We start from the raw sequence: 72,089 nt of genomic DNA on the forward strand, positions 1-72,089 counted from the left end.
TGCATTCTTTGTTTATGCATGTGTGTGTGCGTTTTTGGTTTATGCATGCTTTCTCTCTCTCTTTTCCTCTCTCAATGTGTGTGTGCATTCTTTTCCATCGTGCCCGTCCTACCATTCTCCTGACATTACTCTCCCCTTGGAGAAGCGTTTTCGTCTGTGAAAACGCAAGTGATGGTATGTTCATAAGAACACTAATGTTTTCTACCGTAACATCCCACATGGATCCAACAGTTCATTTGAGAGGAACCCGGGTCAGTAGGAGGTTCAATGAAATGAAGAGTAACATCTTGATTTTCTACATTGTTGTCCATTTGTAACCATCTGATGGTACCGGTTCCTATCCAAACATAGTGTGTAGACTCCATTTAGAACTCTCATGAGCATGGTAAACGAGTTTATCACAATACAGGTGTACCAAAAAGAGTACCTCTTGTCACTTTCCATGAAAGTAAGTTGCTGACATAACTCATCAGCCAATTTTCAGTCCTTGACTTGGTCCCAATTTTCATCATCAGTAAACAACCTCACCCTAACAAGTGTTCAAGGTTGAGAACCTGAGTTATACATGAAGAGACTACCTAGTCGCAACATGCGTTAACTGATAGTAAGTAAACTCAAAAATAGAGCAATAAATGTTTATGATTTTGATTGCTTGGTGCTAATGTACGCACTTTGCATATCCTGTAGCCCAAGATTACACTTTGTAATCTGTCAATCCCCTTGGATACTGACAGTACTGAGGTGTGTTTCCCCCACGGTTTACAGACAGACTTCCCAGATGACTGGTAAATGGGGAATCACAATAGCGTATAACATTGTTGAGGAATCAACAATGTTCGGAATAACCATTGTGGTTAAGTTGAGAAATCCACAGACACCCAAAATCAAGCCATGACCTCTATTGGTGATTAGTAGACTCAAAAGTAATCTCATATAGATAGTGCACATAGAGTGCAAAAATGCTTCATAAGCAACAACCTGAGGAATATGCATGCCGTTCCAAATCAGCCTTTGCTAAACACTACGGCCCATAACACCTAGTGTGCATGCATTTAGAAAAAACGAACCCAAACCTGTATATCCGTAATGATCCTTGCCAATACTTATGGAAAATGTGATGCGCCTAGCACACATTAAAAGGAATGTAAATAGTTCTGAAAAGAAACTAAATACTTTTAGTTGCAATCTTTTGCAAGCCTTGCTGAAACCTCTGAATCACAATAGAAGGTGAAACATTGATCACTTCTAGGTATAGACAATGAAGCTTTTTCATTAACAACTTATAGCCTTGCTATATGTATAAACAACCATCTGTAATGTTTTTTAGTAGTACTTGTACCTTAACAAGTCATTCTAAGTATCCGAAAATTTCTGGCCACGAAATTGCTCCTGATACGTCGTGCTAAAAATGTTCTAGAAAACAGATATAACCAGCACCTAGAGACTTTTTCGTGACACATAATTGAAATAATGGCCCCAGTGTCAGTCCAGAGACTCATATTCTCCACATGTGGAATATGTCTCATGTAAGGATGTGTAAAAAAGAACATCCTTCAAGTACAAGATGTACTTGTGTGTGGAGGTAACGCTAAATACTCTACGACAAGAGTGAGAGGGACCCTCGTTATCTTCCTTCACACTGGCTAAACCGAACTCCTTGATTTCCTAGACCATATTGTATCCCATGTGACAACATGTGCAAAATTGAACCCTACAAGGAGGTTCGTAACAACATAAGACCGAAAGATAGATTGGACACTTGGCCCAAAATACTTTGTGCCGACCTGCCCTGTGCATGGCTCTGTAACATTCAAGCGTACTTAAACGTCTTGAAAAACCAAGCAAAGAATACTAAAAATGGAATAACACCAAATCAATAGATGCGTACCTGGAGATTTGAACGTAATGTACACTTACCTATATTCGAATGGAGAGGAGCACCTCCCCTACCTGAAAAAACAAACAACATTGCACTGGAAACACTGGGTGTTGCCTGTGCAATCCAAGCCCTTGGATTAGAATCTATGTAGTCAAACCCCTTGGGAAGAATATTTGTAGAAATTGCTTAACTAGCAGATAACGGTAACCAACATAGTCAACCGTGTACAGAATGATTGGAATCAACTTGAAAAGTGTCTCCGTCCGCTACCGCGTGTGGTAGTTTGCAGAATTCTTTCCTTGAAAGTATAACTGGGAGAGATCAACTGTGATCCTCAATGCTGATCAAACTGTGATCCTTAATACCTATGGGGGTGAAAGCGTGGTTTGGTGGTACAAAAAAAGGACCTATTTTACTTCTACCAATGAAAAGGTGGGGACTGGTAAAATTTTTATAGTTTAGGTCAAAACTTTTCGGACCTTGTGTTTTTAGATTCTTCTTTTGAAGATCTATCCATTGATATATAATATGATAGGTAGTTTTTCATGTGACATGTAGAAATTGTAGCTCAAAGATTTGTCAAAGGTGCTGTCAAGGACACTCCTTTTTGTACCACCAAAGCATGCTTTTAGCCATGGGGTGATGTAACAATAACCCGCCGGGTCTTACCCCAAACCAATATGTCCATAGACACTCCGTAGTGCTATAGAGAGAGCAGGAGACCCACACAATTGAACTTCCAAGCTGTTTGTTAATCCTCACGGCTCACGGACACCCATCACCTACGATGGACGTGTATTATGTATTATTTAGTAGAGTCAGGTACCGGGCTTGTCGGACCAATAGGGAAAGGTAGAGTGATCGCCGATGAGAGGCGCACTTTAACTTGGACATTCAAGGGATTAGTTGGTTAAGCATGGGCGCCCAAGTGTGAATGGGGTGAGCTCCTATAAAAGCCAACTAAACCTAATTTTTACTCATTCTCTCATTTGTGCAATTGAAGAGTGCTCTTGCTCCATCTCCATCTTCTTCTTCTTCACCTCCTTGTGTGTGTGTGTGAGAGAGAGAGAGAGAGAGGGAGAGTGTGTGTGCGATCGAGCATTACGAAGGCACGACGGCGGCGAAGCGGTTGAGCGCGGCACGACTGCAGCTTCTTCTTCATCGCGGCGAGGAATCCACCACGAAGGCGAGCGTAGAGCGGTGAGTGACACACCCTTTGTTTTCTTGAGCTTGCTAGTTTAGGCTTGTTGTGTGCTTGGAGCCGTTTGTGGCTCGCATACGGTGTATTGGCAAGTCCCTTGCTTCGACAGTGCGGCAAGGAGCGCACATTTTTGGCGCCGCTGCCGGGGATATGCCCTACACTAAGCTCGGTTAGCACTTTACGCTTCCTTGTGGTGCAATTTCTATCATAGGAAAGGCAGGGAAGGAGTGTGTGGAGATTTCTGTTTTTTGCGTTTTCTGCAATTGCTGTCAAGTTTCAATTTCTGCTATTGTCTGCGTTTTTTCAATTTCCGCAATTTCTGCGTTTTCAAAAAAAAAAAAAAAAAAAAAAAAAAAAAATTTTGAAAAAAAAAGAAGAAAATAAAAATTCGGAAATAAAAAAACGCGAGTGAGCGGGCGGCGAAATTTACGAAAATAAAAAACGTGACTCTTAAAACGGACGGGTTGGTTTGTATAAAAGATAGATCGGGATCGGGATCATTTCCCAAGCCCAAGCCCAAGCCCAAGCCCAGGCCCAGGCCTCAGTCCTCAGTCTTATGATATATATTAGACTCACTCTTATATATATACCCTACTCCCTCAAGAGAGAATGAGAGCATGTGGGACAAGTCCTCCACTCTCCTCCTTTCTCTTCCCACTTGCACCCTTAGACTTTCTAGTTTGGGCCTAGTTCCCTACTGGAAATTGACAGTTTTAGGGATTCCGAGGGCATAGAGTGACCAAACGGAGGGCTGTAAAGCACGGCACGACCCTCTAACCGATACGCTCGTTTCGAGCTATCACACGGCCCATTCCACGACACGCTCTAAAAAATCTAGCAAAAAAACAAACAAAAAACACGCTAAAAACTAGTCACAAGGCCTCCTAGAGCAGCTTTTTGACACCTTAGGGTATCAAAAGCACATGCACTTACGCTCTGGGCGGGTGCTAGAACACGAGCATATTGAGGGTGCCTCTATTCATACGGACACCCATTACCCATCCACGATAAGCTCTAGACCCTCAGCGGGGACACAAGGTAGCACCACCCAAGACCCTAAAATAGCCGCTAGTGATTCCTCCTCCGACTCAGAAATCATGGAAGCATACCCTACCCAAAACACTGAGAGAGAAGGCCATGCACCTCCCGAAGCTCCACAGCCTAGTACTAGTATGTTTAGCCGTTTCATAGAAACATTAGGTAGAGCTACTCGCTCAGAACCTGATGCAAATGAAGCACACGAAGGGGGTGGGGAAGTGGACTCTCCTTTCACATCGCACGTGGACCCCACACCCCCAAAGAGTGTCCATGTGGATATCCTACCAACTTCTTACCAAGAAGGCCCTGTTGAGCTGCCTCCTTCAGAAGTTCCCTCTAGAGTACCGTTGGTGACAAGTAAAACCACGGGGAGCAATATTGCTTCTACCTCACAAGAAACCGTTAACACGTCGACTCTAAAAGGATTGTTCATTAATGATCATTGGACATACGACCTCCACACTGAGGTGTTGACGGATCTACACTCTGGCCACGCCTACCATGTAGGATGGATAGAGATTGTACAATCCACCTCTAGTGCCACGAGCATCGAAGATCAACAGAAAATGATCTGTAATGTTATCCATGGCATTATTCAATTAGAAAGGCAAAACCGAGGGGTAAATATACTCTCAACTGGCCCCATGAGATTTCTGGATACGAGCAAGGCTCAACAGCCTACTCTATCACAAATGGAGACTCCTCTAATGAGCCCCATGGACCCATCTTACGTCATTTCACCTGGGGTCTCTATGCAATCTGAGCCTCCGAGCGACAACTTTAGCTTCCCTAACTTGGCTCAACCCTCTATCAAGGAAAACACAGTGCTCACTCCAGGGATAAGCCTGACAGAGAATGTACCGATGACATCTACGGTTAGCGCAGTGCCACTACCTAGTGTCGTAGTACCTAATATGGGGCCTCGACCATATGTGCCTCTAGCCCCTTATGCACACATGGCCCCCACACCTCCAATTGTACCACTTTCTTATGCTCCTCGAGTGCCGCTCCCTAGCTCTTATCCGAGTGGACCTATGCACGGTTATGTTCCATATCCTGCATCATCCACACATATGCCAAGACCGGTACCCGTTCCTCTCCCACATATGATTCCAAGAGTACCTCCACCGGCCCTGCCTCCTCACATAGGTGACTTGGCAGCGTTTGCTCAAACCATAGGTCGATCTATCGCGGAAAATATGCGTCACGCATCTGATAGAGAGCCTAGAAGTAAGGCAGTACAAATTGCCAAACTCACGCAAAAATTCAATGGGGACGAAGATGCTAGAAAACACATTGAAGTGTTTGAACAAGTATGTGATTCCTTAGGGGAACGCAACGAACTACATAAGTGCAATGCCTTAAGCTTGACATTAAGTGGGAAGGCTGGAGATTGGTATAGGACCCTAAGGGTGGACGAGAAAACAATCTACCCTACCCTTCGAAGGTTGTTTCTAAAGGAGTACATACGAGAAGGTGTGCTTTGGGGTGTAGCATCTCAGCTACAGAAGGCCGAACGTAAGGAAGGAGAGTCAGTAAGGGACTTCATTAGTCGTCTAAAGCACTTAAACTCTCGTTGCCCTGTAAATGAGCGCTTCAACAATAACCAACTGCTTGATCGATTCATTCGAGGGTTGAGGAATGAAGGAATCTATAATGGACTAGTGATTAGAGGTATCACAACCTGGGAAGATGTCACTGCCAATGCAATCCAACTAGAGGACAACTTGATGATAGCAGGCATGAGGGTGTCTACTGACACGAAATCCACTAGCTCACAAGCCATTGAGTATGAACCCATGACTGCAAAGCCCATTGCCAATGAGCCAAAGGTATTTGAGACATTCTTGACAGACCTCACCAAGGTAATCCAAGAGTCTCTTAAGGATAATCGACCCCCTCAAAATAGTCACATGTATCCAAGAAGGGAGCAACAATGGTGTTCCATTTGCTTAGGTCCACATAGCACTAGTGAGTGCCCTACGTTTAGAGTAAAATTTAATGGAACTTGCAACACATGTGGTAGGTATGGTCACCAAGCTAAGGATTGTTTAATGATCAAACGTATGATGGCAAATAGACCACCTGTAGCCTGGACGGATGCGCCTCGAGCTCCTGTATTGATGCCTACTCCACCTGTTGAGCAACTACCGCAACACATGGTCCCTAGATCTCAAAATGTTGTACAAGCTACACCGCTACCACCTCCTGTGCTAGGACCACAGCCCCCGCATCCAAGAGTCGCCCCTATGAACCAAGTGGGTTGCGAGCCATCTAATGCTTATGCAGATGGTTGTGAGGAGGAAATAGACACTAGTTTTGCCTACGGACTTGATACATTGGAAGAATGTCCTATATACTACATGGAAGATTGTTGGGGACAAGTCAAGCCGGTTTATCAAGCTGCTGCTCTCGCATCCAGAGGTCAAAATATCAACACCCAGGCTAGGAGGCCACCTCTTCAATGCTACGAGTGTGGGGGACCACATCGAGTAGCGGAGTGCCCTATTAGGCTGCAAAAGAATGCTGCACAGATGCAAATGAATCAAGGGAGCACGTCTGCAATGCCAATACTCACATGTAATCGTTGTGGCATAGATCACTTGATTGCCCAATGCCCCTATAACCCAAATGCGCCTAAAATCACACCCCTGAATTTGGTCGAAATTGCTAGTGTGACATCGCCAATACCACCCGTCGCACCTGCTTATGCGATTACACAGTCCATGCTTCAAGGGCCAGGCCATATCCTCGAAGAGAGAGATACCGCGTCAGTTATCCAAGCAAAGAAAAAGAAGACACGAAGGAAGAAGTCGCAGAATACGGAAAATTCAAAGCCAAGTTCCAAAACAAACATAGGAACAGGAGATGACCCCGTGTATATGAATGACCTCGAGGATGATTCAGATTCAGTCGAGACAATGGAGACTAGAACCAATACCACAAAGGGAAAGACCGACAAAGAAAACCGTAACATGGAACCAAATGAAAACCGAATAAGAGAAAATCATAAAGAGCCTCTGAAAACACCACAAGTGTTTCCAAATCCAATCCAAGACCCCCAAGATAAACCGCAGGGGCAAAAAGGGAAGAATCGTAAAAAGAAGATTGGGACGTACCCAAACCCAGTAGACGAGATTAAGCAGGTGAAACATCTAAAAGGTTTAGTGGAGGAGACTCAAAGGAAACTAGAACCAGAACCCATGCATATCAAAATTCATGACACAGTGTTTCCCACGCAAGTTCATCCACCCCACATGAACCATAGACCGTTAGCCATTTCTAGTATCATCCAAGAAGGGAGTGAGGACGGGACATCAGAAAGTGAGCATACACCCTTCTTGTTGGAAAGGATGTTTAACGAAGGAATACCTGATCCCATTGAGGAATATGAGATTCCATCCTCACCAGTTCCTAGTCAAGGACCTACACCCTGCAAAACGCCAATGAATGTTGCCAAACTAGTGGACTTCATGTCTTCTGAGGTCCGAACCACGATCATAGCAAAGCTGTATGGAGATCCTGAGTTATTCCTTGCACTTCGAGCATTCCTTAACGGAGAGCTACGAACGGGATTACCGCAGTTTGCGCAACCAAATAGGCCTGACTCGATTATGATTGATGAGGAAAATCATGTGCAATCACTTGACTTAGATGGACACGAGTCTGTGATCGAGGTACCCATTAACGAATTAGGGCAGTATTTTGAAGGCGACGAGTCTAATGCGACCCTACCCATCACTACCAAGGGATTAACTATAACGGGAATTCTTGATGGTGGTGCGGGAGTTAGCATCGTTACAAAAGATTGTTGGGAATCCATGGGAAAACCCCACCTCAGTGTTACTAACATTGTGGTAAAGATGGCAAATGGTACCATAGCCAAACCTATGGGGATGCTCAAGGATCTTAAGATCAAAGTTCTAGGACACAAGGTACGACATACGTTCATTGTAATGGATTTCTCTAAACACCTTATGTCATATGAAATGATTTTAGGACGACCATTCATGAGGGAAGCACAAATGGTTCACGATTGGTCTAAAAATCATGTCTATTTGCAATTCCAAGACTCTGTCCTTAGAGTGGATTTGGTGACTGGTAAGGTACACCCCTTAGGGAGTAAAACCATTATTGATCATCGCTCTGACACCACAGTTCACTCGGCCCCACTACAATATTGTTACACTTGTAAGAAGGATACAGACATTGGCCAAGATTCTCCTTACATGGATGTGTTACCGGGTATGACGGAATCAGACAATGTAGACTGGGTCCACCTAGCATCAACCATAGACACTTGGGGAAATAGGGGGACGACCTGGGTAACACCTGAGGGGGATGAAATGCCTATACCCTTAAATATGCTACAAGCAATGCATATCGCTTCCGACAAGACTCATCCTAATGTCACGAAGAAAACATACAAGTGGGTCCCTAAAGCTTCTTTAGTGACCATAGCTAGTGCTAAAAAACAGAAGCCTTGTAAGAAACGTACCACTCGCTCCAAGAAAAGTAAGAAAATGTTGCGATGGATCCCTAAACGACTATTGGAAGCCCAAGGCTACTATCAAGGAAATGATCAAATCTGGGTGCCAAAACGTAGATTGTGCTCTTACCTATCACCTGACCCAAGTGAGCCCTATCCCGTAGTTCCAAAACGAATCAATGATCGTGGAAAGGAAAAAATCACAGAATGCTACACACCTAGTCCCGAGCTAGTTTGGGTACCAAAGAAAGAACGAATTGATCCACCTAGCTCAGGAAGGGGGGAGTCCCATGAAGATTCTAGCTCCTCATGTAATACATCCATAGAGGTAAAAGCTTCTACACAACCTCCATCTATAGTAGTGGACCTCCATGAAGCTACCAAAGAATCCACACCTCCCAGTGTTCAAGAATCACCTAATGAACCACTTCAAGTTCGATCCTGGGAGAGTACCTTACCACCGTTGCAACTCGACAAGGCACCTAGGGTAATAGAAAACTACTGGCAAAAATCCTCACCTATTACCAACTGGAACAATTGGTTTCAAAGGGTGACAAGCTCATTTCAAACAGTATGATCTACCCAAGGAAGGGGGGAGTGTTTGCTGACAGTCATCATTCATTTGTTTCCCTCTCAACCTTTTTCCCTGACCTCTCAATTCCGATCTTAGGGAATGTATATATATAGCCTTATACTCACAAAAAAATAAATAAAAATAAAGAGTAAGAGCAATTAGCAAACGAGTATGCACATAAAAGTCAAAACATTGACTCAGACCTACACATGTCACATCTGGTACAGTGAAACAGAAACCTATGCCATAAAACACCTTTGATCCTCATCACTTGAGTGATGGAGGGTAGGTAAGATTAGTACGATAGGAGTGTTTCTGTTTTAGAGTTGAGTGATTAGAAAAGTTCTCTTTTCCCACTGATGTGCCTCCTGGAGGTATTCCTTTTGTTTCCTAGTGTGTATAGGAGCGTGTTGCTGTGGTTAGGATTTGGATCTTCATGGAACCTTCAAATCAAGCGCGACCATCAACACAAACAGGTGTTTCTTATCCATTAGCATTGCCCTTATCTTTTTTGCATCCATGTTTGTCTGCTTTGATTGTGATTGGTAGCATAATATTCAGCGCATTGGCTTAGTATCAAACATTTAATTCAATGTAATGTTTTGTCATAATCACTTGTCTAGGTTTAAAAATCAAGCAGTCCGACTAAGCTAGTTTGACCAAGTTAGGTGTTAGAGATCTTCTCTTAATACCATGGGGAATGCCTTCCTAATAAGCAATGGTTACTTAGGTTCTTAATCCGATTTAGGCAGCATTGTATGAAATGTACTAGGGCTTTCTAGTGGGCTTAACCCTATTGACCTTTAGCTGAAGTATTATAAAGGGAGTTTACTAATGTGGTGAGCCTGGGGAGTGTAACAGTGTTATATGACCCCCCAAAGTTACAAAATTTAAATGCTGAAAATGAACAAGCAAAAAATCAAAGTGCCACAATGTAAAATTTTAAGCTGGAAGAGAAATCTCAGCTTGATTTGGTACTTCACTCACATGTATTGCCTATGGTACTAGAGCCCTAGAGGTTCCCAGCGTGGGCGCTTTTACTTGAAAAGCAAAAAACCCAAGGCATACAAAATAAGCACACACATCATAATTGAATCAATGTGAAAAGACTTTGGGGGGTCAAAGAAAAAGTAATCAGTCGGGCGATGATTTCATGAGAAATTCCTTTTATGGTTGCTTAACTACAAGGTTTTCTAGATATAGCCTCTAGTCAGCCCTCGAACATGAATACTTGGCTCTCGCGATTAAACAACTTAATTGACCACAGAAATTTAAGAAGCTTACCCATGGTATTAATATTCGATCTCTAGTGCCTTTCGACCGTCATATTAGCGACCCCAGACTTGTTTAATTTTCTACCTTTACATCTGTTTATGCATTTGATTACATTGTAATTTAATGTTCATTGCTAACAAATTGTTTGAAATTCTTTGACCAATCAATTTGTCTACCTAAAACTGCATATGCTTTTTAAGAGAATGCAATTACTGTGCCAATGTTGTTTGATTTTGCAGTGACTGAAGAAGGCTAAGGACATTCATCTCAAATGCTCTTCCACCTCGACGAACCAGCTTCAACTCAATAGCTTCCGAGGACGGAATCTACATCAGGAAGGGGGGCATGTTAACCCTCACGGCTCACGGACACCCATCACCTACGATGGACGTGTATTATGTATTATTTAGTAGAGTCAGGTACCGGGCTTGTCGGACCAATAGGGAAAGGTAGAGTGATCGCCGATGAGAGGCGCACTTTAACTTGGACATTCAAGGGATTAGTTGGTTAAGCATGGGCGCCGAAGTGTGAATGGGGTGAGCTCCTATAAAAGCCAACTAAACCTAATTTTTACTCATTCTCTCATTTGTGCAATTGAAGAGTGCTCTTGCTCCATCTCCATCTTCTTCTTCTTCACCTCCTTGTGTGTGTGTGTGTGTAAGAGAGAGAGAGAGGGAGAGTGTATGTGCGATCGAGCATTACGAAGGCACGACGGCGGCGAAGCGGTTGAGCGCGGCACGACTGCAGCTTCTTCTTCATCGCAGCGAGGAATCCACCACGAAGGCGAGCGTAGAGCGGTGAGTGACACACCCTTTGTTTTCTTGAGCTTGCTAGTTTAGGCTTGTTGTGTGCTTGGAGCCGTTTGTGGCTCGCATACGGTGTATTGGCAAGTCCCTTGCTTCGACAGTGCGGCAAGGAGCGCACACTGTTATGGACAGCCATGCTGTCGCAACTCATTGCTGCATCTATACTTTCTTGTAGAGATCAGCTGCTGTGAGTATATCTTGAAAACAATCACCGAAAGAATGCCAATAGTTGGGCCTTGCCCTTGGCCTGACAACGGCTCTTAGCCTTTTTGGCTCATAGCCCTTATGCAAAATAGTGTTCAATCGTCGAACCGATGAAGACTAATTTGAGTAGCATCATAGCCACGTGCTAGCTGTGAGTTAGAGCAAGATGACTCACGAGCAGAATATGTATCAAAAGCTTATGCCGGACTGAGTAACTTGTCATAAATTTCTAGTGTGTGTGCCCAGAATGTGTGCTCTTAGACATGTTATGCCTGACTGGCAGCTTATCCTATAAGCATGCAATAATTGGTCTATATAATGCTTTCATCGAGAGAGGGGAGAGAAAACACAAGTTAAATCTTGACCATCTACCGTGTGGGCTCGTGACTGTATGAGGAGGACTTGAAAGGGGCACCTTGCCGGTGAATCTAGTCAAAATTTTAGGCTCTTTTTAGTATTGTTGAGTGTCGATAGCAACTAACAATCCATCCGTACTCTGTCCTTGATAGAGTTGCGAGTGTGTTAGCGGAAGTGTAATGCATGAAGCGACAGAATTAAATTCAAGTCACTAGCATGCGTGGCATAAAGAATGGTAAGCCCTTGCGCAGAGTGATGGCCTCAACCGTGAGAACCAAAACTGTAAGTACCTTGCACAATTTAGACTGATAGGGATTCTATGACCTGATATCCCCTATTTTGCCTATTCCCTGAAGCCGGGATTCCTATAAAATTGCCAAAGCACTTTGCTTTGCACAATGACAGTAATTGCCAAGTAAAGTGTAAACAGGAAGAAACAGGAAAAATTTAAACTTAGCTAACCTGGTCATTGCTGCTGCAACCAGTTGTCATGAAAGTTGGGAGAAAAACCCATTCCAAAAGGGCGCATAGCCATATCTCCACGGACGTCCTCGTATGTCCTATACACCCGTCTAGTACATAAGGCCATAACCTGTAAAATTGAATCCACCTGCAAACACCTTGCCTATTCCTTCCCCAATGTGTATGCTCATAGCATATGCCAAACGTGTCCAGCTTCAATAAAAGATGTAGAAATTGAAGCCTTGCTTCATAGAACTCTATCTGGCCTCGTTGCCAACAAATGCTATTGACGACACCTGTCATAGCAAAGAGAGATGACCTTGTTGTTCATGCACAAAAAATTGACCGTGTTGAAATGTAAATGTAAGTGAAAATTAGTATAACACGCACAAGTGATGCATCTCTGACCTACCTGGTGCTATGAATGATAGCCGTGATTATCCATTCCATTGCATACGAGCGTTGATCAAGCACATGCTCAATAAGTACTCTACTTCATGCTATTAAGGGCCTTTCCGAAGGAGAGCCGCTCCTATGTCGCAGAAGACCCAATTCAAGCGACACATCTAGTTGTTGCGTCTAAAGATGCTTGCGGAGGATCATAAGCCTGGTTGGTTACATTGATGGCTGACATCCTGCCGTCAACTTCGATTCGAGTTGTGCTAACCAACATCGTGAAATAATAACTAAAGCTTTCCTTGCCGAGTACCTTGAGTGGACAAAGCGTAGGCCTTGCCTGACACAAGGTTAGTTACCCTAGAGGTTGTGGTTTGGGATGGAAACCCCCCAACCGTAGCGCTGATCCCCCCGTAGAGGTGGGTATTTAAAGTTCTTGAAACTTACAAAAATATATATACAGAAAAAACTTATAGATTTTAAAAGTATTCCGAAAAAAATTCACAGATAAGGGGTTTTACGAACATGTCTTGAATGTACGTGATATGGTAGTTTTACACATAGTGAACCCCTCGAGGCTGATCCTCTGTCTGAGCTCCAGAATCAAAGTGTTGGCAATCACATGCTGTTGAATGGTTCTTGTGTACGGATACAAGATTCTTGCAATACCAATCACAACTAGACTCGGCAACTAAGCCACCCTGCATAAGCTACAAGGGTAATCAACTGAGAAAAAACAAATATAGAAAGGTTACCTTGAACTTTATTGAAGACTTGAGTTTTCAAAGCTTTTTCGTATTGAAAATTTTGTACCCGACTACCCCCATGTCCTTGGAACTTCAAAAGGTGTGGCGATGGCGGACTGCACATGGGATGCTGCATGAGTTCTACTCGACTTCGGAGATGGTGGTGCCCGTCGATGTCATGTAATGGTGACGTCGATGACCTGTGACATGGTTTGGTTGTGCCCGGATAACGGGACCGTGGGCTAGAACCCTTAGTAGGGTAGGGCAAAAGTAAGTAAATTAAAAAACAAAAAAACTATGTTGCCGCCATGGCTGACTGCGCCGAAGAAGATGATGACAGAGCTCACGATGGGTACAATATTTGGCACCGGTGCAAGCTCGTGACAAACCTGATTTTCCATAGCGCTCCCAACAAGCTCCTCAGCCACCAAATCAGCGTGGGTGCGCCAGTTGCTCCTCCCCTCGTTAGGGTAGGGCAAAAGTAAGTTTAAAAAAAAAAAAAAAACTATGTTGCCTCCATGGCCCTACCCTTAGTAGGGTAGGGCAAAGGTAAGTTAAAGAAAAAAAAAAAAACCTATGTTGCCGCCATTGCCTACTGCACCGAAGAAGATGATGACAAATCTCACGATGGGTATAGTATTTGGCACCGGTGCAAGCTCGTGACGAACCTAATTTTCTATAGCGCTCCCAACAAGCTCCTCAGCCACCAAATCAGCGTGGGTGCACCAGTTGCTCCTCCCCTCGTTAGGGACTATGCCCGCGGCCCGTTAGCGGCTTGTGCTTCCAGCTCTACTAAGCGGTCATGCCCGCACAGCCAAGCCTGAGCTTCTTCTTCTCCACCATGCAACATGCAAAACGCCTCCCCAATCTTGAGGACCACGCCCCTCCATAATCGTGAGAGAGAGAGAGTGCCCTTGAGAGGCCATGCCTCAGCTGAAGTCGATCTAGAGAGAGAGAGAGAGAGAGAGAGAGAGAGAGAGAGAGAGAGAGAGAGAGAGAGAGAGAGAGAGAGAGAAAACCATGCCTTGAGACATCCATCTTCCCCGCCATGGCTCCACCCTCCTTCCTCCTCTCCACCTTGCTCTGATATGAGTGAAAGGGCAGGGGAACTGAACATGCTCATCACCACCCAGCCCTATATAGACCCTTGGACTTCTAAATATAGGGACCCCCTTGACTGCATGTCCATCCTGGCCCTTAGCCCTGGCCCTTGGCCCGGATTGGTCCTACCATTGTCCTGACACTACCTTCTGTCTTTCAACAAAATGTTTCGAGCGTGCAAGATGGAGCTAGCCAACATTTTCAAACCTCTAAAGGTTCTCAATACACCTGCTCTATGGTGCCCAATAGGTCTCTCTCTCCTAGAAATAATACTAACCTTAGAGCTAATCCTGAACCCAATTTACCCCTTTCACAGGCCATGCCAATTTGGAATCTGACACCACAGAGCCTATGGAGACAGAGAAGGCTCCTACTATGGCCCCCAACTCAAATCAATAAGGTACTCAGGTCCTTCAAGAGAGCCCCAATGAGAAAGCTCGAGGCCTATCAAACTTTGATAGTGAGAGTGAATGTATTAAAAGCACCCAGGTGAATAACCGGAAAGGCTTAAATAAAGATATCATGCAGTTTACACAAGAATTGGAAGCTCAGGATGCACATACCAAAGGTGCACTGACTTCCTCCCCAGCTCCATCAATGGATATTTTAATGACCTAAGCTAAAGAGGAATCTCTACCTAACATGCAAGTACGGAAAGCTAAAAGAAAGGTATAAAAATAAGATAGAAAAATATCCTGACCCTAACAGAGCTTGTGTGTCTATGGCCAAACCTCAAAAAAGCAGTAAAAAATGAAATGCCCTAATTTGTCAAGTATATCTTTCAATTGTAAGGGCCTCATAGACCCTTCTAGACCCCTAATAATCAAAAAGTGGATGCATGAATTGTCACTACTCCTTCATTTGTTAAATGTAATGACCTTGCTAATAATCTCAAAAGGCTTGGTTCTCGCTATCAATGGTATATCACTAGTTATAATGCAGGAAGAGGAGGTACTTGTATTGGGATTGCTTGCAAATGGTCTAACCTGATCACCAAAATACAACAATCTAGAAAAAGGATTTTGGGTAGTATTGACCGCCTTCTTAGATCCCAATATCTATTCTCTGGTCGCTTTGTAAACTCCTAATTCCATTATAAATGGAGCTTTCTGTTGGCAAGAACTAATCAATCCTCCTAGAAACATTGTTCTAACAAGAGACTTCAGTATGGTTGAACATATTGCAGACAGAGAAAACTCCTAGGTAATAAAAAAGATCATTGGACTGCCACGGTTGAAACCTTAAACTTGATTGATGTAGCTAAAGATTCTGGTTTCACTTGGAATAATATACGAGTAGGTTCATGCTACAGATTTGCTAGCTAGACTAGACATGATGTATATGTCTACGAATCTGTTCCAGGATCATTGACTGGTAAAGTGCAAGATTAAGTCATCCATTTTACTTTATGATCATAAACCAGTGTTGTTTGATTATTTGAGATTTGAGAATGTTTATAAGGTTGGTGGGTCTCATCTTGATTAGTCTTTGTTTGGTATTGCTAGTTTTTTAAAAAAAGGTGCAAAACGTTGTTGGAATGTGTGCGGTCTAGCTAGAAGGGTGCAAAACCTTTGGCTATGAGAGTTCGTGATGAGAGTCACAAACACTTTAAGAAGAAGAGTGTATGGAAAATTATCAACTCTCTTTCTAAAGATGACTGAAAAACTAAGAGCATTCATGACAAGACAGTCACAAACCCTCTCCCCTATTATGCTTGAAAATTGCTTAATTTAGTAGACGAGCTCGTGATGAAAGGATTACCAATTCACATCCAATTTTACTTAAGAAGAGCAATTACCAACACTAAACTTTCAGCCATGAAACTTAAATTCTCATAGAAGCACAACTTTCATTCAAAACCCAAACCTCTTTCATGGAAACATGTAGCCTCGCCCCCAATTACATAGTCGTAACTTCAAACAGTTGAAAGGAATACACGAGCTTCCACCTTAACGAAGAACATTTTCTAATTTTGAAGATATTTAAGATCTTCTAAGTTGAAGCCTACACACCATTTATATAACCTCTCTCTCCTCACCATGGAATTTTCAGCTAATGTGTCAATTTTAGGGTCATTTTTTCACTTTGGACCCAAACTAGGTCATTTTTAGCTCATTTTTAACCCAAAAAAGGTCATTTTTAATGTGAAAATTCCCAAATAGTGTAAAACAAATCCTTAAATTTGTGGGATTTCTCACATACGCATATAAAGAATAGATATGAATCACTTTTTATCACTTTTCTATTTTGGGCCACTTTTAATGCAATTTTATGACAACACTTGTGAGCTGCTATTTTCGGCACTTTTTACCCGCATCAACCTTTGTAGGCAAGATGCGTGTGCCACTATCAAACACATGGAGTATGTACATTATCAAATCAAATTAAGCATCTTGTCAAGTGGAAAAGCACACAAAGGCATCACATCGAGGACCACGACTCCCCGGATAGATATGTACATGATAGCGATCGCAGCTGCTTCAACATATATCACAATATGTACATTATAGCTTTTCATTCCATGCATCTGGAAGTGTGAAAAGTGAGGTGGATGTTTTTATTTCACACTATGTACCTGAGACAACACGACATCCACCCCCTTTGTACCTGCACATCCCCCGGTATGTGCCACAATAGCATTTGTTAAGCATCAATTGATGGTCAAACAATATATCTTCACATTCATCCTCAGTTTTCATATAGCCTGATCCATCATCCTCTTCACTTGGTTGTGCATCAAATGGATCAGTATCCCCTCTTCTTTGAATAATTTAAATCTTTTTCCTACAATGGGAATTTTCATTTTTGTCCCATCCAATTCACGCAAGGTATAAGTCGCATTTCCATCCACATGTTTGAAAATGTAAGAGCCAAACCATCTCTTTGCAAGCTTCCTTATTGTAGAGTGTTGGTTATTAAGGATACTGTCATACACCAACACCCAATCGCCCTCTCTTAAATGGATTTTGGTCTGAGCCTGTGTCTCTTGTCAAATCTGTCTTTGTTTTTCAACTTGCATCCTTTAGGCGAGCTTTTGCATGGTCAATGTCTTCAGGCCTTCTTTCTAATTTTTGTATGTGCAATGCAAGAAGGCCTTCTCTACTCATTCCATCTTCCTTTGGCAACACATTCATGTAAGAACTACATCTTCCATTGGCATCACAAGTTTTTGACCATACATCAATTCAATAGGAATATAGCTAGTGATTACGGTCAACCCACAATGCAAATGACAGTAACCTTGGACACTCTCTAAGCTTACTTTCACAAGACTTAGCTAAAGCTTTGATTACTGGAGGATGTCCTCTTTCACTTTTTCCATTTTCCTCTGGGTTATAAGTACATGTTAAAGCCAGTTTGATGCCCATCCTAGAGAAGAATTCCCTCGCTTCATCAACATTCAATTCTCCTCTATATGTAGTTATCTTCTCCACACATCCATAGAGACACATCACATCTTCAATAATGAATTTACATACAGCTTGTGTATTCTTTGTCATTAATGCACGCCCTTCAACTTGATTAGATAAATCTTCTCTTGCAAGCACCAAATGCCTCATTTGCCAAAGTCCCAAAGGCATTGTGACCAAGTCGACAATTACCCATTTGTAATGTATGGCCCATGGATAAGTAGGATGTAGTCCATCACGATGCCCTACATTTGAATACATTTGGCACATCACACAAGAATCCACAAACTCAGACACGTCCTTATACATCTCTTTCCACCAATACGTTTCTTCTACATTGGCAAATGTTGCCCATAAATCTCGATGTCCTGTCCATAAACTTTCATGGAACTCCTTGACAATCTCTTGTTGAGTAGCCTTATCGCACACTACCCACAACGGTGTCCCATTTCTTTGTGTAGGATTCTTCCATAAGTAACCATCCTTCAAGAAGTATCTGTATGCTTTTCTTCTTATCCTCTTAAATTCTTGCTCAGTCCAATCATCCTGTTTCTGCAAAGTACTTAAGTAGTAACCTATCAAGATCCATTCACGGTTTCACCCTCATATAGCTCCTCTGGAAAGGAGTCAAGTGAAGACACAAAACACGCATGATTATTCTTTGCATGAGCAATGGTGTAAGAATTTGTGCCTCCATCATCTCCCTCAACAATCATGTCTTATTCATCTTCATACCTTGCCCTAGATAGCATATCTGCCAATGGGTTGTCCTTCCCTGCAATATGCTTGAACTTGGAATTCAAGGATTTTATGTATGCTATCCATCGAAGCATAGCAATGCCAAGGGTTGAACAATTTGCAATCATTCCAAGAAGAGGCAAACAATTAATTTCCAGAACCATTGATGCCCCTATCAAGCACTCCTTGTCACATCTCAATGTTGTAACCACCCCCCATAGTTCCCTTTATACTTGTGCATAATCTCGTTGGAGAGAACTCAAAACCTTAGCTCCAAAACTCACCACATACCTTTTTCATTGGTCATCATCTTGCCCTAATGCCCATCCTATCCCTGTAGAACTCATGTCCACTGTCACAATGACAGGTTTCTCGCATGCATAGTCTACCTTTTTCAAGGTTGGCGATGAAATAAGTAGCTTCTTTAGCTTTCTCATGGCTTTTGTATGCTCTTCTTCCCAGTGAAACTTTTGATTCTTTCTCAACAACCTATAAAGAGGATATGTTACATGTGCATAATGTGGTATCTAAATAAGATAGAAGACACAAACACCAAGAAATTTTCGAACTTCGGTGACATTTATGAATGTTTCTTTCAAGTTTTTGATTGCGTCCATATTTTTTGGACAAGGCCTTCTACCATAAGGACCACACATATGCCCCACAACCAACACTTCATTAATCCCAAATACAGATTTTTGTCGTGAGAGGGTAAGATGAGCTTTCTTCCAACCTTGACAAAATCTTCTCACAGTTTTTGATATGGTCTGTAGAAAACTTATGGCACCCCCTTGAATTCATAGCCTCATCTTTACCTTTGTGATCTTCACATCCTTTGATGGGCACATCATCAAGAAATGGCATTGTGATTTGAGGTATGAAGTCCACGAAAAAACTTGTTCATCTCATTATTATATGTGCAATTGAATTTGTTGCTCCTTGAGGTAAGGTACACATCCTTACCAGTCCTAAAGGTGTTTTCATAGTTGTCAGATATCTCCTCTCAACATCTAACTGAAATTGATCGTACCCTGAATAGAGACCCCCATTGAGTAAATTGACCTTCCTATGAACGCTTTTGTAAATTCATCCACTATTGGTCTTGCACCCACATTCCTGATGGTAACAGATTGCATATCTTGTATGAACCACAAAGCTCCATTCTTCTTAGGCACAATGAACAACCTATTTGAATATGGTGCACAAGAAGGCTCCAAAATACCCATGCTAATCTTTTTATTGAGTAGTTTTATTAACTTTGCCAAATGTGCTTTCAAAACCGGAATTGGGCATACATTCCAAGGTACATGAGGGATAGTGAAGATCACCATAGATACAACAACATTAGGATCAACACACCCTATCTCGTGTGGCTGGAAAGAAAAAGCCTTACCATGTCTTGAAAGATTTTGTTTAAAACTCTTCTTATCTTATTCTATTAAAAACTCCTCACAACCAGCTTTTATCTCTTTTAGGGATTCCATCGTGAACTGGTCTCACTTTCTTTGCCACCATTTTGTACTTGGTCTCCACACGCACTTCCAGTCCGTCATTAGCATTTGAATCTTTTTTATCTTCAAAAGCCTCAATCACATCATAGATTTTCATAGAGCATACTTCCACAACGTGGGTTCCAGATTGCATACTAGAGTCCATTATAGCCTCAAGCTCAAGCATAGTATCTACATGAGAAACTTGTTCAAAAAACCTGAAATGCGTTCACTATCCTCTATGAAACCAAGTTCCTTCATGTATTTCTGTTCATTAGATACATATTTTTGTGCACTTGTTTTCATCCTCAAGATTCATAAAACATACTGACTCATGCTCTGTTAATCCTTGGAAACCTGTAGAAAAAGCTTCTTCAAGGGCTTTGGGTCAAACAAGAATCCTTTTCTTCTTGTACCATTGCAATCCCACTTTGCAATTATAAATGGCCAAAACTCCTTGTCTCCCTGTACTCTTTGAGCTCTTTTTTTGCTTTTGGTAGAGGATACTCACAAAGACTATCGCGGTTCCTCTCGTGATTCACACACACATTCAAAAATTGTACGTCTCACTTCCCATCTTTTCTAGTTTCCTTGGCATAAGTAGAACCATCATCCAAGACCTTTGTCTCCATGCAAACGGCTGTAATGTATGTCTGCCCAAGGATAAGAGGATAGGTAGATGTCTTCAGCACGAAGAAGTTTTTGCTCATCTTTTACATTACCAATCACATTTGGACAAGCCCCATACTACATATCTCGTGATTAGTTATTTGAAGCTCAATCTATCGGCCAGTTGCCCTTCATGTAAAGACTCCCAGACATTTTAGAGCCATGATCTATCAATGAGGCATATGGATCCTCAAGATCACCCACCTTGACTAAAGTTTCTATTGTAGCTCTTGCCCAATGACGTTTGGAGTAATTTCTTTTATAGGAAGCTTCACCTTCATCACCATCATCTGCAAATCTAGCATGTGCACCTCTTGACTAAAATTTCTATTGTAGCTCTTGCCCAATGCCTTTTGGAGTAATGGCTTTTGTAGGAGGCTTCACCTTCATCATCATTTGCAAATCTAGCATGTGCATCTCTTCGAGAAGACTGGTAGCATCCTACCACACTTTCATTGCAATCAATCTCTTGGACATGTATCCCAGATCCCCATGTGCCTTAAGTGACTCCCCTTCACCCTCAGACTATGGAGGAATAGACTCAGTGAGTGTTTGACAATTTCTTTTTGTGGTATCTATAATTTATTCATGAAACTCGTGTTTAGAAATGCCAAGAACTTCACCCAAGGTAAAATCAACTTTTCTATTCAAATCTTTCCTCCAATACTTGTTTTACGTTTGTGGCAGGGCCTTTTCTATTCAAATCTTTCCTCCAATACTTGTTTTACTTGTATGCAGGGCCTTTCTTGCTTTTTATTCTTTCATGTAGATGCTTCCTCCATAGGAATCTCGGGAGGAGGAGGCACATGTGGTGGAGCCTCATAAGAAGGTCCTATATCCTTTCTTCCTCCGGCTCTTGTAACCCTCTTTGAAGTAGAAGGATGTGCATCTCCATTCTTAAGTCTACGCTTTTATTCCACAATTGCTTCATTGTTATCGCATTTTGCAAGATAAGCATGCACTGATAACGAGTCAACACAGTCATCCCAACCTTTTGTATGGCGTATGCAATCACCAGCTTCATGTAATACTTGTTTAGTTACCTTTCATTTTTTTGGTTGATGCTATTGCACACGGCCACAAGCTATCAATCTCCTCAAAAGCATCATGAGTAGACTTTAACACTTTCTTTGGAATAAGCTCTATCTTTGCCCCATAGGTAACAGCCTCCACTGCAAAAATAGCATGATTGGTCTCCATATCCTCCACTAACTTCCACATACCCCCTTTTCGAGAGTCAATTCCTAATGGCATACCTATCTCCCACATATGGATCTTGCTATCTTTAAAAAACACAAGATCTCTTTTCAAGGCATCATTGAAGCTATCACAATCCCTTCTTCCATGGTCTTTCTATGACACCATATGCATCTATGCAGAAACCCTTATTTACTTTGGGATTTTTGTCCTATAGGTTGTCCTTCTCTTCAAGCCTTGTCAGCTTTAACTTCATTTCTTGGATTCCATTAACATGCTCATCAAGCATTGAATTATCACCTTTTGGACTCACAACAATAGGCTTTGGTGGAATCTCCAATGTGCTAGGATTAGAGGTAGTACCATTCACCACCATCTTGTCCCTATGACATTTCCTCTTAGCTACGTCCTCAACCTCTTTCCATTCAGCCTTTAGACCTTGTTCTGTATTCTTGTCTTCAAGGCGTAGCTCTAACTTTTCTTGGAGCTCAAGACCTCCAACTGGAAGGAACAATTCAGTATTTTCACTATCCAAAGTAGCTCGCTCTGTTCCTGACAGTTGAGCATAGCCCCACTCAAACTATCTCAACAGTTCAGTGATGGAAAGTCCTTTTTTTGGATTTGCAACTCATTCGAAGAAATTCTTTTTTGTAACCATTTCAAAGTCCTCCATGAAGTATTCCTCCATTAGGACTAATTTCAATTGCTCCCAACCTTCTCCATGCTGCTCCTCCCTGATTCCCCTTACACGGTTGCTAATCTCGGGAACCACAACAAGCTCAAAACTACAAATCATCTCCACCTCTAGAACCCATTGTAGCTCCACATCCTTTACATAACCATGAAGAAACTTTGTGACATCTTTCCCTTCAAATTGGTCCATTTGTTTCACAATAGCTTGAAGGCTTTGGTTGTTGACACCTTTCTTCTTTCTATAGCCTATTGTCGTTGCATAAACATAGCCAATGCTTGAAGAATTTGCATTGTGCCTTGATCAGAACACATGCCTTGTTGCTCTTGCTGATCCATAGTTTTGATATTTGTATTTAAATATTCATTAGAAATGTAGAAATGTGTGCGGTCTAGCTTGGAACGTGCAAAACCTCTGGCTGTGAGAGTCCGTGATAAGAGTCACAAATAATTAATGAAAAAGAGTTTATGGAAAATCACAAACTCTCTTTCTAAAGATGACTGAAAAACTAAGAGGGTTCGTGACAAGATAATCACAAGCCTTATCCCCTATTATGCTTGGAAATTGCTTATTTTCTGACGAGTTCGTGATGAAAGGATCACCAATTCACATCCAATTTTACTTAAAAAGAGCAATTAAGAAGACTAAACTTTCAGCCATGAAACTTCAACTCTCATAGACGCACAAATTTCATTCAAAACCCAAACCTCTTTCATGGAAACATGTAGCCTCGCGTCGGGGGGTGCACTATGTAATTATGTTAATGTATAACGTGAGTTTGATAGAAGGAATTTCAAAATGGAAAAAGCTTTGGTAATTTAACAGAGATACATGAAAGTAAGGGGTTTTTATATTTAATTTTGGAAGAAAATCTTAAAATAATAGGTCATTTGATGAATTCAAAAATGTTGAAACACTAGAGAGGTTATGTGCACTTGTGACGCTTTTAGCGATGAAAATACATTGGGTTTTTTAACTCCCCGACATTGCTTAAACTGTCCCTAAAAGCGTCGCTATGAGAACGTCGCTATAGACGTCTTTATAAGTGTCTCTATATACATCGCTATATAACGATGCTAGCATTCCTTCTGTAGCGAAGCTGGTAGCGACGTTCTAGAACCTTATATAGAGACGCCTATACTAGAGACTCCCCAGAATAAAAAGTTTCGGGTGGCAAGGCATTCAACCATGTTGAATATTTCCAAAATAAACTATACCTTAATGTATCGAGGATAAGCACAGATTCATCTTTGAAAGAAAGTGCAAGGTATAGACCGAAAGTAGTCACCCACAAGACAATATAACCATTAACTTCATCATGTATTGCAGAATAAAGATACAAAACTGACAAAAGTAATTGGACGAAAATGAATTGACGAAGAAAATCAATGAAAAATTTATACACATCATAAGCAAAATCACTTGATTGTTAAGCTTTGCAAATGTAATAGTTACAACACAATTGTCATTATTCGTTTTTCAATAGTTACAAAAAGATGTACACATGTCATCTCAGTATACATGCTATGACAAAAGAAAACTAGTGCTATCTAGCTATGGCTAAACTAACGTCGTTTAATCAGACGTCTCATCGCGTCCAAGCGCCGTATCTGTTGGATTCTGCAAGAAAACAAAAAAACAATAAGACTTTCTATAAGTATAAACATATTTTTATAAAACAATCTATTTTATTAGCCCCACTCAAACTATCTCAATAGTTCAGTGATGGAAAGTCCTTTTTCTGGATTTGCAACTCATTCGAAGAAATTCTTTTTTGTAACCATTTCAAAGTCCTCCATGAAGTATTCCTCCATTAGGACTAATTTAAATTGCTCCCAACCTTCTCCATGCTGCTCGTCCGTGATTCCCCTTACATGGTTGCTAATCTCGGGAACCACAACAAGCTCAAAACTACAAATCATGTCCACCTCTAGAACCCATTGTAGCTCCACATCCTTTACATAACCATGAAGAAACTTTGTGACATCTTTCCCTTCAAATTGTTCCATTTGTTTCACAATAGCTTGAAGGCTTTGGTTGTTGACACCTTTCTTCTTTCTATAGCCTATTGTCGTTGCATAAACATAGCCAATGCTTGAAGCATTTGCATTATGCCTTGATCAAAGCACATGCCTTGTTGCTCTTGCTGATCCATAGTTTTGATATTTGCATTTAAATATTCATTAGAAATGTAGAAATGTGTGCGGTCTAGCTTGGAACGTGCAAAACCTCTGGCTGTGAGAGTTCGTGATGAGAGTCAGAAACAATTTAAGAAAAAGAGTTTATGGAAAATCACCAACTCTCTTTCTAAAGATGACTGAAAAACTAAGAGGGTTCGTGACAAGACAATCACAAGCCCTGCCCCCTATTATGCTTGGAAATTGCTTATTTTCGGACAAGTTCGTGTGATGAAAGGATCACCAATTCACATCCAATTTTACTTAAAAAGAGCAATTAAGAAGGCTAAACTTTCAGCCATGAAACTTCAACTCTCATAGAAGCACAAATTTCATTCAAAACCCAAACCTCTTTCATGGAAACATGTAGCCTCGCGTCGGGGGGTGCACTATGTAATTATGTTAATGTATAACGTGAGTTTGATAGAAGGGATTTTAAAATGAAAAAAGCTTAGGTAATTTAACGGAGATACATTAAAGTAAGGGGTTTTTATATTTAATTTTGGAAGAAAATCTTAAAATAACAGGTCATTTTATCAATTCAAAAATGTTAAAACACTAAAGAGGTTATGTGCACTTGTGACGCTTTTAGCGATGAAAATACATTGGGTTTTTTAACTCCCCGGCGTTGCTTAAACTATCGCTAAAAGCGTCGCTACGAGAACGTCGCTATAGGCGTCTTTATAAGTGTCGCTATATACGTTGCTATAAAACGACACTAGCATTCCTTCTCTAGCGAAGCTGGTAGCGATGCTGTAGAACCTTATATAGAGAAGCTTATACTAGCGACGCCCGAGAATAAAACGTTTTGGGTGGCAAGGCATTCAACCATATTGAATATTTCGAAAATAAAGTATACCTAAATGAATCGAAGATAAGCACAGATTCACCTTTGAAAGAAAGTGCAAGGTATAGACCCAAAGTAGGCACCCACAAGACAATATAACCATTAACTCCATCATGCATTGCAGAATAAAGACACAAAACTGACAAAAGTAGTTGACGAAGAAAATCAATGAAAAATTTATACACATCATAAGCAAAATCACTTGATTGTTAAGCTTTGCAAATGTAATAGTTACAACACAATTGTCATTATTCAAAAAATACATCGTTTTGCAATAGTTACAAAAAGACGTACACACGTCATCTCAGTATACATGCTATGACAAAAGAAAACTAGTGCTATCTAGCTATGGCTAAACTAAAGTCGTCTAATCAGACTTCTCATCGCGTCCAAGCATCGTATCTGTTGGATTCTGCAAAAAAAAAAACAATAAGACTTTCGGTAAGTATAAACATATTTTTACAAAACAATCTATTTTCTTAGCTTATCATTAAAATACAACAAATGTAAAAGAGTAAAGTGAAATACTAACCATGACGCCGCGAAAACTGAGAATGTCCATCAGGGCGTTTAAGCCCTTTCTGCCCGCGTGCTCGCACTCGTACGGTGTGGGGTCACATACTGTCATCGACCACTATTCAAAACATACAAAGAATACACTACGTTAGAATTTAAAAGTACATTTAAACGTAACTACCAAACCTAAAGGGCAATGCCAAAATACTTACAAAATCAGCCTCAAATCAAGCCCACCCGCTGCTCCCCAAGTGGTGCGAGCTCCCTGCCTCTACTCGCGCTTTTTCTGCCTCCTTTTGTTGCTCGAGGGGTTCACTATGTGTAAAACTACCATATCACGTGCGTTCAAGACATGTTTGTAAAACCCCTTATCTATGAATTTTGTTAGGAATATAATGTACCTTTTTCTTTTAAAGTTTGTAAGTTTTTTCAAATTTGAAAAAAATAATGACCTTCTGTATCCATGTTTATGTAAGTTTCAAGAACTTTAAGTACCCTTTTGTTGAACTCACGTGATATGTTACATTTTTATTAGGTGATCACCCTAGGTTTTGTTGATTCCACTTGTAAGGATTCTCACGCGTTGCTCGCTTTGCATTCTTTCAATCTTCTTTGGCCAGTCAATCTTGTATACTCCACCCATACTTTATTGTTTTTTGTACTTCAAAAAGCTTGTGCTTGTAGTATTCGCGCATTGGAACCTTCATCAGGTCTTGATTTTGAACCGCTCATCCCGATTTGATATGAAAAACTCGTCATGCAGCATGCTGATAACTCTGTCTTTTAATACATTCGTCACTTCACTCTAGGTGTTTAGTATGTAGTGTTGAAACACCTGAGAGCAAAGAATGCGCGTGTGCGAGATCACCTTCTTGCCTTCGTCATCTAAGATGATGCCGCCACTGATGTCGATCGAGTACAGTAAGTCGTGTCGCCTGTGACACGTGAACATGGGTGTCTCGACAGACCAGGGGTCTCGAATGGTGTCTCTAGTGGCGTCTCGATGGGGGTATGGATGTTGAGTGTCTCCACCGGAATCTGGGCCCCGAAGTGAGGAGTGTCGACTGGGGTGACTCCCGGAGGAGTAGCTAGTGGTGTGTAGCCAAGAACGGCCAATAGCTGTGCAAAACCCGGCATAGATGGCGATGTTGTGGTTGGTGTGGGGGTGGGCAAAGAAGGGAATACAAGGAGCCTCGTTGAACACGAGGCGATGTCGAGGCATCAACGACGGCATCCCCACAGCAACCATCACCACCACTAGAGCGTCGGTGCCTAGAAGAGTGTGAAGATCGTCTCCTTGACACCGAAGTCTCAAAGCGTACTGAATGCTCCAAAACAGAGGGAGACACTGAAGAAGTGGAACAATGTGATGGTGCTCCAGAGCGATGATGCTCCTCATACCACCTCCTCTACTGGGGTGACAAAGAAGAAAGAAACTCATCATTATCGATACCTTCATTAAACACACAAATATTTAATCTTAATATTTAATAGAGAAGAAAATATGGAAAAGTTATAATCTATACTATAGATAACAGGGGGAGGGATTCCTGTAGAGAGAGAGAGAGAGAGAGAGAGAGAGAGAGAGAGAGAGAAAGAGAGAGAGAGGACTCATAAAGGGGGAGGGATTCTTGCGATGTGGAGTTCAAGCTGGCTTCAAATTAAACCTTAGCAAGTATCGATGCACGCTTCCTGCTTCTTCGTTAGAAGAGCAAGATCTGTCTGCACTTTGTTGAGGACCTTCTTCGGCTTGGAGTGGTAGTGATGAGGATTAAATACAATATAAATTTCTCAAGTATAGCATATAGAAAAGAATGGATAAAAAGCCACATGAATACAATATATATTAAAAAAGGGATAAAAATTGTTCAAATACAATGTTTATGGATTAAAGATATCTCTCTCTCATCTTTGCATAGCACAACATAACTCCCTATGTCTATATAGAGCTCTACGTTTAGGCCTAAAATGTCGACCTTTACACCATGGTGCTGTGTATGACTTATACTACAACCAACAAAGATTATGAGTGGCCATTCAACATCTAGAAAGCCGTGAGTCATACATTGCAAACTTACCTTGGTCGCGCAACATCAAGAGTACTCCCACTCCTCCTCAGTCACTTCTTTACCACACTGTTGTGCACTTTTCAATTGGTTGTGCAACCATCTTAAACTCAGGAATGTTAGTAGGCTTTCCAGACCCGCCGGATAATGCATCGGTGGTCGTCTTTCCTGTCTCCACTCAATTCATGCCCTTTGTCGCTCTTGCTTTGCATCCTCGTATTGTGAAATTCACTTTTGCATCACTGGATTGTGAAGCATGAAAAATTGATTGACATTAGCCTGTAGATCTTTCATCATCTTCTTCTCAACACTGAGATTGCATATGACAATTGCATGATATGCGCTCATCATTTATGGTTTGCCATAGCGTGTCTTGGGCTTTATCAAATCCATCTAGCCACTCTGTTATGTAAACTAGGGACTTTGATACCAGCCAACAACCTTCTGCCATGCTACCCTCTGGATGTGCCTTCTCACGCACATGTCCCTTGAGTGTTTTCATGAAACGTTCTAAAAAGAATATCCATCTGGAATTTATTGTGCCAACTATTTTCACCTCGTCAACTATGTGAGCAAGAAGATGCACTTGAACGGTTAGCATGGTAGTAGGAAAGTGTTTCTCAAACATGCACACAACCTCCACAACTTTTGGCAATATGGCAAGCCATAGAGCTTTCCCACAATGCATATGCCTTGTGGGAAAGCTTTATGGCTTGCCGTATTGCCAAAAGGATTGCCATTGTGTTGTTTTTAGGGACACGAGACAATTTTAGCGCTTGGAAATCGCTTGCAAACATATAGACAACACAATGGCCAGCCGTTGGCAATACGGCAAGCTCTATGGCTTTCCATTTTGCCAAAAGGATCTCCATTGTGTTGTTTTTAGGGCCGTGAGGCAATTTTAAAGCTTGAAACTTTCTCGCGTATATATAGACAACACAATGGCTAGCCTTTTTGTAATAGGGCAAACCATAGATCTTGCACACAATGAATACGCATTGTGGGAAAACTCTATGGCTTGTCGTATTACCAAACAGCCAACCATTGTGTTGTTTTTAGGGCTGCTTAGCTATTTTAGGGCTTGAAAACCGCTTGCGGACATAAAAACAACACAATGGCAAGTTGTTGGCAATACGGAAAGCCATAGAGCTTGCCCTCAATGCATATGCTTGTGGGAAAGCTTTATGGCTTGCTGTATTGCCAAACACATCCCCATTGTGTTGTTTTTAGGGACATGAGGCAATTTTAGCGCTTGAAAATTGCTCGCAACATATAGACAACACAATGGAGAGCCGTTTGGCAATACGGCAAGCCATAAAGCTTGCCCACAATGCATATGCATTGTGGAAAAGCTTTATGGGTATGCTTATGCATATGCATTGTAATCAAGATCTATGGCTTGTCGTATTGCCAAAAGCCTGCGATTGTGTTGCTTTTAGGACCGCTTAGCTATTTTAGGATTTGAAAATCGCTTGCAGACATATAGAAAACACAATGGCGAGCTGTTTGGCAATACGTCAAGGCATAGTGCCTACCCACAATGCATATGCATTGTGGGAAATCTCTATGGCTTGCCGTATTGCCAAACAGCTCGCCATGGTGTTATTTTCATGGCTGCTTAGCTATTTTAGGACTTGAAAACCGCTCGCGGACATATAAACAACACAATGGGGAGCCGTTGACAATACGAAAAACCATAGAGCTTGCCCACAATTCATATGTGTTGTGGATAAGCTGTATGGCTTTCCGTATTGACGAACGAATCGCCATTGTGTTGTTTTTAATATGCGCTGTGGGTAAGCTCTATGGGTTGCCATATTTTCGAACGTAGCTTAACCCAACCTAACGTAGCTTAAATTAACTTAACCTAACGTACAAGATAACCTAACCTAACATAACCTAACGTAGCTTAACTTAATCTAACCTAATGTATAAGATAATCTAACCTAACCTAACCTAACTTAACTTAACTTAACCTAACGTACAAGATAACCTAACCTAACTTAACTTAACCTAACGGACAAGATAACCTAGCTTAATGTACCTTAAATTAATCTAACCTAACATATAAGATAATCTAACCTAACCTAACCTAAATTAACTTATAACGTAAACTTAACCTAAAATAACATAACCCAAAACACTACAAGAGGTTGTGTGCTCTTGTGACGCTTTTAGCGATGAAAATACACTGGGTTTTTATAACCCCAGGCGTCGCTAAGAGCATCGCTATGAGCGTCGATACGGGGATGTCGCTATAAGCGTCGCCTAGCGTCGATACGGGGATGGCTAAACTAACGTCGTCTAATCAGACGTCTCATCGCGTCCAAGCGGCGTATCTCTTTCCAAGGCATCATTGAAGCTATCACAATCCCTTCTGCCATGGTCTTTCTATGACACCATATGCATATGTGCAGAAACCCTTATTTGCTTTGGGATTTTTGTCCTACAGGTTGTCCTTCTCTTCAAGCCTTTTCAGCTTTAAGTTCAGTTCTTCGATTCCCTTAACATGCTCATCAAGCATTGAATTATCACCTTTCTAACTCACAACAATAGGCTTTGGTGGAATCTCCGATGTGCTAGGAGTAGATGTAGTACCATTCACCACCATCTTGTCCCTATGACATTTCCTCTTAGCTCCGTCCTCAACCTCTTTCCATTCAGCCTTTAGACCTTGTTCTGTATTCTTGTCTTCAAGGCGTAGCTCTAATTTTTCTTGGAGCTCAAGACCTCCAGCTTGAAGGAACAATTCAGTCTTTTCACTATCCAAAGTAGCTCATTCTGTTCCTGACAGTTGAGCATAGCCCCACTTAAACTATCTCAATAGTTCAGTGATGCAAAGTTCTTTTTTTGGATTTGCAACTCATTCGAAGAAATTCTTTTTTGTAACCATTTCAAAGTCCTCCATGAAGTATTCCTCCATTATGACTAATTTGAATTGCTCCCAACCTTCTCCATGCTGCTCCTCCCTGATTCCCCTTACATGGTCGCTAATCTCGGGAACCACAACAAGCTCAAAACTACAAATCATGTCCACCTCTAGAACCCATTGTAGCTCCACATTCTTTACATAACCATGAAGAAACTTTGTGACATCTTTCCCTTCAAATTGGTCCATTTTTTTTCACAATAGCTTGAAGGCTTTGGTTGTTGACACCTTTCTTCTTTCTATAGCCTATTGTCATTGCATAAACATAGCCAATGCTTGAAGGATTTTCATTGTGCCTTGATCAAAGCACATGCCTTGTTGCTCTTGCTGATCCATAGTTTTAATATTTGTATTTAAATATTCATTAGAAATGTAGAAATGTGTGCGGTCTAGCTTGGAACGTGCAAAACCTCTAGCTGTGAGAGTTCGTGATGAGAGTCACAAAAAATTTAAGAAAAAGAGTTTATGGAAAATCACAAACTCTCTTTCTAAAGATGACTGAAAATCTAAGAGGGTTCGTGACAAGACAATCACAAGCCTTATCCCCTATTATGGTTGGAAATTGCTTATTTTCTGACGAGTTCGTGATGAAAGGATCACCAATTCACATCCAATTTTACTTAAAAAGAGCAAATAAGAAGACTAAACTTTCAGCCATGAAAATTCAACTCTCATAGATGCCCAAATTTCATTCAAAATACAAACCTCTTTCATGGAAACATGTAGCCTCGCGTCGGGGGGTGCACTATGTAATTATGTTAATGTATAACGTGAGTTTGATAGAAGGGATTTCAAAATGCAAAAAGCTTAGGTAATTTAACAGAGATACATGAAAGTACGGGGTTTTTATATTTAATTTTGGAAGAAAATCTTAAAATAACAGGTCATTTGATGAATTCAAAAATGTTGAAACACTAGAGAGGTTATGTGCACTTGTGACGCTTTTAGCGATGAAAATACATTGGGTTTTTTAACTCCCTGACGTTGCTTAAACTGTCCCTAAAAGCGTCGCTATGAGAACGTCGCTATAGGCGTCTTTATAAGTGTCTCTATATACATCGCTATATAACGACGCTAGCTTTCCTTCTGTAGCGAAGCTGGTAGCGACGTTCTAGAACCTTATATAGAGACGCTTATACTAGCGACGCCCGAGAATAAAACGTTTTGGGTGGCAAAGCATTCAACCATATTGAATATTTCCAAAATAAAGTATACCTAAATGAATCGAAGATAAGCATATATTCACCTTTGAAAGAAAGTGCAAGGTATAGACCCAAAGTAGTCACCCACAAGACAATATAACCATTAACTCCATCATGCATTGCATAATAAAGATACAAAACTGACAAAAGTAATTGGACGAAAGTGAATCGACGAAGAAAATCAATGACAAATTTATACACATCATAAGCCAAATCACTTGATTGTTAAGCTTTGCAAATGTGATAGTTACAACACAATTGTCATTATTCAAAAATACATCGTTTTTCAATAGTTACAAAAAGACGTACACACGTCATCTCAGTATACATGCTATGACAAAAGAAAACTAGTGCTATCTAGCTATGGCTAAAGTAATGTCGTCTAATCACACGTCTCATCGTGTCCAAGCGGTGTATCTGTCTGCAAAAAAAAAAAACAATAAGATTTTCTGTAAGTACAAACATATTTTTACAAAACAATCTATTTTCTTAGCTTATCATTAAAATACAACAAATGTAAAAGAGTAAAGTGAAATACTAACCATGACGCCGCAAAAATTGAGAATGTCCATCAGGGCGTTTAAGCCCTTTCTGCCCGCGTGCTCGCGCTCGTACGGTGTGTGGTCACGTACTGTCATTGACCACTATTCAAAACATACAAAGAGTACACTATGTTAGAATTTAAAAGTAACTACCAAACCTAAAGGGCAATGCCAAAATACTTACAAAATTGGCCTCAAATCATGTCCACCCACTGCTCCCCAAGTGGTGCGAGCTCCCTCCCTCTACTCGCGCTTTTGCTGCCTCCTTTTGTTGCTCGAGGGGTTCACTATAAGTAAAACTACCATATCACATACATTCAAGACATGTTTGTAAAACCCCTTATCTATGAATTTCATTAGGAATATAATGTACCTTTTTCTTTTAAAATTTGTAAGTTTTTTCAAATTTGAAAAAATAATGACCTTCTGTATCTATGTTTATGTAAGATTCAAGAACTTTACATACCCTTTTGTTGAACTCACGTGATATGTTACATTTTTATTAGGTAATCTCCCCAAGTGATCTCAGAATGTGCTAAATGCTCCAAAACAGAGGGAGACACTGAGGGAGTGGAACAACGTGAAGGTTCTCCAGAGCGATGATGCTGCTCTTACCACCTCCTCTACTGGGGTGACAAAGAAGAAAGAAACTCATCATTATCCATACCTTCATTAAACACACAAATATTTAATCTTAATATTGAATAGAGAAGAAAATATGGACAAGTTATAATCTATACTATAGATAATAGGGGGAGGGATTCCTAGAGAGAGAGAGAGAGAGAGAGAGAGAGAGAGAGAGAGAGAGAGGACTCATAACGGGAGAGGGATTCCTGTGTAGAGAGAGAGAGAGAGAGAGAGAGAGAGAGAGAGAGAGAGAGAGAGAGGACTCATAAAGGGGGAGGGATTCCTGCGATGAGGAGTTCATGCTGGCTTCAAATTAAACCTTAGCAAGTAGTGATGCACGCTTACTGCTTCTTCGTTATGAGAGCAAGATCTGTCTGCCCTTTGTTGAGGACCTTCTTCGGCTTGGAGTGGTAGTGATGACGATTCAATACAATATAATTTTCTCAAGTATAGCATATAGAAAAGAATGGATAAAAAGCCACATGTATACAATATATATTAAAAAAGGGAGAAAAATTGTTCAAATACAATGTTTATGGCTTAAAGAGATCTCTCTCGCATCTTCGCATACCAGAGCATAACTCCCTATGTCTATATAGAGCTCTCCGTTTAGGCCTAAAATGTCTACCTTTACACCATGGTGCTGTGTATGACTTATACTACAACCAACAAAGATTATGAGTGGCCATTCAACATCTAGAAAGCCGCGAGTCATACATTGCAAACTTACCTTGGTCGCCCAACCTCAAGAGTACTTCCACTCCTCCTCAATCACTTGTTTACTGCATTGTTGTGCAGTTTTCAATTGGTTGTGCAACCATCTTAAACTCATGAATGTTAGTAGGCTTTCCAGACCCTCCGGATAATGCATCCGTGGTCGTCTTTCCCGTCTCCACTCAATTCATGCCCTTTGTTGCTCTTGCTTTGCATCCTCGTATTGTGAAATTCACTTTTGCATCACTGGATTGTGAAGCATGAAAAATCGATTGACATTAGCCTGTAGATCTTGCGTCATCTTCTTCTCAACACTAAGATTGCATATGACAATCGCATGATATGCGCTCATCATTTATGGTTTTCCATAGCGTGTCTCGCGCTTTATCAAATCCCTCTAGCCACTCTGTTATGTAAACTAGGGACTTTGATACCAGCTAGCCTTTTGCCATGCTACCCTCTAGATGTGCCTTCTCATGCACATATCCCTTGAGTGTTTTCATGAAACGTTCTAAAAAGAACATCCATCTGGAATTTATTGTGCCAACTATTTTCACCTCGTCAACTATGTGAGCAAGAAGATGCACTTGAACGGTTAGCATGGTGGTAGGAAAGTGTTTCTCAAACATGCACACAACCTCCGTAGCATTTAGTTTGGCGAATGGTATGGAGTCTACATGGATGTTCTTTTGTGAAATCCATTGCATCAACTTTGCAAGTTTGTAGATTGTGGTACAGACGTTAGGAGACAAACATCCCTCAATGGCCACCGGTAATAATAACTGCAAAACATGTCTAGCAATGATATGAAAGTGCACACACGAATTTGTTACACAATTTCCACTATGATATATTCCACTTCAAACATACCTGACATATTTTATGCCAGTCGTGTGACTTGAAACCAGTAAGCTTTCCTTCTTTAGTGAAACACGTTTGGAGCGAGTGCATTATGCCAGTGGGGGTCTGCACAAATCGAATGGTCTCCTTTACTTTGCATTCTTTGGCTCCTGTCAAAATCCATGGCACTTTAGGGAGTTTTATCGATCCATCGACTACTGTCTGCGGCCAATTATTCTGCTTATGATCCACATTTCTAAGGTCAACTCCAGCTCCCAAAGTATCTTTCTTGCCAATCAGATGATCCTACAGCAGATTACCCACATTCTTGAATATGTGCATTGGATCGAGCAAGTGATTGATCATGAGTCTGGGCCAATATGGTAACTTGTATCATAGAGAGAGTCTCTTCATCCCTCATGACAAACCATCATCACACGTCTCCTTCTTCTCTAGCCATGCTTGAGCACACATTCTCGGTGGCTCTCTTCCCAAAAAACTGTCGTGTAACTCATGATTCTCTAGAAGATGCGCTTGATGACCTTCGTAGATTTTCTTCTTCAGTGAGGGCGCGTGACGTGCATTAAGTTTAGGTCCACATGTGACACATGCTCTGCATCTACTTGTTTCAAGCCCTGCATGTATACACATGACAATCGATAAGCTTGAGAAAAACCAAGATTTATAGTGTTTGAGTTTGAGTATGAGGATAAATCACCTGAGCGTTTTGCTAGTCCGGGATAGTCATGCATGGTCCACATTAGAATGCCTCTGATCAAAGCATTGCGTCGACTTGTGTGTCAGCTCATATCCACCATTTCTATGCCAATCCACAGTTTTTGTAGCTCTTCCAATAGTGGACGAAGATACACATCCATATTCTTCACTTTATACCACCCTGGCACAATCAAGCTTAGAAACAGGTGCCCCTTCATGGTAGTCAACCACGGGGGTAGGCCATTGGCGAGTTTGGTCAACAATACTGCGTTAAATGTTGTCACCTTCTATGTTGGAATCCATGTCAAAGAACGCGTCCACCATCTGCTCCATCTCTACTTCTTGAAATGCCACATCAGGTATTCGTTGGGAGGACTCAATCGATGACTGCTCGTTTGAAAATCGTCTTCTCTGGGATGAAGTTGGAGCAATATCTACTTGCGGAGTTTGATCTTCAATCTCTAGACTATGAGATCAATAATGCAGGTATTGTAGTTGCTCTATCAGAAAGAGACTGTGATTACGTATGCGTTGGTCGCAGATTTTTTGTTTTTGTAAGATCTGATGCTTGCAATGCGCACAAGGACACACCATCCTATCGTCCATACTTTATCTACCAATGATGCAACAAATAATTAAAACACTCTAATTGTTTTAACTAAACACTACTAAGTACATGACAATACATGACAACCTCACATTCTCTAGCCAGGCCCGATCCCCGCACACCTCGATCTAGAGGTGCACGGAGATTACGACCTGTAATGGAATTTGCCTATTCAATTTGAGAATAGCGGAATTTAATGAGAGTACTTTCAAGAAATGATTTTGTGAGCATAGCGGGTAGACATAATTGAAGATATCAACATAATCATAGCAATTAGTTAACTTGGCATAGACAATAATTTTGCAAGAGAGAGAGTTTAGAGAACATGACAACAATTGAGGACCGGATTTATGTGGAGCCGGTCCCCCCTCCAATAGGCATTTGTATTATGATTTCTCCCATAAAGAGAGACTTGTTACAATACAGTCTTTGTGTTCCTTGTGACCTAGGTGATGCCATGAAGATGGAAGGCTTCATGCACCACAAACATAACATAAACTTGAAGAAAGCTTTAACTATCCCAAGCCTCAGTCCCAAGACCTCAAACACCTTCGAAGGTGGAGAGAGCTAGCAGGGAATGAGGGTAGGGAAGAGGAAGAAGAAACATTTCGTAGGAGAAAGAATTAGTTCCTCACTTATCATACTCTTGTTGCTAGCATACATAATAGCATATTAATGAAGAAGAAGGAGATGGCAAGCCTTAAGCATTGAAGCATGGCTCTTGGTTGGATTTGCACTCCATAGCCAAGAGTGTTGGTGTAGGCTCTCAACCTCTACTTGCTTGGAGAGGGAGCTCTTGCACTTTGCATATCACACAATGAGAGTGCTTGTGAGTGTGTGTGGGTGAGTATACCCCCTAGGCACCCCCCTAGCTTGCTTGAGTCGACCCCCCCTTGTAGCTCATGCCTGAAGCTCATTGGACCCCTCCAGGCCTAGCCAATCACAAGCAGGAGCCATTACAAGCAATATGGGTAGCCTTGGGACAAGTGTCCCCCTTTCCCCTTTGAGAGAGAGGACTTGATAAATGCTAAAACAATTAGATAATTCATGTAATTTATCATTGGACCCCTTTGAAGCCTAGCCAATAGGCTTCAAGCAACACATGAAGGTAACATGGGTAGGGGCCTGACATGTGTCCTTGCTGCCTCTTCAAGATGGGCTTCCCTTGTGTGTGTGAGTGGGTGTTCTCTCTCTAGGCCCTAGGAAAAGGGCTCGCCCCCCCTCTTGTAGGAATGATTTTGACTTTTAGGTGATCAAGCACCTTACTCACCAAGCATGACAAAGCACTTGAACTAGGGGGGGTTCCCACAAGCATCTCAGGCAAGCTTCTCAAGGCACCTCAAGTACTTTAATCATGCAGCAAGTCAAGCACCTCAAGCATGGAGCCAGTCAAGCACCTCAAGCATCTTAATCAAGCACCTCAAGCATGAAAAACACCTCAAGCATGACAAGCACCTCAAGCAGGACAAGCACCTCGAGCTTGGGCCGGGTTCCCACCTCAAGCTTAGCCCTAGCTTACTTAAGGTCAAAAGGACTTTTACACACATTTATTGTAGGTCTTCAATGAAGCTAGCCCTAAGGTCTTATGCTCCATTGGTTAGCCTTGCTCTTTGATAGACCATCTCCCTTTTGGGCCCCTTTACATTGGCCCCGTGTTGAGATAGATCTAAAAGCACATACCTATATCTTAACACTTGTTCCCGTTTATTCTCCCACATTAAGTGATCAATTTAATATGAGAAAATCATTTGAGTTAGTTAGATATTATATTTTATGACATTACCTCTCTCTTGAAATCATAGTCGTCCTCGACTATGAGGTAGAAGAGATAAAGTCTTAGTCATTAGCCAATCGTACTTAGCGGGTAAAGGATCCCTTTTTACCCTACGACATCTTTCCAAGATGGATGACTAATCCATTTGGTGCTTTGGGAGACATAGCTGCCGCAAGCATGTCTGCTCTTTAGTCCATTTCATTCTCCCAAAGTAGAGTGACAAATTCTACTTGGTGTTTGAGAGACGTCGTCATCACAAACATGATTCTAAGCATGCATACTAGTTAAATTTGTGCACAATTAAAAAGAGGACTAGTCATATAAGACAAAAACATGAGTTATTTAAAAGAAATTTGTACATTTGCTTACTCTAATGTAGCATTGTAAGCATTGACAAGGTTCATACTATCCTTAAGTTGTACTCCTTGCATCCATTTAGCATCTTCAAAAGGATAATTTTTGAACTTAATAAGATACCGTCGGATAATCTTACCATGTCGTAGTACCTTGTCTTCATGCCGAAGGATAGCTTCGGGTTGTAGCACCTCTTCTTGGTCTTCAACTTCGGGAGGGTCTTCAATAATTGGTTCAATTGGTGGCTCTCCTTTGTAGGGCTTAAGTAAGCTTACATGAAAGGCATTGTGTATAAGCCAATGGTTGGGCAACTTGAGTTGATAAGCCGTCTCATTGATAGGCTTCAAGATTTGGAAAGGACCATAGTATCTTTTTGCTAGTTTAGCATAATACTTTTGATGGCCCGTAGGATTTTTGCCCGTCGTTTGCCTTAATCGAGCCTTAGGAAACTTGAGTAAGACCCAATCATTTTCTTTGAACATTAAGGCTCTTCTGTGCTTATCAGCAGCAGCTTTTTGCCTTTGTTGAGAGATGGCTATAGCCTCCCTAATCTTTTGAAAAGATTCTTGTAGGTCACGGCTATACTCATCGGCGGCGAAGATCTTCCCATGTACTTTCAGTAGCAAGGGACTTTTAGGTCTTCCTTCTATGATCTCGAAAGGTGCTTTGCCCGTAGAAGTATGTACAGTATTATTGTAGGCATACTCTACTAGCGGTAAATACTTTTCCCATTGTGAGCGTTGATCTACTTCGGTAACATAAGTCTTGAGTAGATCGAGTATCGTAAGATTGGCTATCTCACTTTGGCCATCCGTTTGTGGGTGATAGGCCGAAGAGAAATTCAATCTTGTTCCTAGATTTTCAAAGAGACCTTTCCAGAAATTACTGGTCATTCTAGGATCTCTATCTGACACGATGGATGTGGGTAATCCATGGTGTTTGAAAATCTGAGATATGAAGAGAGTTGCCATTTGATGTGCCTTAATAGTCTTTTTGACAGGAATAAAATGTGCTTGCTTGCTAAACCTGTCGACTATTGTCCATATTCCTGTATTCCCATGGATAGACTTGGGTAATCCAAAGATGAAATCCATGGATATACTCTCCCATGGTGAATTTGGAATAGGCAATGGCTGGAGTAATCCAGGTTGCTTCCCTCTATCATACTTGGTCTTTTGGCATACTACACATTTTGAAACATACTCTTGTATGTCCACTTTCATGGTAGGCCAATAGAAATACGTCTCTACTCCTCGGAGAGTAGGTTGAATACCTCTATGCCCTGCATATGGAGGAGCATGGGATTCATACATAACCTTCTCACGAAGGGAATGGGTAACACATAGCCTATTGCCGTGGAGAAGATAACCATCCTGCAAGGTGAATGGTTCCTCTTTCTTCCCCAAAGCAAGGGCTGACATTATGTCTCTAAAGTCAGGGTCAGTAGCATACTCATCTATCATAGAGGATAGATCATTGTGAGTAGCTATAGACACCGCATTAACTTTTGGTCGTCGTGAAAGTGCATCGGCAACTTGATTGTGCTTACCAGCTATGTGAGCAACATGGAAATTAAATTGCGAAAGAAAATTTGCCCACCTCATTTGTTTGTCGGAAAGCTTGGTTTGCGTCATGAAATACTTGAGACTTTGGTGGTCGGTTCGTAGGATAAATGGAGTCCCCAATAGGTAGTGCTTCCATGTGTCTAGGGCATGTAGAACAGCTAAAAGCTCTTTCTCATAAATGCCCAAGACTCGTTCATCACCATTGAGCCTTCGGCTCTCATATGCTATGGCATGCCCTTCTTGAAGCAAAACCGCTCCAAGGCAATCACCACAAGCATCACATTGGACCTCAAATGGCTTTGAGAGATCCGGAAGCACGAGGACTGGTTGGGAAGTAAGCTTCTCTTTGAGTTTTTCAAAAGAATGTTGCTCCTTAGCAGTCCATACAAACTTAACGTTCTTCTTGGTTAAGTCGTGTAGTGGTCCTGCTACCTGAGAGAATTTTGCTATGAAGCGTCTATAGTATGCACACATACCAATAAAGCTTCTTAGCTCATGTAGATTCCTTGGGTTAGGCCATGATTTTATTACCTCTAACTTTGATGGATCCATACGAATACCATCGTGAGAGATAATATGGCCTAGATATTGAATCTCTTGAAGGAAGAATTCACTTTTCTTTTGGTTGAGAAAAAGTTTGTTCTCCCTCAAGGCTTGAAAAATCACTTGGAGATGTTGCTTATGTTCCTCCAAAGACTTGGAGTAGATGATGATATCATCGAAGAACACTCCAGTGAATTTTTGGTATGGTCTAAAAATTTTCTCCATCAAACGATTGAACATAGCTGGTGCATTAGTCAAGCCAAAAGGCATGACTAGATATTCATAAAGACCAAATGTTGTGCGAAACGCGGTCTTTAAGATATCCTCATCCACTATCCTTATTTGATGATAGCCACTCTTAAGGTCAATCCTACTGAAGTAGGTAGAGCCTTGTAGCTTATCAAACAGATCTTCTACCCGAGGTACGGGAAATCTGTTTTTGATAGTGATATGGTTTAGTGCTCGATAGTCCACACACATACGGTATGTACCATCTTTCTTTTGCACTAAAAGGACTGGAGAACAAAAGGGAGAGGAACTAGGCCTCACCATCCCTTTGTCTACTAGCTCTTGTACTTGCCTCATGATCTCCTCTTGTTGAGCTTGTGAGACTCGATAAGGAGGTTTGTTAGGCGGTGAGCTTCCTGGAAGGAGCTCAATACGATGGTCATCATCCCCTCGTTTTGGAGGTAGGTCCATAGGGATATCATCAATGAACACATCTTGGAATCCTTTTAGAAAAGTAGACAAGTCTAACTCTTCTTGATTCTTATCATTTTCATTTGATGAAACATTATTAGCTTTTAGAGACTCTTTGACATAAATCATGTACGCAGAAACTGAGCTCTTCATTGATTTATCAAAAGAAAGAGGATTTACAAGTGGAATAGTGCGACCACGCTCACTAGCATCTATATACATGTTCTTTCCCCTGTAGGTGAAGTAAATTCTCCTTTCAGGGAACTTCATGTTGGCAGCCATGCGATCAAACCATGGTGCCCCTAGGATAACATCCTGATGTTGGAGGGGAGAGATGAAGAAGTCTTCTTTGTCGACATAGCTTTGGACATGAAGCCTCAACGTCCCAATCAAGGGAGTAACGGAGGCTTGTTGTCCCTTGAAAGCTGCATCAGCTGTTACTATTTCTCCCATCTCAAAAGCTTGAATGCCCAACTTGGTGGCCAACTCTATTGATATGAAGTTGAGAGTAGATCCAGGGTCAAACAAGATGAAGGCATCATGCTCTCTTACCTTTCCCCAACCATAGGAGAGTGATGATCCTTTGCAATGAGCATCCTCTTTTGGAGCTTCGATGGTGGAAGCCCTAGGAGTCTCATTGCGAGTATTCTTCTTGGGGCAAGAACGATAGCCATGTCCTTGCTCCCCACACTTGAAACACTTATGGTCCTTGCGAAAAGCTTCAAGCTCTTCAGGAGAGAGTTTGTTTTTACCTTTGTAAACTCCCTTCTCCTTGGACCGATTGTTGTTGTTGTTGTTGGAAGTGCCTTGGGAATTATTTTGAGCATTGGATTTTCCCTTTGCATCATTTTCATCTTTGTTTTCCATGGGCTTGACATTACGTCTAGCCCCTTGATGGAAATTGATGCGTGAAGCAACCATGGTGTGGTGGATTACTTCGGTAATAGTACCGGGCCGTTGAGAGTTGATATATTCGGCCATCTCTTCAGGTAATCCCGCACAGAATTGTTGTCTTTGCTCGGCAAAGTCTATCTTTTGAAAGACAGTAGCTTTGAGATGTAAATCCCAAAACTTATCTACATACTTGTTGATAGACTCATGAGAGAGGAGCTTCAAGCTGCGCCATTCGGTAAGAACTTTATCTTTAGTATCGCTTGGAAGAAATTGCTTCATGATGGAAACTCGTAGAGTTTTCCATGTCTTTGGGGCTTCTCCATTGCCACGAAGGCTAGCCCACCATTGACGAGCTGATTTTTGGAAGTGCATAGCTACATGGCGTAGCTTGGAGGACTCTGTGAAGCCCTCGTCCCCAAAGGCCGCATCAAATTGCTGGATGAAGGCCAACACTTTGTCGGTAGCACCAAAGGTGCCATCGTAGGTGAGAAAAGAGATACTCTTTCCTCCCTCCTTGAACTTCTTTAGCTTTTGTGACCTTCGCCATGCAGGAAATGATTTGCGATGCCCTCCCCTCTTGTATTCTCTAGGAGAATAGCCATAACTTTCATCGGAAGAGAAGGAAGGTGAAGAAGAAGGAGAAGAGGGTGACCTCTTCCTAGCCCTTTTCTTCCTTTGTTTCCTCTCTTGCCTTTGAGAGTGATGAGGAGAAGGACTATGGGTTGCTCTTTTCCTCTTGGGAGGAGTAGGCGATCGTCTAGACCGCCTTCTTCGTGGAGCCACATCTTCAGAAGAACTTAGACTTTCATTGCTTTCTTTCTCTTTGGATTCCTCCTCTCGAATGGGAGAGAGTCTTCTTTTGGGGGTCTCTTCAAGAGGCCTCCTAAGCTCTCTCTCCTCTTGGAGAGGAAGGGAAATTCCATAGGCACGAAGTTGTTGAGTAACTTCGGCTTGCAAGGTAGGGTTGCCCATAGCTTGTTGCAACCTAGTCACAAGATAATTCACAAACATGGGAGCATCATCATTAGCACCTTCATGTGCAAAATCAAAGCTATCAATGTTCATTCTACTCTCTTGATTATTGTCAGCCATGTTAACAAAATTTTATGTATGTACTTAGTGTATGCTTTGGCAATTCAAAACCTTAGTTGCCACTCCTCTTAGCCTTTGAAAATCGGCTCTTAAGTATCTACACCCACGGCTCAAAGTGGTTAATTATAGAGAGTAGAGGAGTAGGTCTAACATAGCAGAGTTGCCAAGGGCTAGCTCCTTTCGGACTTCTTATGGCTCAATAATGGTAAAGCCGTAGGCAAGTCTAAAAAGACTCCATTATTAAGTCCAAAGCTCCCGAGGTGTGCACCATCCCCCACATAGTGGGCTTAACAAAACCGGTATTAGATCCCAGTTCCACTTACTCTATTATAATTAACAACATCAACCATTTATAGGCTACTTAAGGACCTCTCTTCTTAAGCAAGAAAAGAGAAACCAAATGCTCTGATACCAATGTAATGGAATTTGCCTATTCAATTTGAGAATAGCGGAATTTAATGAGAGTACTTTCAAGAAATGATTTTGTGAGCATAGCGGGTAGACATAATTGAAGATATCAACATAATCATAGCAATTAGTTAACTTGGCATAGACAATAATTTTGCAAGAGAGAGAGTTTAGAGAACATGACAACAATTGAGGACCGGATTTTTGTGGAGCCGGTCCCCCCTCCAATAGGCATTTGTATTATGATTTCTCCCATAAAGAGAGACTTGTTACAATACAGTCTTTGTGTTCCTTGTGACCTAGGTGATGCCATGAAGATGGAAGGCTTCATGCACCACAAACATAACATAAACTTGAAGAAAGCTTTAACTATCCCAAGCCTCAGTCCCAAGACCTCAAACACCTTCGAAGGTGGAGAGAGCTAGCAGGGAATGAGGGTAGGGAAGAGGAAGAAGAAACATTTCGTAGGAGAAAGAATTAGTTCCTCACTTATCATACTCTTGTTGCTAGCATACATAATAGCATAGTAATGAAGAAGAAGGAGATGGCAAGCCTTAAGCATTGAAGCATGGCTCTTGGTTGGATTTGCACTCCATAGCCAAGAGTGTTGGTGTAGGCTCTCAACCTCTACTTGCTTGGAGAGGGAGCTCTTGCACTTTGCATATCACACAATGAGAGTGCTTGTGAGTGTGTGTGGGTGAGTATACCCCCTAGGCACCCCCCTAGCTTGCTTGAGTCGACCCCCCCTTGTAGCTCATGCCTGAAGCTCATTGGACCCCTCCAGGCCTAGCCAATCACAAGCAGGAGCCATTACAAGCAATATGGGTAGCCTTGGGACAAGTGTCCCCCTTTCCCCTTTGAGAGAGAGGACTTGATAAATGCTAAAACAATTAGATAATTCATGTAATTTATCATTGGACCCCTTTGAAGCCTAGCCAATAGGCTTCAAGCAACACATGAAGGTAACATGGGTAGGGGCCTGACATGTGTCCTTGCTGCCTCTTCAAGATGGGCTTCCCTTGTGTGTGTGAGTGGGTGTTCTCTCTCTAGGCCCTAGGAAAAGGGCTCGCCCCCCCTCTTGTAGGAATGATTTTGACTTTTAGGTGATCAAGCACCTTACTCACCAAGCATGACAAAGCACTTGAACTAGGGGGGGTTCCCACAAGCATCTCAGGCAAGCTTCTCAAGGCACCTCAAGTACTTTAATCATGCAGCAAGTCAAGCACCTCAAGCATGGAGCCAGTCAAGCACCTCAAGCATCTTAATCAAGCACCTCAAGCATGAAAAACACCTCAAGCATGACAAGCACCTCAAGCAGGACAAGCACCTCGAGCTTGGGCCGGGTTCCCACCTCAAGCTCAGCCCTAGCTTACTTAAGGTCAAAAGGACTTTTACACACATTTATTGGAGGTCTTCAATGAAGCTAGCCCTAAGGTCTTATGCTCCATTGGTTAGCCTTGCTCTTTGATAGACCATCTCCCTTTTGGGCCCCTTTACGTTGGCCCCGTGTTGAGATAGATCTAAAAGCACATACCTATATCTTAACACTTGTTCCCGTTTATTCTCCCACATTAAGTGATCAATTTAATATGAGAAAATCATTTGGGTTAGTTAGATATTAGATTTTATGACACGACCATAGGGTAATAATCTCGTCTTTATTGGTCAATGACTATATATTAAAGTTCTTGAACTTTGTGTGCACTTTTGAAGTCTGATTGCGTTTTTTCAACTATTGCTGCTAGCTCTTACAACCTCACATTCTCTAGCCAGGCCCGATACCCGCACACCTCGGTCTAGAGGTGCAAGGAGATTAAAACCATAGGGTAGTAATCTTGTCTTTATTGGTCAATGACTATATATTAAGGTTCTTGGATTCTGTGTGCACTTTTGAAGTCCGATTGGGTTTTTTCTACTATTAATTTGTCGCTAGCTCTAACCTAACCTTTAACCTAAACCTAACCTAACCGATGTTCGTTTGCATTTTTAGAAGTACACGAGTCATCTTTAAAGTTTGTTTGTATTTTTTCTACTATTAATTTGTCGCTAGCTCTAACCTAGCCTATAATCTCACCTAATCTATAACCTAAACGTCCTAACCTAACCTAACCAAATCTAACATAAAAACAACACAATGGTGAGGTGTTTGGCAAAACGGCAAGCCATACATCTTGCCCACAATGTATATGCGATGTTGGAAAGATCTATGGCTTGCCAATTTGGCAAATGGCTGACCATTGTGTTGTTTTTGGGGTTGCAAAGCAATTTTAGGGCTTGAAAACCGCTCGCAGACATATAGACAACACAATGGCGAGCTGTTGGCAATATGGCAAGCCATGGAGCTTGCCCACAATGTATATTCCTTGTGGGCAAGCTTTGTGGCTTGCCGTATTGCCAAAAGGATTGCCATTGTGTTGTTTTTAGGGACACGAGACAATTTTAGCGCTTGACAATCGCTCGCAAACATATAGACAACACAATGGCCAGCCGTTGGGAATACGGCAAGCCATAGAGCTTGCCCACAATGCATATGCATTGTGGGCAAGCTCTATGGCTTTCCATTTTTCCAAAAGGATCTCCATTGTGTTGTTTTTAGGGCCGCGAGGCAATTTTAAAGCTTGAAACTTGCTCGCGTATATATAGACAACACAATGGCTAGCCTTTTTGTAATAGGGCAAACAATAGATCTTGCACACAATGAATATGTATTGTGGGAAAACTCTATGGATTGTCGTATTACCAAACAGCTTGCCATTGTGTTGTTTTTAGGGCTGCTTAGCTATTTTAGGGATTGAAAACCGTTGCGGACATAAAAACAACACAATGGCAAGTTGTTGGCAATACGGAAAGCCATAGAGCTTGCCCTCAATGCATATGCCTTGTGTGCAAGCTTTATGGCTTGCTGTATTGCCAAACGGATCGCCATTGTGTTGTTTTTAGGGACACGAGGCAATTTTAGCGCTTGAAAATCGCTCACAAACATATAGACAACACAATGGAGAGCCGTTTGGCAATACGGCAAGCCATAAAGCTTGCCCACAATGCATATGCATTGTGGGAAAGCTTTATGGGTATGCATATGCATATGCATTGTAATCAAGACCTATGGCTTGCCGTATTGCCAAAAGCCTGCCATTGTGTTTCTTTTAGGGCCGCTTAGCTATTTTAGGATTTGAAAATGGCTTTACGGACATATAGAAAACACAATGGCGAGTCGTTTGGCAATACGTCAAGCCATAGTGCTTACCCACAGTGCATATGCATTGTGGGAAAGCTCTATGGCTTGCCGTATTGCCAAACACCTCACCATGGTGTTATTTTCATGGCCGCTTAGCTATTTTAGGACTTGAAAACCGCTCGCGGACATATAAACAACACAATGGGGAGCCATTGGCAATACAAAAAACTATAGAGCTTTTCCACAATGCATATGTGTTGTGGGTAAGCTGTATAGCTTTCCGTATTGACGAACGGATCGCCATTGTGTTGTTTTTAACATGCGCTGTGGGTAAGCTCTATGGCTTGCCGTATTTTTGAACGTAGCTTAACCTAACCTAATGTAGCTTAGCTTAACTTATCCTAACGTACAAGATAACCTAACCTAACCTAATCTAACGTAGATTAACTTAATCTAACCTAACGTATAAGATAATCTAACCTAACCTAACCTAACTTAACTTAACTTAACCTAACGTACAAGATAACCTAACCTAACCTAACGTAGCTTAACTTAATCTAACCTAACCTGACCTTACTTAACTTATAACGTAAACTTAACCTAAAATGACATAATTCAAATCGAAATTTCAAAAAACAAGATTTTTTCATAAACCAAAACAAAAAAATTTCATAATTCAAAATGAAATTTCACATCACAAACCGTAATTTCTTTTAAAGCATTGAAAGTTTAAATGATGAAATTTTCTTTTGTTAATATACAAATTCATTTAAATAAATTTAATATGCATTTAAAGGTTCTAGCACTCACATTGTAACAGGACTTGATTTTTAAGTGTTTTAGCAATAAATTTTGTTTTTCTAGGAAGTTTTGGTCGTTTTAAAGTTGGTCCACTGTGTAGAAGGATGTGTGGATTGTTTTCGTCCAATAATAATTTTTGATTCGGAAGGCACTTTCTGGGGCATTTGTGAAGGTGTTAACGTGGGATTTTGGAAAAGTGATGTACGAAGCGATTGAAGCCTGTGTTATAAGGAACAACTTTGGATCTCTGAGTCTTTAGAGATTTTTATGTTTTGATGCTCGTTGAGGGCCAAAGATTAAGAAGAAAGTGGGATTTGCTATTTTTGCATCATTTTTGTAGAAGATGCTATTTTGCAGGTTGATTTTCAACAAATTAGAGCAGGCTATGGAAATTTTCCATCACATAGCCGTCGAAGAGCGCAACGAGGGTAACAAGATTGTGTTAGACGGACTTGGGCTGTTTTGGCCCCGTTTGGGAGTTATGTTTAGTTGAAGACAGCTAAAAATTTTAGGAAATGCCCGGTTGGCAATGAAATGCCCCCCTCCTAGCCAGATGCAAAACGACTATTGACCTCAGTTGTCTTGGACTAAAACAAGATTCATGCATGTCCAAATGATTGCATTCTTTTTTGCAATGAGTTCGTAGATTGTCTGTGTTGAGATGTAGAGAGAAAGAGAGAGACGAGACAAGAGACACACCATATACGTTCCCAAAGACTGATTCATATTGAGGACAAGATACAAATATATAGGTGATACCAAGTTGAGTAGAGTGAGCCATATATAGCTCCAACACCCCCACTCAAACAAAGGTCTCTAGCTTTGGATGAAAAAACCCTTGGGGAGTTCAAGGGAAAAACCCAAGCCCCTATACATTGTGAAAATATGAACCAGCGATGATGATGTGAAAGTGAATTGTGCATCTATGTACAAATATTCAAGTGACTTAGAGATCACAATGTGCAAATGTGGAGTGTGCATAGTGCATGGTACCTAAAAGATTACAATGTCATATGTACAAAGCTATTACAATAGCAAAGAAGCTAATCTAGAAAGAGTGAGGTCGAAGCAACTCCAAGCTCCGAGCGCAAGAGGATGAAACGTGACTCGTTGAAGCCTTTGGTCAAAATGTCTGCAATCATCTGGTCACTTGGATAGTGTTCAACCATAATGGTTTCTTTGCGTACTTCATACCTGACATAATAATAATGGACAGCAATGTGCTTTGACTTATTATGTTGAACATAGTCTTTTGCAAGACTAATAGCACTTTGGTTGTCACACCACAAGGGTGTGCTAGAAAGAGGAGAGTGACCAATATCAACCAGCATTTGTCGAAGCCAAATCAACTCACGAGCTGCAAGTGATGCCGCAACATATTCTGACTCAGTCGTAGAAACTGCAACACAACGTTGTTTCTTGCTAGTCCAAGAAACAAGACAACCATTTATAAAGAAGCAATTTCCACTAGTAGATCGCATAGATAAATGTGAGCTTGCCCAGTCTGCATCTGTGTAACCCAAAAGAGAAAGAGATTGCATAGAATCCGATGTGAGTTGTCGTCGATAGACTAAACCAAAATCTGTAGTGCCTTTCAAGTATTTCAACACACGCTTTGCAGCAGACCAATGATTAAGCGAAGGACATGCAAGATGTTGTCCAAGATAATTAGTAGCAAACAGAATATCAGGACGAGTGTTCATGCCAACAAACTGAAGACATCCAATCAAGTTAGCATAAGGTTGATTTGTGACAAGTTGACCGCCATTGTCAGAAGTGTTCTTCGTAGAGATCGCAAGACAAGGTGTGTTGGCTGAATGTGCAGATTCCATACCAAATTTTTGAATAGTATGTGCAATAAACTTTGACTTTCGAAGGAATAAAATACCTTTTGTACGGTTCCGTTGGATTTGAATGCCAAGACACGAGTGAATATCTCCAAGATCCACCATATCAAATGCAGAAGACAATAACTTTTTCACTTGCTGAAGAAATCCCAAATCATTGGAAACAAGGATGGTATCATCCACATAAAGAGCAAGAATCACAAAACTGCTTCCTTGGCGTTTTATGTATAAGTTGGGGTCTGACGAGCAAGAGATGAATCCTTTAGAGGTGAGAAAAAGATCAAATTTTGTATACCAGTCTCGCGAAGCTTGTTTGAGACCATATAGTGCCTTATGGAGTTGAGCAACAAGGTCTTCTTTACCTGGAATAACAAACCCTTCTGGTTGTTCCATATAAATTTCCTCTTCTAAGTCACCATTAAGAAAAGCAGTTCGCACATCCATTTGATGAGCTTCTAAATCAAATTGAATAGCAAATGCCAATAAAACTCGAATACTTGTAATGCGAACAACTGGTGAAAAAGTCTCTTGATAATCAACACCAGCTACTTGGGAGTAACCTTTTGCAACTAAACGCGCCTTGAACTTGTCAAAAGATCCATCTGTTTTTACTTTTGTCTTATACACCCACTTACATTTAATAGATGTACGACCAGGAGTTAATTCAGTTAGTATCCATGTACCTTTAGAGATAAGAGAATCGTACTCTGCTTCCATAGCCTCTTGCCATTGATCCTTTTGTGGTGAAGACATAGCTTCATCATAAGTAACGGGATCTTCAGAAGTAGAAAAAGCATTATCAGCAATATCGTCATCATAAACATGACATGAGCCATGTTCAAAATCAATAGGCAGATCAACAAAAATATCAATATCATCATTCGCAACATTCGGAATGGATGGTTGTGAAGAGGAAAGTTGCTCTATAGGAAGAGTTTCATCTTCTGAAAGAAATGGAAAAGCTTGAAGCAATGATTTAGTATCATCAGAATCATCCATGGACCATGAGCCTCCCATAAGCTATTCGTTAAAAGTAGCATCACGATTCACAATTACTTTCTTGGAGGAAGGGTCATAGAATTTGTAGCCTTTGGAAGTGTCAGAATATCCAATAAAAATAACTTTAAGACCAGGAGCATCAAGCTTTGTTCGTGTTTCTTTGGGAACATGAATATAAGCAATACATCCAAAGGTTCGAAAATGAGATACAAAAGGAATGTCACCTGTCCATGCTATGATGGGTATCTTACCAGAGGGTGCAGTAGTAGGAAGATGATTCTGAATAAATACTGCTGTCAAAGTAGCTTCAGCCCAAAAAACACGAGATAATCCAGAATGAATCAGCATACATCTTACAACATTGAGAATAGTGCGATTCTTTCGTTCAGCAACACCGTTCTGTTGAGGCGAATATGGAATAGTGTGTTCATGATGAATTCCACTGTCAACACAGTAACTCACAAACTCTCGAGAAACATATTCGCCTCCATTGTCACTACGAAGCTTCTTAAGGCGACGACCAGTTTGAAGTTCCGCAGCCTTGTGGAATTGTTTGAAAACAGATAAGGCTTCAGATTTTTGTCTAAGTAGAAATACTGTCGTAGACGTTGAGAAATCATCAATGAAAGTAATGAAGTAGCGATATTGTGATCTCGAAGAAGGTAGAGGTCCACATATATCAGTATGAACAAGATCCAATATGTCATGAGAATGAGTTGTATTTGAAAGAGGAAAGGGTTTGCGATTGTGTTTCCCAAGAGCACAAAATTCACAAATTCCCATATGAGGATGGGCTTTAAGATCCATGCCATGAACAAGATCACGACGTTGAAGATCAAGGAGTTTTGAGAAATTAGTATGAACAAAACGGTGATGCCATACTTTGCAATCATGATCACCTGGAGCGGTGACAACATTTTCTACAGCATCGTTGAGAGAGAGTTCAAACAAATTACCATTTCGAGGAGCAGTGGCTATAGTCTGTCCATCTTTCTCAATTCAGCATTTGGTATGATCAAATCCAAAAAATAGACCAAGATCAACAAGTCTAGCAACTGAAAGAAGATTACGTTGAAGATCTGGTACATGTAATACTCCTCGCAAAATTCGAGTGGAAGAAGATAAGGTACCAAGATATAAGTCTCCAATACCCTTTACATGACAAGTAGTATCATCAGCAAGATAAACAACACGTTGAACTGGTAGTGGATGATAGTTATGGAGCCACTTAGGCTGATATGTCATATTTCCTGTAGCACCAGAATCGACAATAAAAAGTGATCCATCGCGTACCTTAAGTATTCTGTCTTGAGCAACTGAACATAGGACGCAGCTTGTTTCTGGTACAATGTTGTTTCAATGTTCAGTAGCATATGCTCTATTCCTATCTGTGTCGAATCGACACTTATAGCACATATGAGTGGGATGATCAGATCGTCCACAATATTCACAAGAAAAAGAAGAAGAGTCTCTAGATAAACGTGCTTGTTTTGTGGTAATATTGTGTTCTTCATCATATTGACGTGTCCAACAATCATCTTCAGTATGGCCATTTCTGTTGCAGTAAGAACATTGCTTATTAGGAAATTTGAGACGAGAGAAAATATTACCGCGACGGCCACCTCTGCGGTTTCCTCGTTGAAATGGACGCCTTCGAGCATAAAAAGCCCGTTGCATCTGTTGTGACTCAGTCTCCTCGTGTGAAATCATAGCTGTATCATGACTAGCATTATGACGTTCTTGACGTTGAGAGTATTCAATTAAAGACATGCAAGCTTGGTCGAAATCAAGACCATCTTTATTAGAGAGAATAGTAACAATGTTATCATAAGAAGAGTCCTTCACCGTATCAAGGAGAATTGTAATCAGTTGCTTTTGTGGAACAGGATCACCGACAGCAGCAAGTTGATTAATAATAGACTTGAAAGATTCAATATGTCCCGTCATGGCAGTACCAACTTCATATTGTAACTTGTTAAGAAACCCTCTCAAATAAAGTATTGCTGTGACAGATTTCTTCTGAAAGTTTGCAATAAGGTACTTCCATACGTCGTGGGAAGTAGGCAGTCCGTACATATCAAGCAAAAGGGAATCAGTAAGAGCAGAAAGAATATATCGACGAGCTGCTTTATCACGTCGTTGCCAATCCGTATAGGCAACATTGCAATCTTCAAATATAGGTCCTTCAGTGATAAGCACGTTATCATTATCCGTATCAACAGGCTGAGGCGGACAAACACGATTTCCAAGAACAACATCGGAGAGTTAATCGCCTTCAAGAATTAACAATATCTTTGCTTTCCAGCCTGGAAAACCTTGACCTTGGAAAGGAGGAACAGAACGCTTGCCAGAAGGAAAGCTGTTGACGAGAATATTCATAGCCATATCTTGTTGCGAGAAGACGTATAAGATAAAATCGCAGAATTTGCACACCATATATGGTGAAGGCCGCAATTGAGAATGAGAGAGATATGAGGACTGCGTTCTGTCAACGATAAACGTAAGAAGGATGCTCAAGGAACTTCCAAAGAAGTGAGAGACGTCACCCAAAAAGGGCAGGGTAAAGGAGACGTTAATAATAAAAGAGTCCTCAAAATAGAGTGGTGTGAGACGCAAGATTGACGGCCACAATACGAATAGAAAAAAGCTAAATCTTCTCGAAAAAGTTAACGCCAAAATAAGAAAAACGATCGCGGACGCTTCACGAAGAAGTAGGACGAAGAAAGCTGCGTCAAGCTCAATTGCAGTAAAAACAGCATAACTTTCTGCTGCGAACTCCGATTGACGCAAACCTAGAACTCAAATCGAAGAGCTCGAGGAGATGAACAAGTTTTGGATGAAAAGTGCCATCGCGCTACGCTTCATTGCGTGTTTTGTCACCATGAATTGAATCGGCGCATGATCGTTACTGCTCTGATACCATGTTGAGATGTAGAGAGAAAGAGAGAGAGACGAGACAAGAGACACACCATATACGCTCCCAAAGACTGATTCATATTGAGGAAAAGATACAAATATATAGGTGAGAGCAAGTTGAGTAGAGTGAGCCATATATAGCTCCAACAGTCTGTCGTGTCCTAAGTGCGGAGCAATCCGCTACAAACAAGATGCGGTTGGCGCGTCAGTGCCAGCTAAAGTGTTGCGGCATTTCCCTATTATTCTGAGGATAAAAAGCATGTTTCGTTGTGGTTCCATTGCAAAGTTGATGCGGTGGAATTCTACAAATAGATCCACTGACGCAACATTTAGGGTGCCCGTTGATTCAAAGGCTTGGAGGCACATTGAAGATACCTGGCCACATTTTAAGAGTGAACCACAAAATTTGCGTTTGGGCATGACAATGGATGGAGTCAATCCATTTGGATTGAGAAGCTCTTCATGGAGCACTTGGCTTGTGTGCCTTGTCAATTACAACCTCCCGCCGTGGCTTGCCATCAAGAAGGGTCATTTGATATTAGGCTTGATTGTGCCTGGTAAGTTCAAGGTAAAAAACATGGATGTTTATCTAGCACCACTAGTTGACGAGCTCCAGGAGTTATGGCATGGGATCGACATAGCATATACGGTTGAACCAACAGAACAACAACATGCAAGGATCCATGGACTTCTTATGTGGACTATGCATGATTGGCCAGGATACGGTGAAGCTTTTGGTAATGGTGGATGATTTACAAAATTCTGGCTATTCGCAAGCACTTTGTGTAGTACTGAATCATGCTTTAATATATGCAGGGCTTACAACTTCGGGATACAATGCATGTCCAATTTGCGGGCCGTCTTTGGATGTGCGCTATTCTGCCTCGCTTTGAAAGACAATTATCAAGGCCACCATCGTTATCTTCCAAATGGCCATCACTTGCGCGAAGGTTAGCTTGGTCGCGTCGAATGTCGTCCTACGCAGGTACAAGAGTGGCGTCGCCAATGGGAGCAACATGAGGGGCAACCTGTTCCAGGAATGAAACATTTGTCCATTCTCCATATATTGTTGTACTGGGGTGATCTACTAATTAACCATTTGCTGGATCCTATGCATATATTCAAGAATGTGGGAGAGCTCCTCTAGAAGACAATCATGGGAATGAAAGACAATCGAGCTTCACGAGATGATTTGCAGTCAGTTGGAAAGATGCCAGAGTTGTGGCCTTTCACCAATGCAGCGGACCAAACAAAGCTTCCAAGAGCGCCATGGATATTGCTAAAAAGAGAGGAACGACAAGTGAAAAGGGTGATTTCAGAGTTCAAGACGCCAACAAGATGCATGCGGTGTCTCAAGACAGAATTCACCCATGACGATCAGCTGTCAGGACTGAAATCGCACGAGTGGAATAAGTTCTTGCAATTTATTCTTCCAATTGCGATCAAGGGGTGTTTAATGGAGGAAGTGCGGTCCTGCATATACAAGATTTCAGAGCTAGTGCGGCGGATCTCTTCCAAGGAGATACGAGAGGAATCCATTGCAGTCGCAAGGTCTAACTCCATTGAGGTAGTTTGCATGATTGAGAAGTATCTACCCACGAGCTGCCTAACTATCCAAATGCACTTGCTCGTCCATGTAGTAGATGAGGTTGTTGTGGCAAGTACAATCCATAGGACCACAGCCGTTGGATGTTCTTTCTAGAGTGGTTCATGAGAACACTTAAGGGTTTTGTTCGCCAAAAAGCACGTCCAGAAGGGAGCATGGCAGAAGGATGGATGGTGCAAGAGTCTCTTGTGTTGATGACCGAATTTCTATCCATTTTTGACCCAGAAATGCCTCGACTATGGAGCGATGAGAAGGATGCAAGATTGGTGGGAGAGGAGCCGCAGGGGCAAGGGGTGTTGAAGAAAATGGACGACGTGATGCGAGAAAAGATCATGAAGTTCTGTATACTAAATTGAGACCCGATGCAAAAATGGCTTGAAAGGTACGAAGAAGAGAAAGAGAGACGCAATAAGGAGCGACACGATTTCAGGTGAGGCCAAACGACTAGAGGCTTACCCTTGCCAGACCATCTTGCTCCTCTACCTGAATTCCCTACAATGGCATGGTTGGACAAGACAATGAGAGCAGCTCGACAGATCAAAGAACCCATATCTCCAGAAGAGGAAGAGCTGGCTATTGGATTTGACTGGAGGTATCATACGTACATGGCAATGTGGTCGCATGGAAAGCATTTCAGAACACAACAAATTGACAGCAGAAGAAACACGTTGACAGTGGGGTAATGGTTAGTTTCATGCAAAAGAGCAGGGCCAGTGCCAGAGACAAGAATGAGAGCACTAGCAACCTGGATTACTGTGGTCTAGTGTCAGATATCTTGAAAGTCAGCTTCAGATGGTTTGAAATGTTTTTGTTGGATGTGAAGTGGTTCAAGGTGATTATTTCTGGTCGCAATGCAACGGTACGCAGAGACGGAAACAAGCTTGTGCAGATAGATTCTACAAAGGTTTGGATAGATGAAAGTGACACATTTGCTCTCCCTGAACATTGCGAGCAAGTGGTCTTTGTACCGGACCCCCGAGAGCGACAATGGTAGTTTGTGGTTTAGGTTTCTCCAAGAAATAAACAAGTATTTGAAGGGCAAGAGCTTCTGGAGTAAAGTCGGCCAGACGACATAGATACTACTGTGACATTAGATGAGATGGACGAAGGTATGGCAGAGGAAGCTGACGGATATATGAGGGATGACAGAGACGAGGCAGATATGACACTTGTAGATGAAGATGCAATGGTTGAAGACAATCCGCCAGAATGAGTTGGGGCAAAGTTATGTCTGCAGTTAGAGGTAGACGATGATACGGTGCAAGATCTTATCGATGATGCCTCACTAGTCGAGGCCTGTAAGTGTTTGTGTGAAGATGTTAATTTAAAATTAAGCTCTTTCTTAATTTAAACAAAGGTGTTATGACGCTTTCTTTTACTTTCTTGTGTAGGACTTTAGTATGGCACACCAATCGCCAGATCCCGCTTCTATGAGTGCGGATGCATTTATGGGCTTCATCACACGGATGACACCCACTCAGATGGTAGATACAACTCAGTATTGGGTAGCCAGAGGTACGGGTACCACGCCTCCGGGCTTCACACCCGAGGGTCCGACGCCTATGGGAGGATGCCTATGGGGGGGATGCCTATGGGTACGATGCCTGCAAGGTCTCCCATCACAGCCGCTTCGACACCTAGGGGTACGACAGAGGCGGGTACATCAGCATCTCTACAGCACAGGCGCACTCGCCGATCTCGACGATCGTCTGGTAGAGGTGGTGGTTGCTGTGGAGGAGGGTCCATAGATGCTTCGACCCCTCCTCGCTCACGACCCCCGTCCTACACAGGCACACCTCGGACACCTTGGGGGACACACGATCCTAGTGCCTCCAAGGTCTATACTGTACGGCCAGATGGATAGGTTGACATGGATACTGTTGGGACTGAGATGAGACAGCGGGTTTGCGAGCTCGCGGAGCTGCAGTTTTCTAGCACCATCATGAAGTATTGGTCTCATCAGGATTGCACAAAAATCAATTATATAGTGCAGACCATCATGAGAGAGTATCAGCCTGCTCCGGGTTCAGAGGAGCTTCTGAGGAGGTGGATCAGGAATTTTGCACGGGACACCGTGAAACATCGTTGAGATGCAGATAGTTGAGCTTTCAGGCAGGGCTTGTCGAAGCCTTCAGGCATCTCACACGAGTCGTGGCAGCAAATCAGGGAGGATGAGGAGCAGCGGACAGGAGGTTCAGAAAGCAGCGTTTCGCCGCGGAGGTACGTAGGACGACCAGGGACACATCTCATCTTGGCAACAGAGGCTTTGACACCTTTCGCTACGAGCTTGTGAGTTTCCAATCCAATCCTAGCTATGGCGTATTTTTTCAAGAGTGATGAATCATGTATTCTTAATTACTTTGGTTTTTGTATAAATGGAAAATCTTGCAATGCATCGAGCCCCGACATGCCAGGAGGAGAAAGATGGATATCGGAGAGGCATTTATGAAGTATTGAATGATCTTGCTGCCCCGCAAGAGAGCCTGTAGACTGGGAGGCCGTAGAGTCTCGCTAATCGATTCAGGTGAGACGTTTGATCGAGACAAATAATATGTGTGAGTTGACTTAATTAATTAAGTATATGTGAAGTAATATCATACTAATTTTGTGACTTGTTCCTTTATGTGCAGGTTGTGACGCACGAGTCATCAGTGGATTTCTATATATGTTTTGTGAGACACAATCACATCTCTGTGTTTCTTTCTTGTATAGACATGGTTATGGTTATTGTTTAAATTGTTTATGGACGTTATGGTTATGGTTATTGTTTTGTTTATGGTTATGGTTATCGTTATGGTTTTGATCAATATGGTTATGGTTATGGTTTTAATTTGGTTATGGTTTTGCACAAAGTTCGTTATGGTTATGGTTTTAATTTGGTTATGGTTTTGCACAAAGTTCGTTTCATTTCTTCCATCAAGTTGTGCCTTGAATTTCATGTATACATATGGTTTTTTTTGAAAATTTTATGTTAAAACGAAGGGAACTCTGCCAAAATTTTTGCGGGGGCACGGTTGGTTTTGGTGCTGCTCGCTTTCTTGGGCAGAGGACAGGCACACTGTCTGTCCTCTACCCAAGATTTTTTTTTCTGATATGGTTGTCGAAATACGCGTCGATACAGTCGTCGAAATAGGCATCAAAAATAGGTTTGTTCGACGTATTTTGACTGTTTCATAGGGACTAAGATTTCGACGGTTTGTGTTGAAATCTGCGTCAAAGGCACCTGTTTTTGTTGTAGTGTACTTTGATGTCTATGCTAACAAGAGAGGTCAATTCTGCAAGCCTCACTTTCACCAATCATCTGCATTCTCTGATGATTACAATTTTCAAGCTTGACAAGTTTTGCAGACTAACTGTCTCAAGCCCTGCTGCTTCTAAGATCATGGCTCTTAGTGGCCTTTCTGTATTATATCTTTCCTCCATCATCGAGTCTACTTCCCTATTGCTATGTTTCCTCCTCACACAAGACCAAGAAAACATACAAATCTTTTCTTTTGGATACTTTTGGCAAAGTTCACATAGACATCATGGACAATGATACGATCTGTGTCACCAATATTTGTTTCAATAAAGCACAGCCTTCTGAGACACCGCACCTGTTACAATAATATGTATGCCACAGTAATACGAATATGTATGAGCCTGGAGCTGTTTCGTAAACAAAAGTTTAAAGAAAGGCAACAAATTACCAGTTCCCAAACAATTGCTTCATCTTTTTCGTGCATGAACCTAGCTGCCGGATGGACCACTCATGCGAACTGTCTTGAAGATAACAAGGTTGAATAAAGAGAGCCACATCCAGAAACAGCATTGGAGATCCTCATCCAATGAATCCTTGAAGCTCTTCAGGATGAGCTCTAGCACCACATCCTCCAGGTATCCCTCAATAACTTTGTCGTTGAATGAGCTCCCATAGGAGGAGTGTCATGCACTCTTTTACTCCATTAGACCTGCTTTTCATTACCTCAATCCCATAAATCGGAGATGGGAAAAAGGAAAAATGACAAAAAAAAGAGAGAAAAAGAAAGAAAGAAAAAGAAGCAACACCGTCCTCCTAAAGATATGAATATCTCTAGGCTTGGGGGAGGGCTAATATGAGTGGCATAAAATGGTAACCATCTTTTTGCAACATTTCAACGTCCTCTTCCTCATATGTGTATATATTTTTCTACGCTATTAAGTTATCTAGAGTAAATTCCCCCTCTTCGTTTAACCTTTGTGGCGACACATACATTGTACTCTTCCCAAAAATGTCACCTTAGTCATATATTTATATTACCACCCTTTTCTTTTATACAATAACCAACTATCTACCCCCAAACTTTCTTACCTCTTGTGAATTAGTAGTAGAAAAATAATATATCCATCTTCAATCCCATATAGATAAATTACCATGGAAATCAGCTCTCCACTTGTCTTTACCAAAGATTATGGTCCATCTCTACAAGTCTTCTATGCCCCCTACATAGGTGGCCCAATATCTCTTAAGAATATACATATAGTTTTTCTCCTTTCAAAAAGACTCCAATTGTATATTCTTTTCACAAGAAAATAATATTGGGTCCTCCTCTATTTGTTTAAGCATCATAGCCTTTTGAGAAAGCATGATTCCCCTTGGATGCATACAAGCAAAGGGCCCATACAAGAAGACTCGCAAGCAAAAGGTTCCCTAGCCTAGTGTGGACCTTCCAAACCGAATTCCTAGGTGCATGGGCATGAAGAATAGTCCAAATTCATATCAATCATGTTGAGAAGGTCAGATTTGCCTTTTGAAGCATGTCATTTCGAGCTACAGGTAAAAAGTTATGGTCAAAATAGTCTAAATTTGTCAGATTCGCAGCAAAAGGAAACTGTAAATCAAGTAAATCAAGAGGGTGAGATCTTATTTCTCCCCTACTCATCTTCTAGAAGAGCAATGAGTGTTCAAGGTCACTTGCATGTGATGGGACCAACCTAAAGATGCTTTCTAAATGCCAAGATAGACAAGTTGAGATACCCCGCAGGAGCCACCCGTAGGGCCTCATGGTGGGGCCCACCTACATTATGCACCCCTATGGAGCCTTCATGGTCTAAAATGATATTTTTGGTGAATAAATAGTCCCTTTTATGTCCAATATTCAATGAGTGGTCAAAGGAAACATAATTAGGACTAATCACCTACCCTAATTAAGTGTAGCATAATCCCACTCCTACACAACTATAAATAGCCCCCCTTGAAGAGACTCAAGGACACACACCTATATTTTCAACTTCATGTTGTTTCTTGATCAATAGTAGAGAAAACCCCAACTCTCCCTCTTTCACATTCTCCCTCCTAACCCTCCTCTTTGGAGGAAGTGCAACTCTATCCTCGACTCTTTCTATTCTACAATCTCTTACTCCATCAACCTAATAAATCATTTGTAGCACCTCAATAACTTGTAAATACATCATGATCTCTCTCATGGTTATGTTAATGATCATTAAATCATCTTCAAAACTTTCAAGTGTCGCAATTCGTGATGGTTAGCCAGCGTCTGTCCTCCCCTTAAAAGGTGTGCGAGAAATCAAGTAAGTGTTCTATTCTCAATTTACCATTGGTTTGTTTCTCCACACTTATTCAATTGGTCTAAAGAAATTTCTCACTCCAACTCTCTTTTGCTTCATTACATATGCATGTGGCTACCTCTCATGGTGATTTTATTTGTGTCACGGCATTGCATAGATGGAGATGAGCTCTCTATGCAAAGTGTGTTAGTTTGATGTAAGTGATTCTCTTGTGTGTTTGAGAGGCAAGTCTTGTGCGCATGATTTTTTGATGAGTGCTTGAGAGAGGAAGAGTTTGGATGTATTATGGGTATTCTTATGGGGAGAAGGTGAATGCTATTCCACAAATTGCATATTTCATTTGATGCACGGCATTGGGTTGCATAATTGTTGATGATGTTCAAGTGTCCTAAGTGTATATAGAGTAAGGGGGTTTTCAAAGTGTGTTGCCTAAGTGGGTGAGTGCAAGTGTTATTTTGATTCGTTTCCTTCTCCACTCCCAAAAGAAGGTGGTGCCCCAAGTAGTGTGCGTACCTCTTTACGAACATTTTGTGAGGGTAGGCCCATTGGTTTGGGTTTAGAGGCCCCATTTCAAAAAGCTCGCCCTCACTAGCTATGGCTAAACTGACGTCGTCTAATCATACGTCTCATCGCGTCCAAGCAGCATATCTGTCGGATTCTGCGAAAAAAAACAATAAGATAGATTTTTGTAAGTATAAATATATAGCGTCGAGTATAAAACAATATAACAAATAGAAAACAATAAACCCTAATACTAACCAATGCGCCGTGAGAACTCAGGATGTCTATAAGGACATTTAAGTCCTTCCTGCTTGCGTACTCACGCTCGTACGGTGTGGGATCACGTCCTGTAAACGACCACCGTCAAAACATACAAAGAATCCATTATGTTAGAATTTAAAAACCCATAAACCCTAAACTATCAAACGTAGAGACCAATGTGAAAACCCTTACAGAATCGGCCTCAGATGATGCCCACCCCCACCGCTCCCCAGTGGTGCGAGCTCCCTGCCTCTACTCGCGCCCTGGCTACCTCCTTTTGTTGCTTCCACTTGTCGAGATTCTCACGCGCTGCTTTCTTCGCATTCTTCCAATCTTCTTTGGCCAGCTAATCTGGTCTGTTCCACCCATGCTTGATTGCTTTTTGCACTTCAGAATGCTTGTTCTTATAGTATTCGCGCATTTGAACCTTCATCACGTCTTCATTGAAGCGGTCTTCCCGTGTCGGAACGGGAAACTCGTCATGAAGCATGCTGATGACTCTGTCTTTTAAATCATTTGGTACATCACTCCAGGTGTTTAGTATGTAGTGTCTAAACACCTGAGAGCAAAGACCGCGCATGCGTGAAATCACCTTCTTGCCTTCATCATCCAATATGATGCCGCCGCTGAAGTCGACGGAGTAAGGCAAGCCCTCTCGCCGCTGAGGCATGAACCTGGGTGTTCCGGCAGGGGTCTCTAGCCGCGTGTCAACGGGGGTACGGACGTCAGGTGTCTCCACTGGAGTCTGAGCCCGGAAGCGAGGAGTGTCCACTGGAGTGACTCCTGGAGGAGTAGCTAGTGGTGTGTAGCTGCGGGGAACGGCAGTCAGCTGTGCAAAACCTAGTGTCGATGGCGATGTCATGGCTGGTGTCAGGATGGGCAAAGAAGGGAAGGGTAAAGAGCATCGTCGAACATGAGGCGGTGTCGAAGCATCGGCGGTGTTGAAGCATCGGTGGTTGCATCCCCATAACAACCGCCATCGCCACCACTAGAGCCCCGGCGCCTAGACGAGTGTGAAGATCGTCTCGTCGACACCAAAGCTTTGGAGCGCACTGAATGCTCTGAAACAGAGGGAGATGCAGATGGAGTAAGAATGCGTGATGGTGTGCCAGAGCGATGACACTCCACGTACCACTCTCTCTTCTGGGGTGACAAAGAAGAAAGAAACTCCTCATCATCCATACCTGCATGAAACACACGAACATTTAAAATTAATATTGAATGAATGGAGTAGAAAACATGGACAGTAGATAGAGAGAGAGAGGAGGAGGTGCTCGTCGTCTCTTCTTGTGAGAACATACTTAGAGCATATGTACTCGGAGTGGACGCAAAGACCATTAAATACAATGATGCAATGACGCACATAAATACATGATGCAATGACGCGAATACTTAGAGAGAAAAATTGTTCCAAACGGAGAATCATACAAGAACTTGAAGGTTCTTGTAGCTTTGGAATGTTCAAAGGCTAGCAGCAACAAAAAGTGTTCTTCTTCTATTCAACTTGAGTGATGGAAGAGGCGAGTGCATAACTCAGAATTTTCAATCGAAAAAGAGAGAGAGCGAGAGAGAGAGAGAGAGAGAGAGAGAGAGAGAGAGAGAGAGAGAGCACACAATCAAATCTTGTAGTCAAAAAACCAAGTGGTGGAGCTACATGTGGCCATGGATTGCCCAAGATGTGAGCGCAAAATCAAAAGAGCGTTATACAACATGGAAGGTTCTTAGAGAGCCAGAGTTTTTACAAAACGGAGAAAAATTGTTCAAAACGGAGAATCGTACAAGAACTTGAAGGTGCTTGTAGCTTTGGAATGTTCAAGGGCCAGCAGCAACAGAAAGAGTTCTTCTTCTATTCAACTTGAGTGATGGAAGAGGCAATTGCATAACTCGGAATTTTGAAGAGAGAGAGAGAGAGAGAGAGCAAGAGTTTTTACAAAACGGAGAAAAATTGTTTAGATACAATATTTATGGCTTTAAGAGATCTCTCTCTCATCCTCGCATAGCTCAGCATAACTTCCTATATCTATATAGAGATCTCCATTTAAACAGATGTCTTCTGTTTCATTTTGTAGATCCTCTGCATGCACCCTATAGAGAGTAGCAGCTTGATGTTCGTCTGGAACCACCTCCACGGCTTCTGACCTTGCAGCTTCTCCGATCTCCTCCATTGATGCCGCTGTGATTGGCACATGGTAGCTTTCATACGTCCATGCACTACGAGGGGCTACCTCTATGACATACCACCAGTTTGATGCAAACTTTGTAGGATGAAATATCACCTTCCAGAGACACATAACTTACATGAGAGCTTCCAAGCACATACATTCTAAAATGGGATGTTAACTATTTACATACGTACTTGTTCACAATGCTCGGGTAGTACGAAATTGTCTCTTAGGTCAGTCTATTTATTAGTTGAATCCACCTCAATAAAACGAGACTCTCCTCTACGCACAGTGGCGTTGCGACCCTCCATGATTATCTTGAACCATTGCACGTCGAACAAGTCGACAAAAAATCCTCTATAATTGATCCTCAAAATCTCTTGTAGCGTGCCGAAGTAAGTGAGTTCCACCACCACAAGATCTGCATCAGAGGACCGTGGACGACTAGACTGCTCAAATTTTGCCATGATTCCACAATCTTGAGTAAAACGCTTTTTGTCAATCCGTTCCACCCTAAAATGTCAACCTTTACACCATGCTACCAACCAACAAAGATTATGAGTGGCCGTTCAAACATCTAGAAAGTAACTAGTCGTACATTGCAGACTTACCTTGGTCGCGCAACCCCGAGAGTACTCCCACTCTTCCTCAGTCACTTCTTACCGCACTGTTGTGCGCTTTTCAATTGGTTGTGCAACCATCTAAAGCTCATGAATGTTGGTAGGCTCTCAAGACCCGTCGGATAGTGCATCGGTGGTCGTCTTCCGCGTCTCCACTCGATTCGTGCCCTTTGTCGCTCTTGCTTTGCATCCTCATATTGTGAAATCCACTTCTGCATGATTGGATTGTGAAGCATGCAAAATGGGTTGATTTTAACCTCTAGATCTTCCGTTATCTTCCTCTCAACACCTAGACTACACATGAAAATCCCAGATATGCGCTCATCATCTATGGTTCGGCATAGCGTGTCCCGGACTTTATCAATTCCCTCTAGCCACTCTCCAATGTACACTAGGGACTCTGATACCAGCCAACCTTCTGCCATGCTACCCTCCGTACGTTCCTTCTGATGCACATATCCCTTGAGAGTTTTCATGAAACGTTCTAAAAAGAACATCCATCTGGAATGTATTGTGCCAGCTATTTCCACCTCATCAACTATGTGAACAAGAAGATGCACCTGAATGGTTAGCATCGTAGTAGGAAAATGTTTCTCAAACATGCACACAACCTCCGCAGCATTTAGTTTGACGAATGGTATGGAGTCTACGTTGATCTCCTTTTGTGAGATCCATTGCACCAACTTCACAAGTTTGTAGATTGTGTTACGGACGTCAAAAGACAAACATCCCTCAATGGCAACCGGTAAAATAAACTGCAAAACACGTGCAACAATGATATTAAAGTCCACACACGAATTTGTTACACAATTCCCACTATGATATATTCCACTATGAACATACCTCACACATTTTATGCCAGTCGTGTGACTTCAAACCGGTACGCTTTTCTTCTTTAGTAAAACACGTTCGGAGCGAGTGCATTACGCCGGTGGGGGTCCGCAAAGATCGAATGGTCTCTTTTACTTTGTGTTCTTGGGATCTTGTGAAAATCCATGGTGCTTTAGGGAGTTTTATCGATCCATCGAACGCTATTTGCGGCCAATATTGCTGCATACGATCCACATTTCTAAGGTCAACTCTGGCTCCCAAAGTATCTTTCTTGCCAGTCACATGGTCCCATAGTAGATTACCCACATTCTTGAATATGTGCATTGGATCGAGCAAGTGATTGATCATGAGTCGGGGCCAGTATGGTAACTCGTACCATAGAGATAGTCTCTTCATCCCTGGGGGCAATCTATTATCACACATCTTCTTCTGCTCTAACCATGCTTGTGCATACATCCTCAGTGGCTCTCTTCCCAAAAAGCCGTCGCGTAACACATGATTCTCTAGAAGATACGCTTGATGACCTTCGTAGATTTGATTCTTCAATGAGGGCACCCTACGTGCATTCAGTCTAGGTCCACATGTGACACATGCTCTGTATCCGTTTGTTTGAAGCCCTGCATGTATACACATGATAATAGACCAGCTTGAGAAAAACCAAGATTTACAGTGTCTAAGTGAGGAGTGTAAATAGATCACCTGAGCATTCTGTTAGTCCGAGATAGTCATGCATGGTCCACATTAGAATGCCTCTGATCAAATCATTCCGTCAACCTGTGTGTAGGCTCATATCGACCACTTCTATGCCAGTCCACAATTATTGTAGCTCTTCCAATAGTGGACAAAGATACACATCCATATTCTTCACTTTATATCGCCACGGCACAATCAAGCTTAGCCATAGGTGCCCTTCTTCGTAGTCACCCATGGGGGAATGTTGTAGTTGACGATGACAACGGGCCATACAGTGTAAAATGTTGATCTTTGACCAAATGGATTTACGCCATCCATAGCCAGGTCTAAGCGCAAATTTCGAGCGTCCTTGGAAAAATCCGACCATGTTCCATCTATATGTTTCCAGGCTGCACAATCTGCAGGAATCTGTAGCACAACATCCGAAGATTTATTCTCCTCATGCCATGATGCTAGGGCGGCCATGGACTTACATTCGAAGAAATGCTTGATGCGAGGAAGTAAAGGAAAATGTCGCAAAACCTTTTGCGGAATTTTCGTTCCGTGGAGATCTACTCGATATCTCTCGAAATCACATTTCGGACACTTCTCCATGTCTATGTATTCCCCTCTGAAAATAATGCAGTCATTAGGACAAGCGTGGATCGAATTGTAATCCATCCCCAAGTTTTGCAAAATCTTTCTTGCTTCCTCTCGGGAATCTGGCATCACTTTATCAGTTGGTAGTATGTGCTCTTTGAGCAATCTACACAACATAAAAATACGGTACAATTGTGTAAAAATCTATCAAATCATTATACATTTAGAGTTTTATTAAAGTAAACTAATTGTAGCAGATCACCTGAAAAGCTCTATGACGCTAGTGTCACTCCATCCAAACTTTTCATGCATGTTGAGAAGAACCAGGAGCGCTTTCAATCTAAATTGCTCCATTATACAATGGCGTATCGGCTTTACTTTTCATATCATCATAGATAAGCCTTTCTGAATCCATGATCATCTCGATCATTTCATCAATCTTGGGCAAACATTGCCTCGTTGGGAATGTGGTCTGTATGATCATCCCCCGAACTGTCAGAGGCTACATCTTGTGGCCTCACATATGCTACTTGACCAAAGCACCAACAAACACATCTACTGGGTTGTAAGATTGCTGCCTGTTGGCCAGCGTCAGAGTCCGACGAGTTATAATTGGCAACAACTCGATCTATAATAGATGGATCGAACTCGCCAAATTCTTGAACGTGCTGCAAAGAAACGCATCTTGTCGAACGCACATCATGCTTGCATTGATTACAAGGACATAAGATCCTCATTGAGAGATATGTGTTTCGGTTGGACGACCCCACATCCTCGTCACTACTCATAATGAGGGCAAAAATATTATAACAATATGGCCAACAAATTTAATCTTCTATTGGCATTCTTCGTCTTTTCTCTCTCTCTCTCTCTCTCTCTCTCTCTCTCTCTCTCTCTCTCTCTCTTTGTTCACACTGTAAACTACCTCACATTCTCTAGTCATGTCCATCTCCACACACCTCGGTCTAGAGGTGCATGGAGATCAGAACCACCGGGTTATACTCTCGTCTTTATTGGTCAATGCCTATATTTGTGGGTACAAGAAATCTACACACCCATGTCTACATGATACTGCATGTAGTGGAAAAAACCCCTTTGCCTCTTCTCTAGCTGTAGCATTTCACAGCATCTTAACATCTTTTCACAATAGATCTTTGTTTGTAGCATGCAGGTACGCCATTCTTGCAATGTTTATTGATGTCTGCTCAAGGCACTTAATTCTTACTCTAGATTTGACGGGATGTGGTGTGTGTGTGTGTGTGTGTGTGACCCTTGGAATCGTCATCTTGCATCACTAATTTCTGTGTAGGCTCAATTTTCTCTTCCATTAGATGATCATGATGGCTTATTGTATGTGTGTGTGACCCTTGGAATCGTCATCTTGCATCACTAATTTCTGTGTAGGCTCAATTTTCTCTTCCATTAGCTGATCATGACGGCTTATTGTATGGTAGCAGCAGTCGAACATGCAGGTGGAATTGCTGGTCCGCATGGACTATAGAGGCTGTGAGCGCAAGAAATTTTCTCGCCATTTCTGACAAGCGTCGGCGGCTCTCTGAGTTGCGCGTACACGAAAATCTAAATCTAACCTTATCTTAAATGATAGAAAGAAGAAAATGGTATAACCTTTCTATCACCCAAGTGTGGTAGATTGGTTATGCCATTTCCCTCTTCAATAACAGGTAAATAAACCTAAATCTAATCTAATATAACGTAAATCTAAATCTAACGTAAATAAACCTAAATCTAATTCAATATAACGTAAATCTAAATCTAACGTAAATAAACCTAAATTAATAAACCTAAATCTAATCTAATATAATGCAAATCTAAATCTAACGTAAATAAACCTAAATCTAATCCAATATAACGTAAATCTAAATCTAACGGAAATAAACCTGAATTAATGAACATAAATCTAACGTAATATAACGTAAATAAACCTAAATCTAATCACATAAATCTAGCTAAAAATAAACCTAAATCTAATCTAATATAACTTAAATAAACCTAATTCTTATTTAACGTATCTCTACATCTAACCTAATCTTTAACGTCTTTTGGGATAGTTTCCTACGACATTAAAACTCTCTTCTTCTTGTGTGTGTCTGTGTGGGGGGGGTGTGCCAATAAAAAGAGAAAAATGGTATAACCTTTCTATCACCCAAGTGTGGTAGATTCATTATGCCATTTCCCTCTTGAATAACAGGTCTTGAGTTCAACTCCTCGCCGGCTAGATCTTTAGGTCTCTTTATTTAGTTTCCTACGACGTTAAATTAAACTCTCGCCAAAAATTAGCTCGGCCCCATAGGGCCTTATCCCATTCGATCGATTCTCGTTGTGATGAAACTCATGGGGCAAGGCTAGGCTCTGAGCTACTCTGAGATGATAGCTAGCCATGATTTCTGCGACATCCTCCTTTTCCATCATGCCTTACGTCCATGTACCCTCTTCTAACTGCCACCATGCCAACTCTTCCTCTTGAGGGGGGGACCGGGGGGGGCTAATAGGCCTCCACGAAACTCATCTAAACGGGCTTTTTGCCTTGGCCGCTTCGCCTAGAAAGGAAAACCACGTACTTCTTCTTCGGGCACCCAAAATCAAATGCCCTCCCAAAGTGCTCCATTTGCCCCTCTAGCTTTCCCCCTTGTAGGCGCGGCCTGTCCCATACACAACTTGTTCATAGCCCTGGACTTTCTCAGCTTCGAACAATGAATGATGAAGTCGTTCGACCCATGGCTCAAGTCAACATGCAGCAGAATATGCAGATGCACCCTTAGATGCCTAGCTTCAATCAAGTTTCTTTCCCCCAATTATCCTACGTGGATGCTATCTGTGGCTCTAAGCGATTTCTCAACCCCCTCTTCAGACCTCAACTTCATGTGGAACAAGGTATGGGTTCTCTACCTTCTATTTCTCAACAAAATGTATGGAGCGTGCAAGATGGAGCTACCCAACAGTTTCAAACCTCTCAAGGTTCTCAATACACTAGCTCTATGGTGCCCAATAGGTCTCCCTCTCCTAGAAATAATCCTAACCTTAAAGCTAATCCTAAACCCAATTTACCCCTTTCACAAGCCATGCCAATTTGGAATCTGAGACCACAGAGCCTATGGAGACAGAGAAGGCTCCTACTATGGCCCCCAACTCAAATCAATAAGGCACTGAGGTCCTTCCAGAGAGCTCCAATGAGAAATCTCGAGGCCTATCAGACTTTGATAGTGAGCGTGAATGTATTAAAAGCACCCAGGTGAATAACCAGAAAGGCTTAAATAAAGATATCATGCAGTTTACACAAGAATTGGAAGCTCACGATGCACATACCAAAGGTGCATTGAGTATCAAATCCTGCTCGGAGCTAGACCGTCTTCCTTAGCTTTTGGGTTTCCCAATGACCTCCTTTGTCGGCTTGCCACTCTTTCCAACTCACCATTTGTGCCTACTGCTACCTCCAGTAGCCGTCGTCATGGTTTTTCCTCTGCATCAATGATTTTCAGCCTCTCTGCCTCTACCTACACCTTACCGGGTCTTACTATCACAGCTGCTTAGCGTTTGCTTCTAACAAAGATGTATCCCGTTCCCACTCTGCCGCCTTGTCAATGTCGGAGTCTAAGAAGGTCATCTTCATCTCGGAAGATCTACAAGGTCTCACTGTGAATCTTCCCTTGGAAGACCTTAAATTCCCTACAAACCTTGCCAAATCTTTCAAAAACCAAGGCCCATCGGCTCTTGCTACTCAAGGAGGAATCTTGTTGCAACCACCCCTCACCTTCCCTTCCCCCTTTGGATCCTTCTCTTCATCTTCCTTTAGCGCTCTCTACCCTTGTCCCTCAATCATCCTATACGATCCTTTGTCCTTAAGCCTTTCTACCCCTCCTTCCTTTCCCTCTATTATGCCTACCATAGAGAAACCACTCGAGTTTGAAAACATTATTGGCCACTCTTTAGAAGAGTTTAAAACTCTTAATTTGAATCTTAGCAAAGCCAAATCCCTCATTTTGCGCCTCCAAAGTCTTTGGGCTAATCAAAAAGCTCCATTAAGTCTATATATGAAACCACCCCGGCTTGTGTTGGATGACACTGATACACAAGCCTTTCTCCAATCCAAGCTTGTAGCCCTTAACATTCAATATCAATTAGATTGCACCGATGTTTACATTCAAGCCCAAACCCTCCTTATTGAGAATCTTCAAAAGGAGTTTGACTCCTATGATGATTGTGTGGACCAAAGGCTTGCGGACCTCATGAGCAAGCTCTTGAACATCACCTTTTTGAGGGTGTTTCCCTCCACTTGGAACAACCAACTGTTTGTTCGGAATCAATTTTCTCTCCACAATTTTCATGCCAACACCCAAAACACTACAAGAGGTTGTGTGCTCTTGTGACGCTTTTAGCGACGAAAATACACTGGGTTTTTATAACCCACGGCGTCTCTAAGAGCATCGCTATGAGCGTCGATACAGGGATGTCGCTATAAGTGTTGAGATGTAGAGAGAAAGAGAGAGACGAGACAAGAGACACACCATATACGCTCCCAAAGACTGATTCATATTGAGGACAAGATACAAATATATAGGTGAGACCAAGTTCAGTAGAGTGAGCCATATATAGCTCCAACACCCCCACGCAAACAAAGGTCTCTAGCTTTGGATGAAAAAACCCTTGGGGAGTTCAAGGGAAAAACCCAAGCCCCTATACAATGTAAAAATATGAACCAGCGGTGATGATGTGAAAGTGAATTGTGCACCTATGTACAAATATTCAAGTGACTTAGATATCACAATGTGCAAATGTGGAGTGTGCATAGTGCATGATACCTAAAAGATTACAATGTCATATGTACAAAGCTATTACAATAGCAAAGAAGCTAATCTAGAAAGAGTGAGACCGAAGCAACTCCAAGCTCCGAGCGCAAGAGGATGAAACGTGACTCATTGAGGCCTTTGGTCAAAATGTATGCAATCATCTGGTCACTTGGACAGTGTTCAACCATAATGGTTCCTTTGCGTACTTCATACCTGACATAATGATAATGGACAGCAATGTGCTTTGACTTATTACGTTGAACATAGTCTTTTGCAAGACTAATAGCACTTTGGTTGTCACACCGCAAGGGTGTGCTAGAAAGAGGAGAGTGACCAATATCAAGCAGCATTTGTCGAAGCCAAATCAACTCACGAGCTGCAAGTGATGCCGAAACATATTCTGACTCAGTCGTAGAAACTGCAACACAACGTTGTTTCTTGCTGTTCCAAGAAACAAGACAACCATTTATAAAGAAGCAATTTCCACTAGTAGATCGCATAGATAAATGTGAGCTTGCCCAGTCTACATCTGTGTAACCCAAAAGAGAAAGAGATTGCATAGAATCCGATGTGAGTTGTCGTCGATAGACTAAACCAATGTCTGTAGTGCCTTTCAAGTATTTCAACACACGCTTTGCAGCAGACCAATGCTTAAGAGAACGACATGCAAGATGATGTCCAAGATAATTACCAGCAAACAGAATATCAGGTCGAGTGTTCATGCCAACAAACTGAAGACACCCAATCAAGTTAGCATAAGGTTGATTTGTGACAAGTTGATCGCCATTGTCAGAAGTGTTCTTCATAGAGCTCGCAAGACAAGACTATCGAAGGAATAAAATACCTTTTGTATGGTTCCGTTGGATTTGAATGCCAAGACACGAGTGAATCTCTCCAAGATCCACCA

At 41.7% G+C, this 72,089-nt stretch overlaps 1 pseudogene; it reads right to left on the reverse strand.

Annotated features, from left to right (window-relative positions):
* Positions 1-28,512: 28,512 nt before the first annotated feature.
* Positions 28,513-35,935, reverse strand: LOC147430731 (uncharacterized; annotated as a pseudogene).
* Between the last annotated feature and the right edge of the window lie 36,154 nt (positions 35,936-72,089).

This window comes from Adiantum capillus-veneris, chromosome 21 (assembly GCF_014529385.1).
Source record: "Adiantum capillus-veneris isolate H3 chromosome 21, ASM1452938v2, whole genome shotgun sequence".
Lineage (NCBI taxonomy): Eukaryota > Viridiplantae > Streptophyta > Polypodiopsida > Polypodiales > Pteridaceae > Adiantum > Adiantum capillus-veneris.